Source organism: Erigeron canadensis, chromosome 7 (assembly GCF_010389155.1).
Source record: "Erigeron canadensis isolate Cc75 chromosome 7, C_canadensis_v1, whole genome shotgun sequence".
Lineage (NCBI taxonomy): Eukaryota > Viridiplantae > Streptophyta > Magnoliopsida > Asterales > Asteraceae > Erigeron > Erigeron canadensis.
Genome location: NC_057767.1, coordinates 24976731 through 25048819, shown reverse-complemented (window position 1 = coordinate 25048819; position 72089 = coordinate 24976731). Strand labels below are relative to the sequence as shown.

The following is a 72089-nucleotide window of genomic DNA, read 5'->3' as shown; positions in this document are numbered from 1 at the left end:
AATGATTGTACACCAAACCGAGATTAGGTTTTGAAGAGGGGACGGTGGGTGTTTTTGGTTGTTTGTTGGCGATTCCTCGAAGGTAGAGTGAATCTCTTTACGCCAATCGAATATGTTTGATATATGGCCAATTGAGATCGTGCCAATGATTATGGATCTGGTTGATTGTGTTTAGAATGCTCATGGAAGGATATTATCATATCCGATATCCAAGGATGCTTTTGCTTAATCATTGTAGGCTGTGGGAGGCTTCGGGACGGAGATTCATCGTCCCGCCGCATGCTGCTGATATGTGAGGTATTATTGTAGGTTGCTGGAGCATCTCTTATAGAAAGAAGAGGACGTCCAGATATGTGTGTATGTTTTCTGGAGAGGAAAAGAATGAGAATTTAGGTTTAGGTTCATCTATATATATAGGGATAGAAATCTTGGAGAATAAGTTTAGGGTTTTAGAGAATATTCTTAATAATATGCTAGATCTGGTATTTAGGACGAGATAAGAACAAATCTCTTTAATTTAGGAAGAAGAGATTGAGATATTCTCTTCCATATCTAGATAAGGCTTACAGCGGATACCTTCGTCACGCAGGGTCGGCTCTGTCACAAACGTCGTGTTCCGTCACGAAGGGTGACATACACCAACAATTACCACTGTCTTCTTTAAGCCTGCGTAATGAAAAATCTTATCAAGATTTCGTTACGTTATGTCGTTGTTGTATACCATGATAGTAATGACTTTTATTGCGTAAAGAATACAACATGTGTTTGCTTTTATGCAGCTTTCTCCTTTTGAAGATACCACTTGAAAAAAGTTAGTTAATCGTGATTAAAATAGGTGGTGACAAGAAATTATCATATTTTAGGTTGATGGTCACTTAATAATGACTATATACACAAGCTCACGCATCTATGCGTATATATGTGTAAAGTGATTAATTAGTTAAGAACATTTTTAAATTTAAACCTTTTTAATTATAGGTTTATCAATATCAAATTTTCAATTAGACATTTCATTAACTTATAAATCTATTGATTGTACAAATTTATATCTATATGTTGTGCATCAATCTTACAAAACTTTATAAATAAATTAGACCTAGACATATAATTAAGATTAACCGTTTCATACTTATCATGAATCTCATGGTCATTAGACTTGTACCGTCACGTATCTATGCTATATTATAAAAGAAATAACCCATTTTATTTATGAAAGTGTTGAAAATATGTAATATTTTCAGTTAGCACCCCTTAAAATATTTCAACATACGTTACCTCATAACATAAAATATTAATTTACACCACCAATCATTTATTCTTTAATATATTTTCATTAACGATTTACATCAATTATCCACACCACTCGACGCCGTCTCCACCACCAACACTCGGCCCCCCACTACAACGGCATTGTCACGACCACCGCCGCATTGCGCGGGTAACGTGCTAGTCAATCTTAAAAATTATCAAAACATGGTACCATTTTTGTGATTTAATACCACTTCTCGATACCAAAAATGAGACAATAGCAAGACAAGATCGAGACTTGCGAATTATGCTCATCTTTTATCATGTCACTTTGAATGTTCGGTTCATGAACCATTTTCAACTCTTTATGAACATTTTCATGAAGTAGAATCTATAAAAGTAAATTTTGATTTTCCAAGAAATCATCCGTTTAAGCTCAGCCAATCATCGTACAAATTGTAAATCAAGCTTACATTGTAGTCATTTTCGAATAATTTTTAATCAATTATGGTACATGTTGATTTGAAGAAACACATCCTAAGTTTGCTCTTCTGAGGTCATTTAAGTTTCAACGAACAACGGATAAACACCAAACGTTAAAGAACACACTTATTTGAAAAACCAATTTTAATCAACATCTAACAACAAACGAACATGGTTTACCAAAAATATTCCTAATAAAATAATTATAAAACTCATCTCTTCATTCTGAACATAATTACATCACACCTTTTTTACATCAATTATCTTTACATCAATATATAACCTACTCTATTCGCCACTACTATCATCACCATTTGTCACCACGACCATCCGTTAATGACATCATCACACTGCTGTTGTTACCACAATTTTTGTTGCATTGTATTGGCATTTATCTAGTTAAATATCATGTGGGGTTTATCAAAAATTATTTAAGACAAAGACGATAATTTTATTTTATAAACTTTTCACTTTAGAGAATTTTAAAAAAACTTATCACCGAACAATATCTATTCCAAAACTTATCTCAAAAAAAAAAAAACTATGATAAAATTTGGCTTTTAGAGAATTTAAATGAAATACTTTTACTTTAACAAATAAATATATTACCAAGCAGTTTTACAAACAAAAAATAACATTAATTAAAGTGTCATAGATATATTCAAACAAAGAAAGAAACTGGTTTACATGAAAAAACCGGAAAAAACTGCCGGTAAAGAATAGTGAAAATACGAAATCAGAAAATGGTTAGTTGTATCGGACGGCCTACCGGTCGGTATTACCGTGGAACCGGTCTATAAATACCGGTATTTAAAACGTTACAATACGAATGTAGTAGAGATTTTAAAATGAGCTGAATAACCTAATCCTGTGACTTACTAAACGTAATAATTAAAGATAAAATATATAAGTAAATAAACAACTTTAAGCTGTAACTTAGAAAACTGTATAACATTAATCAAGTAAATTCGCCCTCTTAAATTTGGATGATTATCCATAGGTATTAATCAATTTGTAAGTGTTCATTTCTTATTATGTTGCTCACTGGATTTGGAAATAGTAAAGTAACCGTTTTCTACGAAATCAGTTTCAATACTTCGATGGTATATGAGAAAGATTGGTATAGACATCTATCTTATCTCTACCTAGGTAGAGAGTCTGCTTTATGTAGGATTCTAATTATTTTCATCATCATGTGAATTGGAGGAGGCGGTCGAATGCGGTTAGAGGTGTGAAGCATGAAGGTCGTTGGGTGGAGGAGCCAAATGAAGTGAAATTGTTTTTTTAAAACTATTTTGAACAAAAGTTCAGCAATTTTGATACACCCAAATTTTCTATTGAAACTGATAATTTTAAGAAGTTGGCATTGTCGGAAGTGGAACTTCTAGACTCGATGGTAAATATAGAGGACGTAAAACATGCTGTATGGAGTTGTAGGAGCGATAAATCACCTGGACCGGATGGTTTTACATTCGGGTTTACAAAACGGTACTGGGACTTGCTTTAGAATGATATATTTGCTCCAGTGTCGGAATTCTTTACCACTTCTAAAATATCACCAGGTTGCAACTCGGCATTCATTACTTTGCTTCCTATACTAAGATTGACCACCCGATTATCGTTTCTGATTATAGACCGATTAGTCTCATTGGTATTCAATATAAGATTATTGCAAAGATTTTAACCACTCGTTTAGCCAAGGTGATCAGATCTATTGTTAGCTCAGAACAATCGGCTTTCACTAAAGGTCGCCAAATACTTGATGGTTCACTTGTTTTAAGCGAGGTGATTAATTGGTGTTCGCAGCACAAAAAGAAACTTCTTCTGTTTAAGATTGATTTTGAGAAAGCGTATGATTCTATCGCATGGGAATATCTTTTTACTATTATGAAAAATATGGGATTTAGCGACAAGTCGGCCAGGACCTCTGTCCATGTGAATGGCAAGGAATTTTCATTGAACAGGGGACTTCGTCAGGGTGATCCCATGGCCCCATTCTTGTTCATAATTGCAATGGAAGGTTTGCATGTGGCACTAGATAATCTGACGCGAATTGGTAGGTTTCGGGGTATGAAGATTAAACAACTTTGAGCCTCTCATTTACTTTATGCCGATGACTTGATTATTTTGGGCGAATGGTCTCCTGACAACTTCAAGACGATTAAATTAGCTTTCCAGTTCTTTTATATAATTTCAGGTTTGAAGATTAATTTTCACAAATCATCAATGTTTGGCATCGGCGTGCCTAAGACAGAGGTTGCTTCCGTTACTGAAAGGATGAGATGTAAACCAGAAACGCTTCCATTCTCTTATCTTGGAGTGCCAATCGGAGCTTCTATGTCAAGAATTAAAAATTGGTCTGTTATTGTACAAAAGTTTAAAAAGAGACTGTCGAGGTGGAATGCAAATCTAGCTTTTATCATTTGGTGGTAGGACAACTTTAATTTCCTCCGTTTTGGGATCACTTGGAGTTTACTATCTGTCGTTATTTAAAATGCCAAAAAAAAGTGAATGATATGCTAGAATCATTGAGGTCCAAGTTCTTTTGGGGGAGTACTGATGAGAATAAAAAATTGCATGGATTAATTGGAAGTTAGCATTGGCTTCCAAAGAGGTTGGAGGCTTGGGTATTGGAAGTTTGCATGCACTTAACTTAACTTGGCTTTGCTTTACAAATGGAGATGGAGAGCTTTCATCTAATGATGCTTTATGGGTTAAAGTAATTATTGCTATTCACGGCCATGAATGTCTTAACAGTTTCAGTCAAAAAGGTCGTGGTTTATGGGCATCAATTTGCTCAGATTTCATCGAGGTTCACGCGTTGCATTCTGTCCCTGCAAGTGTTATTATCAGGAGGTTAGGAAACGGAAATTCAGTGAGTTTTTGGCGGGACCTTTGGGTAGGAAATGAAGCTCTATCTGGCAAATTCCCACGTCTTTATGCATTGGAACTAAACAAACAAGCCCATGTTAGTGAGAGATGGGGAAACGGTTTATGGACGTGGTCTTGGCGTAGGGATATTCGAGATGGGACAGAAGCTTTGCAACTTATTGATTTGACAGCTCTACTTCAGAATGTGCAGTTGGTGGATCGTCAAGATTCTTGGGCATGGAACTTTCCAGGTGAGGTTACTTTTTCGGTTCGTCAATTCCGATTATTCTTGAGTGTGCTCTTCTCCCCTGTGAGCCATCTAAGATGTATTGGAATCATTTGCCCCCTAAAAAGGTGAACATTTTCATATGGAGGCTTCTCCGTGATCGTCTCCCGACTCGATTAAACCTTGGTCGTAGGGGAGTGGAGATTAATATCATTACTTGCCCTTTATGTGACTACCAGGTGGAATGTATTAAACATCTTCACTCCTCATGTCCATTCTATACTGAAATAGCACAACTTTTCATTGATTGGATTGGTATTGACATGCCTATTGCTAGACCCGACTTGATGATAGCTTGGATAAATGATTCGTTACTCCCGTCGAAGTTTAAACATTGGCTACTTGTTTTGTGTGGTGGTGGTCGATTTGGAAGCATTTAAATAATGTTCTTCATTGGGCGAGCGAGGAATCTTGTGGCAACGTCGTTCAAATTATCACATCTCTTTCTTACTTTTGGATTTCTAATCGTGATAGAAAAGCTAGTAATCCTTGGCATATATGGGCAACAAGTACATCACTTTTATTGTATTTGTAATGGTAATGTTTCTATTATTATAATATCAATAAAATCTTAGCTGTTCAAAAAAATAAAAAAACAAAAAAGGTAGAGAGTCTACTTCAGATTATTTGTAAATAATAATAAAGTACCTCTAGCCTTTACATGAGGTGAAGATCGAATCTTTGACCTCTGTCTTCAAAAGCAAAATATTAACCATTTGATCCAACCATACCACTTATTGGATCTAAAAATAGTATTTATCGAAAAACTTAAAATGAAACACGCAAAATGCACACTCATTTATACCTCATTTCCTCACAAATATCTTAATTTTCATTTATGATAAGCGTGAGTGGGTTTTTTTCTTCAAATCTCTGGACGTTAGAGGTTTCTCATCAATAGATTTAAAATATATCATGTGAAGAGACTTTGCAGCATGTACCAGATCAAAAAGCATATGATATACCTTTCAGAGAAAAATCTTAGAAGAGATGTAATTTTTTCTAAAGCAATCATAACTTTATAAAATTAAGAATTTATTACGGGATTCATCCATGTAGTTTGTTTCTTTTTGTGTTTACATCCCTTTCGGAGAATTTGTATCCAATAGGTCCAAACTATTTAGTTTTATTGCGAGTAACATCCATGATGTCGTTAATTTTGTTCCGAGTTACAACCTTGTTTTTCTTCATTTTCATTGTTTACAATTTATATCCGTCTTCAAGGATGTAACTTACAACAAACTAATTAGTTTGAGCCTATTCTATTAAAACTCTTAAAGAAAGATATAAACCATAAAAATAAACCAATAACATGCACAAATCCTGCGACTATAGGTAAAATTAAAGTAATTGCACGTTCATATTATGTACTAGACTTAAAGAGTCCAAAGCCCTACTAATAAGAATAAAAAAATATCATGTTGACAACCCAATGAAAGTCAACTAAAAATGTCAATACTGACCAATTAAACTTGATCAAGAAAATCAGCTTGAGATTAAAAGTGAGAAGAGTGCTAATGGGGAGAGTGGGGCGACTTCATACCATCACCCATTACCTTCTCAAAATTAAATTCTCTGCATTGATATCGTGCGTGCCAACCATCTTGATTTGGTAGCTGAGTTCACCCATTTCTACTCGCTTGTAATAATAAGATGAAATTTGTTTAGTGTATTATGAGATTGCATATAAACATCATTATTTTCTTTTTGCCATCTTGACAATAAATATATATAACTTCATTTTTAATGTTGGTCAAAGTCGATTACTTATTTTAAGAACAAGTTATCTTTATTAATCTATAAAATAAACTCTCTTTTTCATTTTTCTCAAATAGTAAATGAGATTACCCATAATACACCTATGAATATCCTTAATTAAATTGTTTACGACATACATCCAAACCCTTAAAATAACTACACTACTCCCTAATCCTTAATCCCTATTACATCATTTACTTTTATATTAATAACCACACTACTAACTCCTGAAGCACCCGTCGCCGTCACTATCGTCACATTACGTGATACCCTTCTAGTGATTTAAACGAAGCGATACATGTATAAACTTTTATAATTCTACATTTTATATAAAAGTTTAAAGTATAAAAAGTTGTACTCGTATAAATGAAACTAAAAGTTAAAGAGCTTTTTATCAGTAGTATTTTATTATAATGCGATCAATAATAAAAAAAATAAAGAACTTAGAAACAAAATTTACATACACAACATACATAGATGATTTACAAAATATTGTAATAATGTTACGCATTCAATTAAGTTTGATTTACAAAAAGTAAACAATTAACCAAAACTCATGTTTTGAAAAATTAGTCATATCTAGATGACGGGTGTAGAAGTAACAGTACCATAGTGTTGATGCAGATGAATTTTCTATAGTTGGTTAATTGACTTTCTAGAAATAATTGTAATTTTTGAAATGAAATTAAACGTGATAATTGCTTTAGATTATACCACCAACTCTCACATAAACAAAACATTTAAAAAGAAACAATATCTACTTTAATTGGAAAAAGAATATATTATTGATTGGTACATACTTCAATCACTATTTATAACCAATCCACTATGTAACGATTAATTTAATTACTTTAATAATAGAAACACCCATAAAGATTTGCACCACACCAATTAGCCAAACTTTCTATTCTTAAATCTTAATTAATAAATAAATTATTAACTCATTATTATTACAATCTAGAAGTACATACACCCTCTTGACTTTGACTAGTCAGACACACTTTTCTCCCCGGTCGGTCCTCCCAATACAACGGCCTTAATTTCTATTATATATAGAGATACATAGATATAATTATAAATAAATATATATTACATCTATATACATTTATGCACTAACTTTGCGTTGAAATAAATATATAATGGAACCATTAAAAACTGAGAAAAAAGTTGATGAAATCAAAAGATCATCAAAAGAAGCTGATCAAAAAAAGCTAAAGAAGAAAAAGATGATGAAGAAGAGATCAGTAGTGATAAGTTTGAGGAAAATGAGTTGTTTTCGGTCACCGGATTATGGGTTTCCGACCATAGATGAAGTTGACAAAAATGGCAACGTTGACATGACGTCATCAGCTTCTAATGTCAAGAAGACCCATCTTGTTGTTATGGTTAATGGACTGATCGGCAGTTTGTGTGTGTGTGTGTGTGTGTGTATATATATACTAGCTTTCTATTTTTGGATAGATATGTGTCATATATTATTAGTGTGTGTAAATCAATTAATTAATTTTGGAGATATTATAGGACAGATTAATCTAGGACTAAGGAGGATTCCGATTTATTTGGAAAAAAAGGTTATTGGTGTTGGTTGGTCGGTCTATCATTTAAGTGAGGTTGATTTACATTCGAATTAGGCGGTGTCAAGAAATAGAAATGTGATTTATAATAAATAAAGAAAAAATTAAAACTGTTTTGTGAAGTTTGACCAGTTGGTTGGGCGACTATTAGAATGTGGCCGGGTTGTGTTGTCTAGAGCATATTCAGTACTTTTTTGGGAGTTGATTCTGGAGATGGGTGCACTTGTAAAGTAAAAAAAACAGTAACCGTGAATTTAGATAAGTAGGTTGGTCCACCGTTTGAGCAGGGGCGCTAGATGAGCTTAATTTTGGCTCTCAAAGAGTGGGTTTCAGGTGATCTAGCGTGGGCTGGTTGGGATCGTCGAAAGATCAACTTTTTTGGGAGTTGGTTCTGGAGATGGGTGCGTCTGTAAAGTATCTCGAGTTCAACTTGATTTACAATAAAATTTATACAGGTGGATCTGGATCAGTTGGTTGGTCCACCATTTGAGTGGGTTTGCTAGATGAGATTGATTTACCTCTGACATGATGGGTGAAGGAACCGGCCTGACATGGGACGGTTGAATGATGGGATTACTATTTGAACGGGTTGCTGAATGAGCTTGATCTGGCTCTCGTTAGATAGGCTTGATCTGGCATGGCCAGTTGGGGTCGTCTAAAAATCAACTTTTGCGGATATTATAATATATGTGGCGTTTTAAGTGCCTATAGGTGCTGTAAAATGTAGATATATGTTGGAAATTTAAGCTATGATTATATTTACAGAAATGGATTTATGGTCTCAACTTTGTTTACTACCATGAATATGGTCTGAACTTTTTCATGATAACAATGTGCATACTATATGTATAATGATATGTTTACATTTTACTTTCTTACAGTGCTCATAATTGGAGATTTGCTGCAAAACAGTTCTTGAAGAATTACCCCGAGGATGTTATCGTTCACTGTAAGAATTTCCACTTGTACCCCTTATTTACAGTTTTACATAACCATATAATTGAAATCCTAAATTTGGGTATGAACATTTCACTATAAAATATTAGATGGGTAAGTTGTTCCTGATTTCTGCTGTTTATTTGAAGATTAGGTAATAAGCTGTTTTTGCTAATTTAGTTTGAAACATACATTGTTGTCAAAACAAAAAATTTGGACTCCTTTTCGTCACAAATGCTTTGTTGATGACCTGATGTATACCAGAATTTTTGGTTTTAATGTTTTAGTATTACTTGATTATGTTCTATATATGCTACATTGTAACACCATGTGGTTTGGATGATGTGATACATGCAGCCAGTGAACGCAACTCTTCGCTATTGACATTTAATGGTGTTGATGTGATGGGAAACAGACTAGCAAATGAGGTTGGTTATCATTGTTTTTCATTTCCGATCTAATAATATTTTAAACACATCAAAACCAAGCTACTGCTACAAACTTGTTTAAAATATCATAATTTGAGATTACTTGTTTCTTTGCAGGTGATGTCCGTTATAAAGCGCCATCCTGATCTTCAAAAGATTTCTTTTATAGGTCACTCACTTGGTGGCCTGATAGCAAGATATGCTATTGCTAAGCTGTACACACAAGATTCTACAACAAATAATCAATCGCCTGAACATGTCTCTAGTGAAATTAGAATCGGTGGATTAGTTCCTATAAACTTTATTACCATTGCCACTCCACATTTAGGTACAGGAGGACATCGACAAGTGAGTTGTAAATTTAACGATTCAAAAAACTGGTATTGGTCATTAATTTATAGTTAGTGTGACAAAGTGACAACTAAGTGTCTTTTCTATTTGGTTTCAGGTCCCAATGTTTGGCGGATCTAACACTGTTGAGAAAGTGGCTCACCATATATCATGGGTTCTTGGAAGAACAGGGAGACATTTATTTTTGGCTGATAATAAAGCTCATGGACAACCTCCTCTATTGCTTCAGATGGTTAATGATAGCGAGGACTTAAAGTTTTTGTAAGCCCAAGCATTATCGTTTATATGATTATTTGCTTTCGCTCCTTTGGTTACATCTAACCTTGCGTCTCTGCTATATGCAGGTCTGCATTACAGTCCTTCAAACGCCATGTTGTCTACGCAAATGCTCACTTTGACCGTATCCTATTTCTACAGAAATATGTCACAAAAAATCAGAGTTTTAATACTATGTGTGACTTTTTTGGGGGGTTTAGGATCGTATTCACTAGTAAAGCGTTTTTTTTTAACTCAAAACACTACAGATATTGTGGGATGGAGCACATCATCTATTAGACGCCGAAATGAGCTACCCCAGGTATTATTTTAGCGCATTTGATATTGAAAATCATGTATTATTTGTGCACCTTCTTACTATTTGTTTGGTTTCAGCGTAAACTTCTTGTAAGAAGTGATAAATACCCTCATATTATAAAGGGAGACCTGGATACAACAAGTAGCATTAAACAAGCAAGTTCGATAGAAGTTAAAGTAAATAGTTTCAAGACAGCCAGTGCATCCATGGAAGGTAGAGTTCGCATAGAATTTCTTCCTTCATTTCTTGTACCATTCAACATTCACGGTATTGTAATTAGTAAAGGTAGGAAATTTGATCCACTAACTTATGAATGGGTGGATACTGGTTATATAATATCTGCATTGGATCAAAAATGTATATGGAAAATAGCAAAAGTGGATTTGTTTCAAGCGGGTTGAAAGTTGCCCAAAGTTCATTATTAATGCTAGAGCCTCCTGAACTTATATTATGCAAAAAAGTTATATTGTTACCGAAACAATAGATTTTTGTAATTATACTAAACGTTTTACTTCAACAGAAATAGTTTGAAATATTGGGTATGAGTGGTTCGGGTCAACCATTAACACAACCTGACCTGCCTTTTCCAATGCATACCAAAAACTTACCTATATATACTAGTTTCCCAACCTGCCTGACCCAATCATATTGTCATCCCTAGTTATAATAGATGCCAATATTTCTACTAACATTCTATTGTTCCGACTTTCTCTACTTTTTAAAACTGCAGAAGAAATGATCAGAGGCTTAACTAAAATAAATTGGGAAAGAGTAGATGTTAGCTTCAAAGGAAGTAAACAAAGATACTTTGCCCACAACACAATCCAGGTAAGCACGACACCCATATTAAGTTAGCAATTAGTTGCACATGCTCAGTGTTCTTTATCCATTATTCAACTCAAGTTAGCCCAAAAGTGGGAAAATGTTAGATCCGGGGCAAGTTGGGTAATGGGTCATGGTAACGTATTACTTTGTGTGGGGTAACAACAGGAAACTACTTGCATTTTTTCATGACTAAATGATTTTTTTGATTAATATGGTTTTAGGTAAACACTCCCTGGCTGAATTCTGATGGTGCCGACATTATTCAACATATCGTTGACAACTTTCATATGTGAAATTGATGCATATGTAACTTTGAAGAGGTAACTCAAGGATCCGAGTTGCAAGAATAGAAGACCAAATTAGTTTATTAAGTTATTGGTCTCTTGTACATAATAGCCACTGCCAGTTTTGTAACCTATATATATATTTATATTGTTGTATCCATTGTTATGAACTCATGATAGTCAAAAATCGGCTGAAAATTGATATCCAAAGCTTATTTGGCCCATATATTGAGAATGTAACCTGTTTGTCACATTGTTACCTGGTTGGTCAACTAGCCATGGATTAAGTTACGCTTTTCAAATGTCAAATTGTGTAGAACTTGAGATTTTTCTGTCATTGAGTGTTTTCTTATTTAGTATATAGGGGATAAATTGTATTTATTTGTATTATATTATATTATAATTGAGGGTGGTTAACACAATAACACTTGAAAAGGCACAGAGAGAGATCAAATGTTTGATCACTAATCCTTATAAGTCGGAGGTCTAATTCTGAAAGTAGTTTTTTTTACTTTTGGTATTATATATATTTTACCTTCTTCATATATATCGAAGTCAATATTTGGGTGTTACGGTTTACTTACTCTAATAAAGCAATAGGTTGTGAATAGTGTTTTTTATCTTTTTGTGCCAACAAACATTGCATAGCTTATATATTTAATGGACAAACAAATAAACCAAAGTTGAAGATGGATGGAGTGGTAATTTTACTTTCTTGGATACAAAAGGTTGATGGTTTAAATCTTGGTAGCACCTTACACTCATTTTTCTTCTCCTTACTTTTTGAATTTACATAAAACCCCCTCATTTTTTGGGGAATGTTTACCAGCAATCACTTTTACTTTTTTCTTCCTTTTAGACCCTTAAAGTATATCTCATGGAATGACATGTATTTTGTAACTTTTTGTACTATTATAAATATAAGTACCAAACGTAGCTTCATCAACCAAAAGTACTAGCTAGCTTGTCTTTAATAAAGGAAGTTGATGTGAATAGTAAAAAGGTTACAAAATAACCCAGATTAAATAGTTAATAAAAGAAGAAGTAAACATGAAGTCATTTAGAAGAGATTGTGTTGATCGTATTCTTTGGTGGAAGAGGCACAAGTTCAACAAGCCCCATTTTAATTTTTTGGATTTTTAAAGTTACAGTATCATCCTTTTGAAATTTACATAAATAACCTCCAGCTTTTATATCTGTTTTTATTGATATATTAGTTTACTCTCAATTTTTTTTTTGTTATGTTTTCTTAATTTAATATAAGATGTTTTATGTTCTACATTTGGTTTTGTGTATAAAATTTTATTTATTACTTATACCTTTTTTTATAGTTGTTGGATTGCTTCTATATATAATTATGTATTTGGATGCTATGTTATTTGTGATTTTTGAAAATAAATGCATATAGTACTTTTTTCTTACTCACAACGATGACGTACGACCATGATATTTCTGGCCCTGTAACGCAGGGTTTTGAACCACCTAGTTTTATATATACAATGTTATGGTCCATTGGTCCCTGCCTTGTTGGAGGGTATGTCATTGAATCAGTTTCCTATAATAGGTTGGATGGACCTCTAAAAATTTATTGCTTTTTGGAATGGTGGGGGCTTTATTTGTATCTGGAGCAAACCCAGATTTTTTTAAAAAAGGATTAGTTATTTTCAATTTATGCATTTGAAATTAATTAATACAGTAACAAATACTACTATGTATATTGTTGTGATCCTTTTTCCTGTACTTTGGTTCTCAGGCAACTTGTTTGGGCGTTATGGTGATATATAAAAGTTGTGTTTTTACTGTTAAAAAAAAGACTATTACTTTAATTTATTAGTAATAAATAAATACTTCAAAGCGAATAGCGATATATGTTATTTTGTAAGCAGGTAAATATTTTCTAATAAGCAAGTTTTTAAAGTTAAAGCTATAAGCACCTACTCTATCTAAAGAATGAAATGCACCTCTTAATACCTTCGACATTTGTCTAAGATAACTTCTTTGGTGGATATTTAATCTGTTTAACACATACATGGATATCGACATGTCGTTAGGCTAAAAACACGTTAGATATATGAAATTTTTTTACTCATATCACTTTATTAAAATAGTTGATTGAAATGCTCTCATATATAGAGTTATAATAATAACTTTCATGCACGTTTAATTTAAAAATCACCAACGTGTGAGTCCAATTACCATTATAAAAAGAAAAAGATGTCAAAAGTAGATAAAGATGCTTTCATTAGATAATGATATCGTATTACTGATTTCACATGGTTTATTTTATTAGTTACTAATAAGGTACGCATCAACCGGCAAATGTTTGAAAACTATGTACATAGAGGCTTCATTGGTTCTTTTCATGGTTTTGGGTTTGATTTTTTGGGTTGACTTTTTGCAGTAACAAATCTATATATGGGGTGTTTTCCCTGAATTCTCTAGTTTGGTCCTTGCAAGTCCAAACCCAAACCAAACGTTCAAAATCTTTGTATACATTACTATTAATTTATAATTGAATCTATCCTAATTATACTCTTATATCATCCCAAATCGCTAAGATAAAAAGATTTCATGAAAATATTCAAAAATTCCTTCGCGAAACTTGAACCCTGGTAAAAAAAAAAAAAAAACTAAAATACATGTATTCTAAAGAAACATTAATACTTAAATAACTAATAACTAACATCTATTCTATTGACCTTAGGGAGTGTTTGGTACAATGGAATGGAAAGAGTGAAAATGGAATGAGAAACACTTTTCATGTCTGGTTGTAATGGAGAATGGGAAAGAGAATCGAAAATAGGGAATCGATTCCATTCCCTCAATTCTCTATGAAATGTAGAGAATTGATGGGAATGGAAATTTTAAATTTTTTTTTTTGTTTTAGTGATGTTATATGTATTAAATTTGATTATCATTTAAAATTTAGTATTTTTTATATATTCATTCTCTGCTTGTACCAAACGACAAGATCGATTCTCTTTCAAAATACTCATTCTCTTTCTCACTATATTCATTCTCTATTACATTTCCATTCTCTTTGATTCACTCGTACCAAACACCCCTTTACATAATGACTTAAGGGTGTTTGATTATGACGGAATGAAAATGGAAGAAAGAAAATGTAAAGACTTCCTTTGTTTGTTTGCAATGAAGAAAGAGAATTAGAATGGAAAAAGGAGAATTAATTTTATTTTCTCAATTCTCTACAAATTGTAAAGAATGAGTGAGAATGAAAAACTTTTTTTTTCAAGATGTTATACCTACTAAATTTATTATTGTTAAATTTATATATATATATATATATATATCAATTCTCTGTAGGTATCAAATAACGGAATTCATTTACTTTCTCACTATTTTCATTTTCTATTACATCTTCATTTTTTATGATTCCCGCCTACCAAACACCCCCAAAATTTTGATATATGAATGATTTGTTTCATGTTATGTTATTATTTTTTTAACATCAAATATACAATACTACTAATTATAAGAAATCAAAGTTTTAAACAGAATCCTAATTTTATGCATGTGTCTACTAGCTTTGGGGTTTCCTTTCCTTATTCCATGGAATGTTTAGAAAGCCACTAGGAATATAGAAAAAGATATAAAAATATATTCCCTATAGAATAACTGATAGTACAATGAAGAAAAATGGCTACGAATTTGCCCTTGACATGAGAAAATCATGCCAATCGCCCAATCTATTTATAAGTAAATGAACCAATATTTCCATACTAATTACAATACTGTACGTGAAGTAAAATGGAACAAGAAATTTTATGCAAACTGTTTTAAGCGGGTCAAAAGTTGCCCAAAGTTAGATATATGAATAAAACCTCCTAAATCATTTTATATATGAAGGGAAAAAAAAATAGGTTATGTGGTTATAATTGGAACAATAGATTTTTGTAATTATATTGAACAATCTACTTTTATCTAGAAAATTCAATTCAAAATATTGGGTATAAGGTAAGGTTCGGGTGGATAATTAGACATGAAATGAAATTTTGAAAATGCCATTATGGATCCACACTCGTAAGAGTGAACAAAACTTATGTGAGTGGCTTATGATGTACATATCATTGCGCGCATTCCTTTGTGGATAGAACGGAAATGCCATATATATCGGGTCTTATTTATTCGATGTAAAATGACGGGACTTACCTTATTTCAAGTTGTCATACAAACCCAAAAAAGTTACAAAAATGATCTAGGATGACATGTATTGTCAGTACTCAAGATGAAGTATTTTTACGAATTGGACTTGGGATTATGTGCAACAGAATGCCAACCACTCAAGATGAAAAATTTTAAAAAGTATATATAAAAACTGCGCGTGACACATAAACTTATGTTGTAAGGAGCAATTTTGTGAGGAGGCATCATAAGCATCTTTGAAAAACAATATTTTGGTCAAGCTTATTAAAGTATGCATCTTTGCACAATGGAATTTCTAAGAGGTTTGTTTTATATATATTTTTATGGAAATTTTTTTATATAAAGAAAAAAACAGTCACAAGCACATAGTCTCATACACCTAACGTTAGCATGCATCGGCTACTCTTGGCTGATTGGAGTCGCCGATAAAAGTTGCCGTTTTTTGCCGAAGGGAAAGGTGTAGGGAGCCGACTTGCCGATTCTTGCCGATGGAAATGGCCGACTGCACCCTTGACCCTTATGCGAAGATGACTAAACCTTACAATTTTTTCAACGGTTATGTTTTGGGTTTCATGGTCTCAACCTTTGAACACGGTGACCTCACCATGTTTATAATATCTGTCACCAGAGATAATTTCAATATTGCTTAAATACTGGTATTTAAAATATTGGGACTGATCTTTCATAGAAATTCTACGTTTTCCAAACGTCAACTGTTTTTTCTAATTTGAATGGCTCCAAACGTCAACTATTCTAAACACATATAGCGTGATGTTAGTTTATGATGGGGTCTTTTACCGGGGTTAAAAAATGATATTATGCAAAATAAAATGGAAAAAATCGCAAAACAATCTTGGTCGATGAATCGTCAGCCTATAAAAATAACATACCGGTATATTTTAACTACAATAATCCTAAAACTTCTTACCTATAAATACATTTCACAACTCCATTCAATAACAATGTTCGACTTCTCCGCCATGAACAACTCACCTGTCGTTCCATTTTGTTCATTTGATTCACTATCATAATATATATTTTATATATTTATATATGTGACCCTTATAATCATTTATCTAATTATAATGATCAATGACCTAATTATCCCTAAATAATTAATAGGTAATTATTTGATGGACGCAATTACCATGCATATTTATAAATTAGGGTTTCCCCTTGGATGTGTCTATATATAGAAATCAATAGAGAGACTTAATTCATTAGACAATAATATCAACATCTCCATCTCCCTCTCTACTCATATCCCATCCTTAGAGCACATCCTAAACGGGAACCCGTCCCTCAACTGAGTCATAATGTCTTCTTCCTTTGCGGTTATCGGATGATCATGTACACATCCCTAATCTATTATATGTTTAGTTTATATAATAATTGATCAACATGTGGCATCAGAGCGATGTTGTTAAATCAATTATTATCTATTTTGATCTCGATCGAATGTATGTAAATTTGTTCGATTCAAGTTTTGATCGCCGCCGCCATAAACAAATCTGATTGAGGATGAATTTTTATCAAATCTCATTCTTATTGACTTTAAGCATATGTTAAATGCCTTAAGTTGTAAATGGTTAAGGAAACTAGTGAGCTTCCATCATGAGTTCTATCTCATCAAACTTAATGGAGCTTATCCCAAATTGGAATATTCAGACATAATTTGTATCTAATGTATTTAGCTATCATTGATCAAATGTCTTATAGAAATCTATTCATATATATTTACTATGATTCCTTCTAAATTTGTCCTTTATAATTTCTTATAAAATAAGGACAACAAGGTAATGAAGTCTAACATATATGTATAGTTTCCCACATCACAAGATCATTTGAAACTTCTCATACTGAGTTCTTAGAGATCTTAGAGATTAGTGGGAGCATTATGTATCCTGATTATAACTTGCAAAAGTTTCAAGAGGTGAGGTAGTGACATTTTGTTCTTACCTTAAAATACACCTCTTGTGCATGATACTGCTCTATAACGACTTGTCTCCTTAGTATCCAATATTACTCCTAACAAAGTTTAACTGATACCTAATTGAATATGGATAAACTTAGATTTCTTACATAGAACCTCATGTAATCCTCAACAAGAGAAAATGATATAAAGTTATAAACATCATTAAGTTGTTTTCTCTATTATATTTGTTTTGGTCTTAATATAATGTTGACCCTAAGCATGCTGAATTTCTAAGGATTTCTAAGCTTAGTGGGAGTAGTAAAGCTATGATCTGGACTTTCCAGAAGTACAAGAGGCGGGGGGGGGGAGAGACTCATTAAATTTCACTCTAAATTTAACTCCGATTACACCTCTTGTCTACCAGACTTTACCAACTTTTACACACTTAGAAATTAATGTTGCTCCTAATATACCTGAATTAACCAAGAGCTAATCTATAAATTTGAAATTTTAATAAACCCAATAATCAACTCACGAGGTTCATCAATCTAGATCCAAAAGATCTACTAACGTTGATGATTATATACCTTACCTAATTAAAGTTGAAATGGATGTTGGAAAGTTTACTGATTCTATATCTCTTCTAATTATGCCGTTAGCAATAATCAATCTTCTACATGTGATAAAGCTATTATTGGCATCTTAACCTCATAAATTAGTATAACGTTTGGAATTTGGTTGAACTGCTTTAAAGGTGTTCATAACTTAAACTAAATTCGAATGAAAACGTTATTATTTTAAAAGAATGATTGATTGCATAATGACTTAACTTAAGAGAATATAAGTTATCAAAGAACCTACTTGCCTGTCTTACAAGGTTTTTTTGAGGATCAGTGTTGTTTCAGTAGCTTATTATGATTTAGAGCTACATTAGATGGATATTAAAACAACTTTCATAACTTACATGTTCATCAATGAACCTTATGATTCTTAGCTGAGATGAAGAACACTTAGTCTGTATGTCAATAAAATCCATATATGAGTTGATATAAGTGGATTTTGATGAAATTCTAGTGCAATTCTTTTCATGAGTATTCAAGTGGATTAATGTACCTACCTAAAGATGAGTGAGAGCAAATAATGTAAACTTGTCCTTATTTAGATGACATTCTTTTGACAAGTATATATTACATAATGTCAAAGTAATGGTAACTCATATTTGACATGATAGATCTGACGGGATATTATTTTCTTCCCATAAGCTTTTGTAATTAGCATATCCTTATAAGTGTAATATGCAATATTGCTCTCTTTAGATGCTAATAGGATAAATGAGATTATTTCCATATGCTTAGAAGCCTTATATATGCTTCATTAGTTTGAAGCTTTATGTATGTTCAAGTCTGAACTCGTTTAGATATTGATTACATTGCTGGATCACTAGACTAATATAAGTATAGTTTTGGTCTAGATTATGATAAAGCATCTTAGAAAGTATTTCAATATCTATAAGAAACGAAAAAGTATAATTTGAACTATAAAAGGAAATGAGAAGATTAAATCTGATTGACTACCTTGAACTCTTATTTTCGTCTTATTCAGAGGAAACATAATGTTAATTTCAGGGCACATCTTTATGTCAGCAGACATAATTATCTTATGGAATAGTCATAAGGAACTGTCATCAACCTAAGTTATTATGACATATGTTTGGCCATATAATGTTGTTGGAAATTTATCAGTTGACTCATGAGTAACTCCATATTAGTAACATATTGAAGACTTATTGTGATAAAAGTCAGTTACCCTAATTTCTTGAACAGTAACAGCTTGAGAGGAGCCGAATTAGATTCAATATGAGATTATTGTTTTCAAATAGTAACAATTTGAACAAGTAGAGGAAAATAAATACTCATATTGAATACATTCATGATATGCTTAAGGTACATGTAACTAAAGGTCTATCACCCATAAGTCTTTTCTAAGAGTTCAAAATAAAGACGGGTGTTACTGATGACCATGCGCAACTGCATATCGTACTATGAATGATTAGTTATGAATTTTTCCTCCCGTTTAGATTTGTTCGTCTCTAAATATGTTTTGCTAGCCTAATGACGTATAGACACTAATTATACAAATCAACATTAAGGTTTATTTGTCATTTGATCCTACTGTTTACTTAAGTTTTAAACTTGGGATTGTAGTATGATTAATGGGGGTCCTGAGTTGAATAACTGACTCAACGACTGTATTTGTTTGCTACAGTTCTGGTTTAAAACTAAAATGGGTATTAACTTCTGATCAGGCTAATCTAATACTCATAATAAATGATTACTCGGCTAAGTGGGAGAATGTAAGAACAAATATATTTTTTTATATACTTATATACGTGACCCTTATAATCATTTATCTAATTATAATGATCAATGACCTAATTACTCCTAAATAATTAATAGGTAATTATTTGATAGACGTAATTACCATATTTATTAATTAAGGTTTCTCCTTGGGTGTGTCTATACATAGAGATCAATAGGGAGACTTAATTCATTAGACAATAACACCAACACCTCTATCTCTCTCTCTACTCATGACCCATCCTTAAAGCACATCCTAAACGGGAACCCGTTCCTCAACTGAGTCATAATGTCTTCTTCCTTTGCGATTACCAAATGATCAGGTACACATCCCTAATCTATTATATGTTTAGTTTATATAATAATTGATCATAGTAAAATTGATGCACAAAGATTCACGAAACAATTCATGCACGATGATTTTCATGATGTACGGTGATTTTCAGAGAACAAAAACCTATGGTTTTATTTGTTTTACTTTAATACTTGTTTTATTTTACTTAAAACCATTATATCAAAACTTTTGAAAGCTAAAAAAACATACCCTCTCTAGTGTTTGAAATGCGGAAACAATCGTAGGGTAGTTGAAGCTTACTATATCTTTAGTATCTCCATAACAATAATTAGCCCTGACCCACCTTGAATCTCTGGAGGACAGATGCTTCGTTTTCTTCGCGAAGGAATAACATCTATGAGCTGAGCTCCTCATAAGTTAGATCATGGTGCCATCGACTAAACATTATTATTTTTTAAACATAGGAACTCTCGACTGGCCAGGATGCAGCTCGTGCCAGTCCACATGGCGGAGATGCCTAGCTAATCCCTATCATTTTCTGCTTGGCAACGCATTCGGGTTCAGCCTCTCTTAGCAGGCTTATGCCCCTTTTATTATTCCTTCGTTGTCTTTTAAACTCAACCGTCTTAAAGTTGAAATTTTCTAATACTTTGTGACTCCAGTTTGTGAAGTGTCTCTAGTTTGGAGTCACGAAAACACAGGTCTACGTGATTCAGATTGACATTTTGTTGTTTTGGATGAAATGATTGCAATCTCCCTCGTAAAAGATGACAATGAACTTCCTCTCGATCAAGTGCACTTGTTACAGAATCTGGATTACGTATTGGATCAACCTATTTGGAAAAAACGAAAAGGTTGCTATATCTTTTGTATATTAACGAAATCTATGGGGGTGATTGTCCTTTTGTATCATCCGGAGTTACGAGAAAAACGTAAACAAGGAGGCACATGAATTAAAACATTAAAGATAGATACATGCAAGAGTGTTAAGTTTGAGAAGATTTCAAAATTGAATCGTAGGTCATTCTAAAAAAAACATGTTTTACATCTCCATAAATATATCCTCATCCTCCCCTCAGGAATATCCTACATGATTAATTTTTCATTTTTCCCATTTAGTTGATGAACTTGACTTGAATACTGTTGTAGATCGAGTATGAAACTTGACTTGTTTAAGTTTTGTGTTGATCAAAATTTTCAAACAAGCAAGCTCCGCCCAAGTCAAGTTCATGAACTACTCGAGGATAATGAAAATTTCATCTTAGGAATTTCTTGATGGCCGGGTAGGACGGGGATATAGTTATAGAGACGTGACACATGTTTGTAGCGCGCATGACCTACGATTTGATTTTAAAAGCTTTACCAACACTAGTGTAAGTGTACTTTATAGTTTTTAATATATGTGCTTCCTTTTTTATGTTTTTCTCGTAACTCCATATGTTACAAAAGGGCAATAGCTACCATGTATTTTGTTAAATATTGAAAAGATATAACATTTTTTCAATATGTTGATTCAATACCAAATTTAGATTCGAGTACAAAAAGAACCTGAGAAATTCAGTGTCATCTTTTGCGAGGAAGCTAGGTCTCAATATAATATCCAAAACAACCAGCTTTTTAATATAAATTTTGTAGACTTGTTTAAACTGGGGATACTTTACCGTCATGAGTCAGAAAGCTTTATAAAATTCTGACTATTGTTGTGTTTGATGACGAAGGAATAATATAAGGGACATAAGAAAACTTTGAGAGGTTGGATCCCAATGCGTTGCGCCGCTGAGAAAATAATAGGGATCAGGCATCAAAGCCAAGGTGGACTTGCATGAGACATCGCCTGGCCAGCCGCGAATTGTTTTGTTTAATAGAATTAAACATTCGTCTTAAGGCAAGATGATCAAACTTAGATTGTTTTACGAAGACTAGCTCAACTCATAGATTGTTATCCCTTCACGAAGAAAATGAGGCATCCGTGCTCCAAAATTCATGATGGATCGGGGCAAGTAGTTATCGTTATGGAGATACTAAGCATATAGTAAGCTTGGACTACCTTGAGACATGTTCCACTTTTCAAACATTAGCGAGGGTATGTTTTTTGCTTTTGAAATATTAGATATGATATTGGTTAAATTAACAATATCATGTTCGAGTGGGTTTATATATATTATAGATGATGTTGTTGTTGAATAGTTTTTGGTCCATGTTTTGCTTTGATGGTCTTGTATTATCTTGGATGTTCTTGTACATTGTATCCCTAATATCATATCTTGCTAGGGAACTACAAAAATAACTTGTTAAAAAAATAGTAATATGTTCGATATTGTAAAAATAAACATTTTCTATTTGTTATGGTACCCCATTTGGATCCAGCGAAAATAAAAAAAGTCCATTAGGCATTCATGTTCATTTTATGTGAAAGATCTAGGAATAGGTGGCTTTCGTACGTTAGAGTTTCAAGCTATTTTAAAGAAACGATAGAAAATGGGTTATGAAGACATGAGCTGTATTTATTTAGACTGCCCACAACGGGGATATCCATGGAAAAACAAGCTTACTTGGAGGTTGTCCATGTGAGAGATACCATTATGAGTGATGATGTGGTGGATTTCTATTCGTGGAGAAGGATTTGAACGGATGGCTTCGTCTTGCTTGCTGGAAATAGATTAATAATAAATTTGTTTGTTTTAGTGTTACAAGTAAATATATTATATGTATATACATATATATTACTTTACTATAGATAAATATAAATGTAAAAAACAAATTTGAGTTGCACATTCTAGCTGAATAAGATGAAGATTTGTTGAAAAGTGAACCAAAGTCAAGATCTGGATTCTTATTTTATACCATTTAATATAAAATTATTTTTTAGCCCCTCAACTATTTTTTAGCCCCTCAACTAGTATAAATTGATAAAATAGTTTGTTTAGTTTTAAAAGTTCTTTTAAAAGACCTATTCCTTTTTAACAGTAAGATTTTGCATTGTATTTTCTATTTCGTTGAACATGGGCGACTAGCCAATACTTATACTTTTCTTCAATTTCATATTGTATTTTTTATTTTATTATATTTCTTTGTAGTTTAATTTAATGTAATGTGATCATAATTTTGTTTATTTATATAGTTTAATTTAAATTTAATATAATCGTATTTTTGTTTGTTTATATATTATTATAAACAATTTATCTAAAAAATTTCATATAATTAATAAAATTAGAAACATAAAGTTATTGATGATTTGGAAATTATTTAAATGTTTGTAGGAAGGATGAATGTATTATTGTTATGGGTAAAAAGTGTTTGTAGGAAGGATGGATGAAAAGCTGATGTGGCATGCTGATTAAGATGTTTGTTAAATGGACATCCTGAACTGATGCGGAGAGTCTTACATGCAAGAATACACGAACTTTACCGAGTGGGAAAAACACAAAAGCTATTAAAAAACGTAATAAAAAACATGCTCGAATGAGACAACCATACACGCAACGTAATGGCCCTGAAAGTAAGAAAGATTAAACATCTCTTGATCGAAAAGAGACCAAATAAAAATAATGGAATTGAAAGTTGGGCATATTCTAACCAGGGCCGGCCCAACAATATAGAGGGACTAAGCCATTGATTTGGGTCTCCAAAGTTATAAGGCCCCCATATTCTATACAATGGGCCCAAGTTTTAAAAATTTGGGCTAATTCTACTGCGTAATCTATACAAAGCAAAACAAAAGACGCGCCGCTCAAAAGAAATTAGGGGATGCCGCTCATAAAAAGAAATGGCTCGTAAAGAAACCATATTGAAAATTGAACCTTTCATTCTCTGTCAACATATGAAGGCAAAATTCAATATATACAAGTCAAATACTAATTTTTTCTTTTTTTTATTACTCACAAATTATAATAGCATTATAACACATAAATGGGAGCCTTGTGGTCCTTCTTAGTTAACAGTAGCAGGTATCTTCTCCTTTCTTTTTGGCTTTCATTGTTATATATTACGCCCCCAATTTTGATCCGGCTTAAAGCCACCAAAAAGCTTAAGCCAGCACTGATTCTAACTATCTTACCCTGAGCATTAGATTATTCAAGACAGGCTAGCTATGAATATAATGGAATTGAAAGTTGGGCATATTCTAACTATCTTGCCTTGGGCATTATATACTCATGACAGGCTCTGAATATAATGGAATTGAAAGTTGACTAAGAATTGAAGCTAGACTGTTCCCGGTGGTAAATTGGTAAACAAAATAGAGAAAATATCGTCAATGGAGTTGGTGGCCCATTGATAACTTCTTTAACATTGGGGGGATATGATCCACTTGGTTCGAATCCTACTTTACACATTTGTGGGGGGGATTAATAGAGAATTTTTTGGATTTTCATTGAGACACTACAACCAATATTGAATTTGTTCATACTTTTTAGAAATTAAAAATTTTGTCACGCTTTTTAGTGTGTAGAAATATATTGAATTAAAAGTGTATGGAAATTTCTTCACACTAAAAAGTGTGTATAAATAAAAGTTCACACTTTTTAGTGTGAACTTTCATAGTTATTTTGTCACACCTCATTTGTTCACGGTAACATTTTTATTTACCGTGAACAAATCGAGTGTGACAAAATAATTATGAAAGTTCACGCCAAATGTATTTTAATTTCCTACGGCTACCTTGTGACAGACTTCAATTTTAGATTTGCATAACAGAATATTCTGATTTCCTAAACCAAATGTATATTCGGGACTCTTATTTTGGGCCAATGCTACATTATACTATGTGCTGTTGGGGTGAGATGTTGGAAAATTATCAATTTGATAGGGTAGGGCTAAGAATTCAAGCCTGACCATGGTAAAACATTCAAGACAGCTTCAAGCCTTGAAATAGAGTTATCATATCAAATGCATTCACAGATAAAGGACCTGTGTCTTCATCTATCCTTTCTTCTTGAATGGCGCAACAAATAAGCAACAATTTATAAGAAAATGTAGGAACCTCAACTGGTAACATAGTAGTATGATTTAAGAAGTCGTCTGTCTAATTTACAGTAATATGAATATGACAGGAATATAGTAAAATATGGAGCATGTTTTGAGTGCTTTGTTAACCTCCGAGTCATCAAAAACAGCATTTACATCATCAAGATTAACGTCATCATACACACAAAATCTAGCAGGAACATAAATCATTTTGAGCCATTCATCATTCTTTATTTCTTCAATACTAATTCGGTGCACATTAAACAGTTATAGTAAGACACTGCAACATAATAAAAATTAAGATTGACATATCTTGTTTATGGCAGCCTTCACACACGATAAATTAAATGCGTTAGCAGTAAATTAAATTACAGTAAAGAACATCATGGATAACACTCACTGTATCGGGATTTGGATCTAATATTCGGTTAAATGATGATTTTGCTCCTACTGGAAACCATATTGGTGTTGGTCCCTCGTCCCTCTCACTCACGAACACAAAACAATACACGCACTAAACTTATCTTTTTATTATTTACAACGTCGGTTTACACATATATATAGTTTTCCAACAGACACAAACGAACCATCATGTCCGTTCACTAATAGGTATGACTTTCTAATAGACACAACTTTTCCTAAATGACACTTCCTTTCACTAACTAACCGTTTAACCGAAAATAACTTCCATTCGGTTGTAGACTTTATTCTTGACACTTTAGACCCCCTAACTTACATATAGACACTTCCATGGATTGATAAATTAGTATTCAACACTCCTCCCTAATTTATTAATCCATGCCTTTGATTTCTTTAAGCTTCATCATCTTTATCCTTGAACTTTGGCTTGTTTCCATTTCCTACTTGATCTTTAACACGAACTATGCCTTTAACTTCTTCATTGATTTCACTTCTTTCTTCCTTGTCTTGAATCTCATCTTCATCATCCTTGTTAACGTTGTCAGTATCTTCCTTCACTTGTATCATCTCATAGTCTTGAATCTCCAACAATGTGTTTCTTGTATTACGATCTTCGTATTCAACTTTCTTGTTTCTTGACTTGTTGTCTTTCTCAATTTTGCTTTCCTTTTGAAATTTTGATGGCGTCTCTCAATGTTTCTTGCATTCGCCGTTGTCAACTCTTGGTTCTTCTTCTAGTAGTTTCTTATTTGAAACAACTTCATAGTTTTCTTTCTCAAACTGGTTCTCTTTCTGACTTTAACTCTTTCATCTCTTTGCTTATGCAATCTCTCAACTTCTTCAGGTTTTCTAACTCCTTTTGCATTTGTTTCTCAAATGCTATCTCTTTATCTCTCATTTTCTTCTCAAACTCTTGTTTCTCCATCTCAAAGTCTTGGAGTAATTCAAACTTCCAAAACTCTAGTTTACTTCTTAAGTCACTTTCTATTTCTGATCTCATCTCTTCGAACTTTCCTTTTGGAATTTCATCTTCCTTAATGAGAATTTCATTTCTTCGCTTCTCTTGTTTTAAGGACGTTGTCTCTTTTTCATCCTTAGTAGTAACCATCAATAGCGCTGGTTCGTCATCTTCGAACACAAGGTTTGCTTTTTCTTCTCTATGGTTTGGTTTTGGACAATTTGCAGCAAAGTGTCCAAAATCTTGACAATTATAACATTGTATGTCCTTAAGTTGTCTTCTTGGATAGTTTTGATCTCCGGGGCTTTTCTTCCATCGATCGAAACTATCTTCATTTCTATTATCTCTCATGAATCTTCCTTGGCCTCTTCCTCTTATCTGATTACCACCCCTTCCTCTATTGTTCCCATAGTTGCGTTCATAATTTCTAGCATTCCCTTGACGTGTGAACAATAACTTCTCACTATTATCTTCGAGACTTTCTTTTCTAAACTTAAGCCTTTCTTCGTAAGTCTTATAATTCCCAATAACCTCCTCCAATTTCGCTTCCTTAAAATCAACAACCATTTCAATGGTTGCTACTATTGGTATAAACTTATCTGGCATTGCGTTGAGTATTTTTCGTACTTTCGTTTGTTCATCAAATGCCAATCCACATGTAGCAGCCTTTGTAGTAATACTCATCATCTTTCTGGCAAATGAATCTATTGATTCATCTTCTTTCATAACAAGTCTCTCAAATTCTGACTTCAATTGTTGCGAGTGCGCTTGTTGAACATCTTCTGTCCCAACAAATCTGGCCTTTAATGAGTCCCAAATTTGTTTTGCTGTTTCACATCCCACAACTTGCATTTGTAGATCTTCTGGCAATCCTTGAAATAGATACGCGGATGCAAAACTATCTTTCTTTCTATCAATCTCCTTTGATGTAGTCGCTTCTTCTAACAAATCCCATACTCTATTTGCCACTAATATCTTCTTCATTCTTATGGCTCATAACGTATTGTTCGTATTGTTTAGAATTGGACATTAATAGGATGATAACGGTATGTCAACAACATGATTGTTGTTTCCATTTTTTATCTCCCGCCATATCCTTTCGTTTTGATTTTCTTATAAAATCAATATAATTCTAACAATCGTCGAACTTATTTTTGTGTCTAACCACAATAATTCTCTAAATAATTTCTATTTTCCAACTTATATCTATTCTTCTAATAGATAAAAAAATAAAGCAATAAATATTTAGAGGATTAATAAAACCTGTTATTTGGGCTTCCTTTTAATTTTGTGGGCTCTTTTCTCCAACCCCTTAATAAAACTGATAGTTATTTTTACTTTTCCTAAATAAAATACTTCTGCTTCCTTCTTTCTTTCTTCTCTACACAAACAGCAAACTAGGGAAAATCCAATTCCTTTGCTCTTTTTCTGATTAACGATTACAATAGGTGGTGGTATGGATTTTGTTTCAATCACACAGCGGTGGTGGTTTCTTTTCCTTTATTCTCCGATGGTGGTGGTTAATCAATCTTTCCTTGGTAATGACGGTTACTCTTTCTTTTCCGGCAACACACGACGGCGGCGACTTCTTCTTTTAATAACTGGTACGTTTCTCTTTATCTTTTCTCTCTAATTTGATCTTTACTCAGTCAATTCTTTTCTTTCTCTATTTGCTTTTCTGAATCAATCTTCACTTGATTGGTTATTGATTCCCCTGAATCAATTTTTTCTTAGTCTCTTTCTTCTCTCCTAATCGGTCTACACTTGATCACTTTTCTCTCAATTGATTCCCTGAATCAAATCGGTTCTCTTTTCCGTTCCTATCTTTCTCTAGAACGATTCCCTGAATCGTTGGTCTTCTTCTCTGGTTCGGACAACCTTGGCTCTGATGCCACTGTTGGTCCCTCGTCCCTCTCACTCATGAACACAAAACAATACACACACTAAACTTATCTTCTTATTATTTACAACGTAGGTTTACACATATATATAGTTTTCCAACAGACACAAAGGAACCATCATGTCCGTTCACTAATAGGTATTACTTTCTAATAGACACAACTTTTCCTAAACGACACTTCCTTTCACTAACTAACTGTTTAACCGAAAATAACTTCCATTCGGTTGTAGACTTTATCCTTGACAATTTAGACCCCTGTTTAAACGTGTCTCGTCGTCTAATTACTAAAGGGTTGAACTTGCTAAAGGAGGGTCAGAAGAAGGTGCAGGTGTGTGAAAACATGATCCTCAAATGAGTGATTGAGAGGAGTATTTATAGAGGCTGAGGAGACAAGATCTGAGTACTTGTCTCCTATGACGTTTTAGTATGATTTGGAGCCTGTTGGGAGCGTACCTTTCTCAACGGTGATTAGCTTAGTTATTACATCATCCTGTCCTGTTGGTCGGCCACGTGCTATTCACATGACAATCTATTCGTTCTATCATGTTGGATCCGGAGCTTGGTCCGGATCATGCGATTACTTCTATTCGGGAGCTACGCTGCTCTATATGTATTCGGGAGCTACACTGCTCTATATGTATTCGGGAGCTACGCTGCTTTATGTTGCTTTAATCAAGTCATAGTGCTAACTAGGATGGTACACTATCAAGCCCCCAGCTTGGCATTGTAACGTTTAGAATGCTAAGATAAAAATAAAGAGAGTTACTAAGCAATGTATTTTTTGGGAGCGTGTTTTAGGGATCCTTCCTCTAGTTCGAATTCATGTTGATATCTGGATATCAATCCCAAATGTTCATTATATCTTACCCTTCCCCTTTTTGAAAAAATAACAAAAACGAAAGCTACTCCAAAGTATTCCGAATACCCCTTTTTTTTAGCTAATATAATAAATACAAATTCGTATTTATATATTATTTATTTGTTATTTTATTTTTATCTTTGGAAAGTACCGTGCTTCGATCCGTATTTTCTGAAAAATATCCTACTTAATTTGTGAAATGTTTTTATCAAAGAGACTATAAAAAGGAGGAGGGGTTCTCATTTACCTTTTTTTACTTTTTTTACTTTCACTTCTCTCTCAAAAAACCTTTTATTCCCTTCCTCCTTCCACCTACTGATCCGGAGCATCCTTGTGGCTCGCGGGTACCCGACCGGACCAAAGCCGGAGCCTACACCTGGACCGGAGTCAAAGCCTACATCAATGGAGCCTATTTCCGTAGCCTAAATCTCAATTGGAGCATCCGGAGCCTACACCTCGGCCGGAGCATACGCTCCCGATCCGAAGCATCTTCACCGATTTCGTATCCCGCAGCCGAACCGGAGCGTGTATGTAGCTCCCGGGTTTTGTGCCTACGATCCGTAGCCTCCTCAATTTCCGGAGCCTAATCATCTATTCTGGCCGTAGCCGGAGCCGACATTATCAAATCCGGAGTCTGTGATACCTACTTGACCAGGTCGAAGCCAGAGCTTCCTGTGGCCTTCGGTTTATCTGCCGATCCTGAGTCTCTTTGTGGCTCCCGTTTTCTTGCTGCCAATCCGGAGCTTCCCTTTGGCTCCTATTGTGTCAGTCCAAGTTTGGAGCATCTATTAGGTTTCTGGAGCATAGGCCACTTATATTGGAACCTGCTTTAATTCCGGAGCATACACCACCGATTCAGGAACATACATTATCGACACCAGAGCGTAATTCCCCGAACCGTTACATCTTTTTTCAGGTTTGTCTCACCGTTTCATCTTATCTTTATGGCAAAAAGTGACTTGAAAAAGCAAACTTGTAGCTTGAGCTTTGATGAGTTAGGATCCTTTCTATCGGCACATAGGTTTCCACCCGGGTTGGGATGTATGCTTCCGCAGCCATACCATATAGCTACTAGGGCTCCCCCAGGAAAAGTTACTCTTTATTGTACTCCTTTCGAGAAGGGTAACATGCGTCTTCCTTTCACTGACTTTTATTGTAGAGTGCTTAACCATTTCCGAGTCCATGTTTCTCAAGTGAATCCTTATGGTAACATTAGGGTGACTATGTTTGAGCTTTCTTGTCGGAGTCGTGGGAGGGAGCCTAGTCTTACTTTGTTTAGGAGGTTCTTTAGGTTAGCTAAAGCTGGGAGCTGGTACACTTTTGAGAAGCATCCTGAAGATGAGGTAGGTGAGTGTGTAACTGGGGTACCGTCTTCCATTAAAGGTTGGAAAACTTGGTTCTTTTATGTTGATGAGTCTGTGATACCTTCTAACTATCCTTTCGCTCGGACCAAACGAAAAAAGTCTAGAGGGAATATGTCTTTTGAGCTTCCGTCTAGCGGATTCGACATGTCTTTAGTTGTCGAGATGACTGAGTATCCATTGGAGTATCGTGTGCTTCCGGAGCCTATCCTTTATCTTACCGGCTTATCCAAGTTATGGTCCCATCATCCTGCTATTCCTAAGATAGCCGTTGGAGGGCGGGGTATGGTTCCGGACTACTTTTCATTAGATCTTTATTTATTTCAATATTGTTTTCGCTACCCTTCATTATTTTGTTCTTATTACTTATTCGCATATACATGCCTTTACTAACTTTAACTTTATTTTTGTAGCGATGGGGCTTAGAGGATATCTTAGAGATGGTCACAAGAATGGTTCCTTTACTCCTAATCCTCCCAATACCGCAGCTGTTCCTTTAAAAGATTTTACTAATGAGATAGCTATTGCCCCGGAGGGAGATGACTTTGTGGAAGGCGACTCGGATCCTCCTTCTGATAATGAAGTTGCAGCCTCTCATCCTGCTTCCGGTGTTGACAATTATGTCCCTTTTGGTACGACGGTCGCTCCACAGAAGAAAAGGAGGCTTACTTGTAATGCTCCCTCTGACTCACAAGTTCCATCGATCCATGTGGAGGGTACTAGCTCTGTTGCTCCCCATTGTACCCATTCTGATCCACCTAGACGCGACATAATACTTGTGAATGGTGGTAGGCCATTGCCTCCACTCGGGCCTGGTAAGGGTAAGGATCGTAAAACTTTAGAGGAATTTAGTGCGGGGGCAGGGGTAGGCGGTAGAGAAGAGGAAAATGAGGAAGGTGAGGACCCTCCTCTAGATGTTCCCCAGGGTACATTTGTTCCTCCATTCAGTAAGGTTACGCACATGAGTACCCTTGAGGACGGTGAGGAACGTCTTGATTTTGTCCGAAATATCATGGTGCCTCATCGAGTGCAGATGACTGAGAAGATGCGTAAGAATGAGTTCGTAGATTTTGCTAATGGAGCCGGGATTGATATCCTCAACACGCTGGTATGTTGCTCCCTTCTCTCTTTTTTCTTTTGTTAATTATATAGTCATGCTTGTGTTATGTATGCTCCCTTATTATTAACTTGTTATAATTTTGATATCTTGTAGTCAGGGTACATGACACACCTCTCTCTTTTCGAGGATGAACGACACAAGCTCAAGAAGCAGAATGGCAAATTAAAAGAAAAAGTGAAGTTGTTGGAAGATTCTGAAGGGCGTGCTTGTCAGCATACTGATCTTAAGGTTCTCACTGAGAAGCTTGATTTGAAGGATCGCGAGATAGAGAGTCTGCAGGAGCAGCTAGGAAAAGTCCGGAATGCGAAGAATGGATGGAAAGATAAATATAATGAAGCTAAACAGCAATCTGAAGGTTTTGCTGCAGATCTCGTGGATCTAGTGAATCAGATGATAAAGCTTCAAGATAGTAAGACTAGGCGTGTCAAAGAAGCTGAGGAGGCTGTTGCTGAAAAGAAGCTACTTGTGGAGAGGTTGCCTTTGTTGTTTAAAAAATTCTTGAAAAGTGATGAATTTAGTGAAGTGCTTACCAAACTACAACCTTCCTCGTAAGTATCTGAAGGTTGATCCTACTACACTGGATGGACATAAACCGACTGCTATGGATACTCTCTATGCTGTTGCCTCTCAGATGGAGAATATGGTCTTCCCCTACATTACTGCATTGGCTTCTAGCTTTGAGCTTACCACTGATGAGATCCTTGCCATTGATCTGGAGGTGATTCCGGAAGATGATTGATTGGTACCACTTATCTTTAGTGTTGATTGTCTCGGCCCTGCGTGGCTTTATTGATGCCTTTGTTGGCAATGTATGAACATTTTTATTTTCTCTTGTTCCGTATGTGTACTCGGAGTTATGGTTATGATGTATTGAGAACAATTACTTTACTTTCCTTTATCATTTATGCGTGTTACCTATTAATTACTTGCCATGCTTTCTTGTTATAAGGTACATCGATGCTCCCTTTTAATTTGATGGAGCGTGCTATTTGCTTTTGATAGACTTTTCATCGATATGTGATGGAACATGCTACTTAGTTTTTCTTTAAGTTGTTAAAATATGATGGAGCATGCTATTTAATTTAATATAGGAGCATGCTTGTGCAATATCGATGAAGGAGCATGCAATTTCTTGTCATGAAGTACATCGATGTTCTATTCTCATTTGATGGAGCATGTTATTTGGTTTTGATAGAATTTTCATCAACACATAATGGAGCATGCTACTTAGCTTAATAAAGGAGTATGCGATGGAACATGGTTATGTATTTTGATAAAGGAGAATGTAATGGAACATGCTTATATAATTTTGATGAAGGAGCATGTGATGGAACATGCTTTTATAATTTTGATGAAGGAGCATGTGATGGAACCTGCTTATATAATTTTGATGAAGGAGCATGTGATGGAACATGCTTATATAATTTTGATGAAGGAGCATGTGATGGAACATGCTTATATAATTTTGATGAAGGAGCATGTGAGGGAACATGCTTATATAATTTTGATGAAGGAGCATGTGAGGGAACATGCTTATATAATTTTGATGAAGGAGCATGTAAGGGAACATGCTTATATAATTTTGATGAAGGAGCATGTGATGGAACATGCTTATACAATTTTGATGAAGGAGCATGTGATGGAACATGCTTATACAATTTTGATGAAGGAGCATACTATTGTGCATCAATGAGCGTGATCATTGTGAACTTATCATTGTAAGTTGTTTTGCACTCATTGTTAACTTTTAAGACAAGTATATGAAAATTAGCTGTTTAGCTGCAGCTTTTCATTAAAAGGTTGTGGCCGCAGCCATGCTCCAACCCGCTACGATAGTCGGGTTTAATTACAAAAAACGTGGCCTGAGCCTACAAGGAGCGTTTAATTTGTTATATTTACACAAAATGGACAAAATAAGAGAACTTTTCTAAATGTGTGCTCTTCTTTCACTGCTTCGAAATAAAAGGATTTCTTTCACCTTTCACAAGTAACATTTTTTCAGTTGTGCTCCATTCCAAGTTCTGGGGAGGCCTTCTCCCTCCATAGTGGCTAACTTGTATGCACCATTTCCACATGCTTCAATCACAATGTAAGGACCTTCCCATTGGGGTCCCAATTTCCCAAGATTTTCTACCTTGCTCGCTTCATTGTTGCGAAAGACAAATTCTGGTGGGAACACTCACTTCTGGTGGGATCATTGCTTCAGTACAATACACCAAACTATATGGTGTGATTCCATTGCTTGTCTTTGGTGTAGTTCTGTGTGCCCATAACACTTGATGAAGCTCTTCCACCCATCCGGAATGGCTCCTTCCCAATCTTGCTTTTATTCCTTGTACAATTGCTTTGTTAGTTACTTCTACTTGACCGTTGGCTTGTGGATGTGCCACAGAAGTGAAAGATTGTTCGATTTCTAGGTTTTCACAAAACGTTCTGAAGACTCCTTCACAAAATTGCTTCCCATTGTCACTCACTATCATTTTCGGTATTCCAGATCTCGTGACAACATGCTCCCACACAAAATTTTCCATGTGCTTCCCTGAAATTACCGCCAGTGGTTTAGCTTCTACCCATTTAGTAAAGTAATCTATGGTTACCACTAGAAACTTCAATCTTCCTGGAGCTGGTGGAAAAGGACCCACTATATCAATACCCCACTTAGAGAATGGCCACGTTGAGGACACGGGTATCATACTGTTCTTGGGAGCCTTTGAAATAGATGAATGTATTTGACACGAATCACAGTTCCGAATATCTGCTTCCACATCTTGGTACATAGATGGCCAATAGTACCCCATTGTTCCTATTTTAGCTATCACCATTCTTGGTCCAGCATGTAGGCCACAAGATCCTCTATGCACTTCTTGTATTATTTCCTTAGCTTGGTTTGGACCTACGCACCTGAGTAGGGGTCCCATATATGACCTCTTGTATAGTCCTTCTTCTCGAAGTTCATATTGGGGTGCTTTTACTCTTATCTTTCGGGCTTGGTCTCTGTCTAATGGGAGCAAGCCGCTAGTAAGATACTCTATCATTGGCGTCATCCATGTTGGTCCTTCTTCTTCTATAACATTCACTTCTGGTTCTTCAATTGATCTTTTTTCCAATACTTCTACCAGGACTTCTTTTGTTAAGTGAGCAAAGGAGGTGGATGCTAGCTTACTTAAGGCATCCGCTATTTTGTTTTTGTTTCGGCTGATGTTCGATATTCTGAATGATCGAAACTTCTCTTTTATCTCCTTGACCTTTTCTAGATATTTTTTCATCATAGGCTCCTTTGCTTCATAGGTACCATTTACTTGGAAGGCTACAATTTGAGAGTCCACATGAACATGTACATGCTTCACGCCCATTGCTTTTGCTATTCGAAGACCTGTTAGTAATGCTTCGTATTCAGCCGCATTGTTTGAGGCTTTGAAATTGAATCTTAAAGAATAAGTAAATTCTTTTCCTTCTGGGCTTGTCAAGATAAGTCCGGATCCGGACCCGTCTGCACTTGAAGCTCCATCCGTGAAAAGCTTCCACACAGGGTCCTCGGAGCTTGATTCTGCATCCTCCGGGAGTGTTACTTCAGGTTCTTTTCGCTTCTTTTTAGCATCTTTGACTGGTGTCTCGGCTATGAAATCTGCTAATACTTGTCCTTTAATGGAACTTCTTGGCTGAAACTCAATTTCATGCTCCCCCAATTCTATTGCCCATTTTGCTAGCCTTCCCGAAGCTTCCGGCCTTGCTAACACTTGCTTGATGGGCTTATTTGTTAACACTTGGATGGTATGAGCTTGAAAATACCTTCTTAGCCTTCTTGCCGCATGTATGAGTGCTAATGTTAGTTTCTCTATTTCTGAGTATCTAGTTTCGGGCCCTTGGAGCACCCTACTTACATAATATACTGGCATCTGGTTGTCTCTCACATTTGCCAACAAAACTGCACTTACAGCTTCTTCCGATGTTGCCAGATACATCTGGAGCACTTCTCCCTTCCCCGGAGCCACCATGGTTGGGAGGTGGTCCAAATATTCTTTTAGCTCCCCAAAAGCCTTTTCTGCTTTGGGCGTCCAATGGAAACTTTGTTTGTCGGTGCATCCTTTTAGAGTTTTGAAGAAAGGAAGGGACCGATCTACTGATTTTGATAAGAAGCGGTGAAGTGATGCTAGCTTCCCGTTCAGACTTTGCACTTCCTTCAATGTTCTTGGGGATTTCATACTTTTAATTTTCTTCACCTTCTCCGGGTCTGGGCGTATACCCTGCTTTGTTATTATATGGCCCAAGAACTGCCCTTCTTCCATGCCGAAATGACACTTTTTCGGGTTGAGCTTCATCCTTATGGACCTTAACGTTTCAAAAGTCTCTTGAATGTCCCACAACATGTCTTCCTCCGTTCTACTTTTTATGACCATGTCATCCACATACGCTTCTAGGTTCCTCCCTATTTGGCCACTAAAAGCTTTGTCAATAAGTCTTTGATATGTTGCTCCAGCATTCTTGAGGCCAAATGACATCTTCTTAAAGCAGTATATTCCCTCTCCGGTGTAGAACGCTATTTTTTCCTCATCATCTTTATGCATCTGAATTTGGTGGTACCCTTTATACGCATCCAAAAAACACTTCAATTTGAAACCCATCAAAGACTCGACCTTCCAGTCTATTTCAGGTAGCGAGTAACAATCTTTCGGACAAGCTTTGTTTATATCTGTAAAGTCCATGCACATTCTCCAACCTCCATCAAGCTTCTTTACCATTACTGGGTTTGCTACCCAGCTTTGGTATTTAACCTCCCGAAGTATGCCTGCTTTAACTAGATCCGATACTTGTTCTTGTGCTGCTCGTGCCCGCTCCGGAGCTAGGCTCCTTCTTTTCTGTTTGATGCGTTCAACATGTGGACGAACATTTAACCTATGCTGCGTATCGAACACTTCATCTCCAAACTTGAGTTGCCTTGGTACCCCTGTCATGTCTGAAGGAGCCCATGCAAATACGTCTTTATTCAATCGGAGCATGTCTTTAAGCTGCTTCTTGACCTCTGTTGGCAACTGCTTCCCTATGGATATAGACTGATCTGGATATTCAGGATTAATAAATATTTTCTCTGCTTCGATATTTAGCTCCAGCTTCTTTGGTTCTGGTGCTTCACTTGTTGGAGCTTCTACTTGTGCACAATGGTGAGGCTTCCTATATTCAGAACGTACACTTCCAACTCCATTTCTTGTCAGGAACATGGCTAAACCGTGGAGTGGGGAAGGTATTATTCCCATTCGGCGCATGGCTGTTCGGCCCAATATCACATTGTAAGGCGACTCCGCCCTGATGATTATGAATGTTAGTTCCTCCATCCTTGTTCTTGGATGTTCCCCAATTCCACTTTAAGATTTATTTCTCCTAAATGCCAATACTTTTCTCCAGAGAATCCCACTAATGCATTTCCCGAATCTCTTCTCTTCATCCGCAGGGCAGCTTTTAGTTTTAAGAAACAGTGTTCATACATTATTTCACAACCGCTTCCAGTATCTAGATAGACTCTATTCACTGGATGGTTCCCTATAACTGCTTTTATCAGAATTGGCCCTTATGTTCCTTCATCTGGAGGTAACATCGGGAAGGTTATAGCTGTTTGTTCCCACCTTTGTCTTTCTCTTTCTGTAAAGTGTCTTTCTATTGCATATTCCACCATCATGATGGGTTCATCAAGGGGTTCCTGCTTTGGGTCCATAGGTTCGACCACATTCTGCCTTCTTTGATCATTCTTTGGATGCTGCTCCTTCAACCCCTTTATTAGGTTGCTCAATCTTCCTGTCTTCATGGCTTCTTCCATCTTGATTTTCAGTATGCGACAATCATTTGTATCGTGCCCATGGTCGTTGTGGAATTCACAAAATTTTGTGAGGTCCTTCGCCTTTCCTTACTACGATCCCTTGGTGGTAACCTCTCTGTTGCCAAAACATCTCTTTGGGGTCTCGGGGGAGTGAACAACGTTCCCCTATTTAATGGGGGTCCTCTAGGATGCGAGGGATATGGAGAGTGCTTATGCCTTTCTACCCTTTCATTTCTATATACCCTCCCCCTTTTACCACCGGACCCTGGACCTCCTCCCCACGGTGGCCTCCCATCCGGAGCATGCGCACCATGGACCTCTCCAGCTGTTTCTTTCGCTGTAAGGAACGTGTATGTTTTGTCCATGACACTTGTATACGTTGCCGGAAGATCCTGTGACAAAAATTCTACCAAGGGGCGATATTGGAGACCATGGACGAAACCGGAGATTTTTTGATCTTCATTCAATCCTTTGATAAGGGATGTTTCTTCCGTGTACCTTGTGATGAACTGACGTATGCTTTCATTATCTTTTCTCTTAATATTGTGTGCTTCCAAATGGATCTTCTTATACTTTCTTTGCTGGCTGAAAAAAGACCTGAACTTTGTCTTAAGATCTTCAAAGTTCATTATGCTTCCCATAGGCAAACCGTCTAACCATGCCCGAGCAGTATCTTTCAAGGTAAGTGCGAACATATGGCATGCCACTGGGACTGTCCACCTCTCCATCCGGATTATGGCATTAAAGTGCTTTAAATGATTATCTGGATCATCCTTTCCATCATACATTTCTGCTCCTTTTGGCAAGCGAGCTCCCTGAGGTAAAGGGTATTCTTCAATCCATTGAGTGAAAGGACCTGGTTCCATTTGCACCAACATATCCTTTTCATTTAGAGCCCACTGAGGATTCATGGTTGGCACCGCCATGCTATATTGGGGAACTACCTGCTCCTGCCTTACCCCTGGTGTTTGCTAGTAGGACAGGAGGGTGTTTTGAGTACTTAGCCTTGGTTGCGAAGGTGATACTTGTGTGAAATTCGGTGCCGGCGTGTTGTGTTGCTGGGTTGGAGTAACATACTGAGCGTTGCTTTGGGGTATTGGATTGATATATTGTGTGTTTGGTGTTGCCACGTAGGGTCCATATTGGTAGCCTTGCATCTGAGGTAGGGGAGCTTGCGCATATTGTGCTTGTGGCACACTAGTATACCCATGATAGGTTGGGTTATATGTTTGCCCTGTCTGTTGAACGTATGCTGCTGCAAGAGGAGGAAGTTGACTTGGTTGTTCCGGTACTGCTGTACTTGCTACATTCCCTGCTATATGCGGCATTGCTGCCGGGGCTGCATTAGTGGGTACGGACCTTTGCTGAATCCTTGGTTCAGATTGGCGTATTGGTGGAGCTTCAGCTTCTATCTCTTCGTCTACCTCTTCACTTTCACCATCGAAGTTCAATTGTGTTTGAACTTCCCCTAAAGTAGCTTTCTTAACACTTCTCTTAGTATTGGCTCAATAGCTTCCACCTGCCTTTGAGTTGGTCGGAGGGTGGTTCGGATTGATGATGGAGCTTCATTGTTTCCGGAACCACTTCCGGAAGGGTTGCCGAACCCGGGGGGTGGTCCCGGATTTTCTTCTGCTGACATTGTAGCCTCCGTCACAAGCTCTTCGGAGTAGAGTGCGGATGGCGCCACTTGTTTAAACGTGTTTCGTCGTCTAATTACTAAAGGGTTGAACTTGCTAATGGAGGGTCAGAAGAAGGTTGATTATGTTTATTGGCGGTTCCCTATTGGTGATGGAGGCTACTCCACGCCACTAAAATAATCAGAGCAAAATGTGTAGGTGTGAAAACATGATCCTCAAATGAGTGATTGAGAGGAGTATTTATAGAGGTTGAGGAGACAAGATCTGAGTACTTGTCTCCTATGACGTTTTAGTACGATTTGGAGCCCGTTGGGAGCGTACCTTTCTCAACGGTGATTAGCTTAGTTATTACATCATCTTGTCCTGTTGGTCGGCCACGTGCTATTCACATGACAATCTATTCGTTCTATCATGTTGGATCCGGAGCTTGGTCCGGATCATGCGATTACTTCTATTCGGGAGCTACGCTGCTCTATATGTATTCGGGAGCTACGCTGCTTTATGTTGCTTTGATCAAGTCATAGTGCTAACTAGGATGGTACACTATCAACCCCCTAACTTATACATCGACACTTCCATGGATTGATAAATTAGTATTCAACAGTTGGGCATGAAAAGTCAGCTTTATCAATCTGCATATTTCAATGTTGAGACAAGATGTCATAACTTTGTAACTATACAGTTTCTCATGAAGTGAATTTCACACAAAGTAAATTTGACATGCCTTGTACAATGTCGTTAGAGGTATCCAGCCATTAACACATAGATAGGATGATGCCATACGGCCATACATCAGCCAATGCACCCTTGTAACCTTTGTGATTGAGAACCTAAAGTATATAATATTATGCACGGCGTTCGCCGTATGCAATACTTAAGAAATGAAGAAGAGAGTACCCAATGTACAGCTTTAGAAGTATGATAATATTATGCACGGTGTTCGCCGTATGCAATACTTACCAGATAATCAGGCTCCTTGATATGCGGGAACAAATCTCCGCCTATGCGCAACAATCTATGTCATCTCCGGGGTATCCCCACAAGACCTGAAATATGTAGTTTCAAAATTCTAGTTTTTTTCCCCTCAGGATGTTTTATTTATTTTATAATGACCGAAAACACATCTCCAAACACGAAAAGAACGTATTTTGTATCCAACTTATTTCCCCTCAGGTAAATCATTAATTCATCATGTGCAAAGGGATCGAGGGAATGAGAAAAATCTGGCAATAGCTATACACAACCGTGAGAAATTAATATAGCATATGTTGTTTATATTTATATAATGTTACTTAACAGCAACAAGATTCCTGTGTGTGTGTACCAGTAACTCTACTAAAATCGGCACAATACTGACATAAAGACACCTTTTACATTCCAGGGGGCTACAATTGGAGATACCATCGTTTCTGGTACTGAAGTTCCTTCCTACAAAAATGGTAAATGTCCTACCTTTGAGGACGGTTTGAAAACCAATTATCTTTACAGTATTATAGTATCATTTTTACATTTATATCTTATTTATTGATAGTCATATTGTTTTGGTAGTAAGTAGTAACTAGATTATGAAAAATTCAATTTTGTCATCAATTTTGTTAGTACTATTTTAGTATATATCATCTTATTATAGTTTGTTGTCTTATGAACCTATGATTTTAACACTTAAACGTGAATATATAAACATGTGGAAAATGACTAAAGATCGAACAACTAGTAACATTATTTGAAAACTTCATCAAATACTAGTGTAAGTTTAACAACGGATGTTTGGTCGACTCTTCATGGTTTGCATACTTCATACCTTTGCATTACAGCGCATTGGATTGATCCTAGTAGTTGGCAAATGATAAAGCGTACCATTGCTTTTAAACATTTTGAATCTCTATACACAGGTGATAATCTATTTTTTTTGTTAAAACGTGTTATGGCTTATTATAAAATTAAACAAATGATTTTTTACAATCTCATTTCATAAAGCAAGTAATAATAGCAGTGTACTAGTGCTATGGCTTATTATAAAATTAAACAAATGGTTTAAATTTGTATACTAGTAGTAGTGTACTAGTGTGAGTGAGGTGCTGCTGCTTGTTTGCCTTTTCCTTTGGGCCAATTCAAATAAAAAGTGAGGATGATTGGGCTTGCGTGTATATCTGTTAGAAGCCCAGAACCAAAAATAATTTTAAGGAAGCAAATGGTGATTGGAGTGTAAATCGTTTCCAGGAACAAAATAATAGCAGCCTGCTTAGTTATAGATAATCAATTTGAATTGCTACTTTGCCTTGAATATGTTTGAATTTAGACCCTTCACTTCATCATTACTTTATGTAATTCTTTGTCGTACTCTAGTTCCATTTAAGCTCCATAATCAACCCAAGTTATATTATAAACATACAAAATACTTGCACAATAATAAGTGACTAAATTTACAAGAAATGGACACAAAATCCATAAGAGTAACGGATATTAACTAGCAAATAATGATGCAAAATACTTAGATAACATCATCCCTTTGGGGCTTCTTTTTTTAAAAATAAAATCTCAAGCCCTTCTCTGTCAAACAAGGTTTTTATATTTAAAATGACCTTTTTTTAAAAAACCTTAAGCCCCATCCCCAAAAGCCCTTCAAAAGCCTTTTATCAAACAGTCACTTGGCTTTCATTAAGTTAGGGATAGTCTTGATGGATCAATGTTGAGATACTTCTATGTACAAGTGGTAAACTTGTAAAATATAATTAAAAGTATCTCTATTCGCTCTAATCTCTAACCTCCCAAACATACAATTTCACCGCAACACACAATAAACCCATAATCCACCATTAAAACACCTTCAAAGCTTAATTTATGCTTTACATTTGGTAGAGCAAAATCATCATTGTCGAACAATCTACCAGCTTAATTGTAGTAATTGTAGTGATTTAATCTGAGTTTTAGACAGAAGGAATACAACTTAAGTTGTGTTACCAGGTTAAAGAATGTTACATAAAGTATTTAAGAGGGAACAAAGTAAAACATGTAATGCGGAATTGAAAAAAGAATAACATAATCAAAACAAAAACAATTGGCGAAATCTGGAAATCTCGAATTAAGCTGTAATTCATGTCTAAAAGATTCGAATTAAATCCACTGTAATCATTACAAATCAAGCACGTGGATCGTTCAACGCGTTCATTTTGTATTTCCAAATGTAAAGATGAAATCTAAGTTTTGAAGGTGGGTTGATGCTGGATTAGGACTTATTATGCTTTAAGGTAAAAGTAAGCGTTTGGGAGGTTAAGAATATGAGAGAATAAATATTTTGATATATTCAAATGGAATTATGAAAAGCCTTATATACATAGTAAGGAAATAAGGGTATATATACTCTAGTTTTATTATACAAATTTATACGTAATACATACAATCTAACTATAAATTTAGTTCAAATAAAATACTAAAAATAAAGAGAATTAGGGTTGTTTTTATTAATATCATGGAAAAGGATATATAGTTACATGTTGGAATATTATCTTTCAAAAGAAACTAATCTTCTAATTTATTCTACAATCTCTAAAGATATGCACATTTATTCCATAGTTATCCATCATAGATTCTATATTTTGGTTTAAATTGGTTTTATTGAATATAAACTGATTTATCAACCTAAATAAAAAATCACTAAGGGTAATATAATCATTCAAAGTTAGTTACGCATACAATAGAATGAAATCGAAAGATGAATGTGTTACAATAAAGATTTGAAAGATGGATGAGTACAATAAGATATTCATTGCAATCTCAATCAATTAGCCTTATAAATAATGAAAATAAAAGTAGAGATTTGAACCCACAAGTAAAAAACAATTGATAAGGTGGATGTCTTTTTAAAGTTTCAACTTCTTCAATAACTTAACTTCAAGTTACGTTAATCCTCTTTGATTATTGGGTAAAAGCAACGAACGGGTTGTGTGGATGATGGTGAGTTTGATATGGGACAATGGAAGTGATAGAATGATAGTGGAATAAGACGGATTTGGTGGTGGTTTATTATGGTAGAGTATCTTTAAAAATAATTGTTTGACAAGAATAATACGAGTATAAAATTACATGGAGGTTGTGTCTATAAAAAGAGTGTGAGATGGTCTTCTGTTGCTGTTCGTTTTCCGCTCAACGATCAAAACACGGAAAATAAATGAAAGTTAAGTTTGAGTGGCTAGGATGTATGTTTGTGATTGGTTAATAAGAATAATATAAAATGAAATGTGAATGTTGTGTGTAGACGTGTACTAATATACCTGCCGTCTAGTGTGTATTTGTTCAGCAAGAGAAAAAGAAGCCCAAGGATGGCTTGTGAAAATTCAGCCCAGAAGGCTGGGTACTCTGAGCCCACTAATTGAGTAGCTAGTCAAGCAACTAGGCCATGTGAGTTGTGACATATACAAAATGCTCAAACAAATCGACCACCTTGAACTCATACATTAAACTCATACTGCCTAATGCCTATAACTTATAGTTAGTTTGCTCAAGTCACATCATGATTCATATAATTTAAGAAGATTATATCAACTTAACATATAAACACATACTTAAGGTAAGAAATTATGAAGTTGGCCCTATAAAACTCAATTTAACTTCAGTTTGTTTGAAAGGAAATAGATATGATAAGCCATCAAGCAAACTAAGAGTTTAATAAAAGCAAACTAATGTTCAGTTTTCCTAATCAAGCAAATCAATGGACAAACCATTCATTGGATATTTAGACATGGCCTTAGACTTTTAGATCTTATAGAAACATCTCTTGTTTTACAATAAAACTTTTCAATAAAAACATAAAAAAAAAAAAAACAAGCAAGACATATATTAGAGTTTTTTAAAAGAAAAAAATGAAAAATATCATTTTTCATTTTATAACATAAATTTGAGAAATAAAATTTAAGGACATGTTTGGTTGTTGAAATGTTTTGAAGTGTTTCATTTCTAATCTTTTAGAAAATGAAATGGGCTTTTTGTTTTAACAAATAAAAATTTTGAATATACGTTCTAATTAGAAAATTAAAAAATATGTTAGAGTTGTGAGGGGAAGGGGAAGAATGAAATTGAAAATGGAAACAGAATACAAGAAAAAATTGTTTTCAAGTTTCTATGAAAAAGTGAAAAACATTGTTTTTTGTTTTTTTAGAAAACTATGACGAATTAAAACGGGTTTCTGTTTTTCATGTTTTTTTAAAAAACAATGATTATTTTTTTGTAACCAAACGCCCCGAATGCTTTCCATTTTCAATTTCTCATCCCACTCAAGATGTATTCTAGTTTTATTGTACGAAAATGTTCCAATTTGGTCATTTGGTTATAATTTTGACACCGACAGTTTGTTGTCCCATATAAAGAGAAAACTGCATTTTACGTCTTGCCAATTTATATAGAATTAATTATATATAATTTTGGTTAATTCGGCCAGTCTTTAATTTGTTATTATCTTATCAGCTGATAATAACTGCAAATCGATTTCGTGTTTGTGATGATTGATTCCAATAAACACAAAAATTGTTCATAGCATAACTCCATTATAATTAAAAATATGCATGGCCTTCTTTTTTATAATTTTCTTAAGTTTGTTCCCATTGTACGCATACATGCCTATTATTCCATGATCACGTTTGTTTCTTTCCGTTTTATTTTGATTCTTAGGAAAGCTGATATATTTTTCCAATTATGTAAAATAAAAGAGATAATATATATTTTGGAAAATGTTAAAAAGGAAGGCGTTGGTGTATAAAACAAATAGCTGACACAGATCTTTAATATTCTTGATATTTCACTTTCTCAAGAATGTGAATGGTACAATACCATGGCCATGGCCTTCATAAACTTGGCCACCATCATAATTGATAATCCTTCAAGTTTCTATCTAGTACTAATATGGGGTGCACTCAAACTTCATCTTTTTGGCCACAATATCAAATTACAAGTGCTTTCCTTATCATTTTATTGGTTTTAAGCTCCACCTATGCAAGATTTATGCCTCAAGGTTTGTTACTATGCTTCATTTCTTCACTTCAAATTCTTCAATATTCACTCTAAATATATGTACATACACGCGCGCACACAAGTGTACATGAACACATCATATAAATTTCCATATAGACGTGTATGTGTAGGTGCGCGAGTGTGCTGTGTATGTTCAATACATATGTGTATATGGTTAAACGTTATTCTTGCTAAAATTCAAACAATGAGTAATGTACTTGTTAGCAATTTTTCTATTAGGACATTGATATTCGTATCATTTGTTTTGATTAATTTACCATACCTACAAGTAAAACAAGTGGATGATGTTATGAAATGATAGTTACTTTCCTTGTAAGCAAGGAAGTGTTTGAGTAAGCTTATGTAACAAGCTTACTAGCCTAGCTTTATATGCCTTATTGACCAATAGATTGTTGGTTGTAGTCTCAATTATTAGGACATTTGTGTAGTAATAAGGTGCTATATTTGTCTTGTCAAATAAAAAAGAAAGCTTATTGGCTTATTTGAGCCAGGACTTGTATACTTGAAAGGCTTACCAATCAGTTAAAGGGGTGCAAGGAGTTGAAATTTTCGAAAAAACGAACTTGTAATGCGCAAGCAACGAAAAAAAACTCAAGAATGAATTTTGCATTTGGGTGTAATTTCTGTTCCAAAAGGTTTATTTGGTAACATTCTTTCGGTAGTTCATTTGCAAACAAATTTAAAAATATTAATTATCTTTAAAGTCAATCAATAAGATTGTAATGAAGTTAATTTCATATGTAATAATGGTTGCAGGCAGACTGAATTGGAAGCTACTTGACAATGATACTCAGGTGCTCTAAACATTGCCTCTCTTTTTAAAGCCATACTTCTTAACCTTTTTTACCCATTTTCAATAGCTAGATTCATTGATTCTATAGAGGAGTTGATCCGGTGTTACAGTTTTACCACTCCAGGTTACAAATTCTTTGAAGTTTATTAGCGTTTGCGGAAATTTTTTCACTTGAATAGTCCTAGAACTGATGTGAATCATGACATAAAAGCCGCACTGTAACTGCAAAACAGACTACAGTTTTTATAAGTTTCACAAGTGACATGTTAAAATGGAAAAACTCCGTTATATATGTTTGTCAAAATAGTTAGAGTTGACTTGACAGGTAGATTTATAAGTTGAAGTTTTCATTCAAACAATACTTTCAATAATCTTTATTTTGTAAGCATTTACATTCTGGCATAAAGGCTACATCAAAACATAGTGCTTCTTTTTATATTTTCAAACTCATAAAAAGCTCGGAAAAGCTCCTAGAAAGCCTTCCAGAAACACGCTTAGATTTTTTCTTGAATATATATGTTTGATTCTAAGGTAATAAATAAGTACTTGCATATGAATATTATGGATGATTGGATGTAGGTAGCTAAATATGGAGATGAGTATAATGGCAACTTGAAAATGAAAAATGAAATGATTGGATCAAGACCACCAAGATGTGAGTGGAAGAAGTACTGTGGATGGTGTGGTAAATGTGAAGCAATTCAAGTCCCAATAATTGGCCCAAGACCAAGGAAGACCACAAGAAGAGATGACATCTCTAATTACAAGCCAATGGGTTGGAAATGTAAATGTGGTGACTTCACATTCAACCCTTGACTTTATTTGTTCTACCCATCATGTCTACAAATATTTTGGTTTATTAGTTCTAATAAATATAAAAAATTCCATTGGAACCTTTTTCATAATCGTAATATAGACTAGAATAAGAGTCTCCCAAATTACCTAATTTGACTAGATTTGACTAGTCAAGTCAAAGAGATCTTCTTGATTTTAAATCAAAGGGTTAAGATTTCTCGTAACCCAAACCGGTTTGTTTTTGTTGTTTTTCATAAATCCTATTAATATAGTACTATAGAAGCCAACTAATATGATTTTTTTTTTGTACCTAACTCACCTATTTATTAGAGGTGATAAAGCAGATAATAGTACTATTTATTCTAGTCTTGATCTAAAAACATAGCTACCGAACTCAGAAAGCCACAAATATAACACTCTATGCATCAACTCGGAAAGCCACAAATGTATCGCTCTATGCTTCAACTCGCCGATGGTAAAATAGTGTTTTTTGTTCATTCAGCTAATAAAACAAAAAACATTGCTATTTATTCTTCATATTTATATTTACTTAAGCACAAAGAAATACCATGATCCGGAAATAATATAAAAACAAACTTATTTACATAACTATAGTACCAAAAAGAGCAAACAAGTCCCTGATGCAAAGATATGAAAAAGAGAATGCTACAAGTCAAAAGGATTCTGCAGTTAGGATGTATATATGGTGTCAAGGTACACACCTAGCATGGCCTATTTGAAATCAAATATATACAACACATGCAAACTGCTTTAACATTGACCACATTTTAAAGAAACCGTGGATTGTGGAGTCATGAATCTCTCAACCTTCTGTACATGATCGGCTATCACGGGCAACTGTGTGATTAAGTTCCTTCAGGTGCTATCCTTTTTCAGCATCTTGTTGGTGACCGGGTGCTTTTATTAAAGTTCTGAAGGTAGGTTTTCTAAGGAAAGCTTGCAGAGCGTTTCTTGTATTTATTGTTAGCCAAGTTTAATAGAAAGTCTGTAAATATATGCTCGTATTCTGGCATTTTACCATACCCTGCAAGATTCGGATATATCACAAAACATATTCCAAGATTCAAGATATACCATAAAACATATGAAGTGTAAGACCCGAATACTTGTCATTAACCCATATTCCAAGATTCGAGATATATCATAAAATATATGAAATATCAATTTACCTGGAAAATAATTTATGTCAATGACATAAAAGCGATCTCTTGTTCCATGCTCACGAATCATGTCCAAGTTGAACAGATGGAGCCCCTACACCAAACATCATGCACAATGTATAAATGGCCAAGCTGGGAGAAGTAAGCTTATTTATTTTATTCATTTTGAAAACAGGGTAAATTTGGAATACCAGTCGTCGACGAAGTTCTCTAGAAAGGCGTTCAAGCAATGCTCTTGGAGGAAGCTCTGAACACAACATACAAACGTAATCAATTTTCATAAGTCATGACTTCAGTTCAGGTCATTAGTTCTTTTGAAGAATTTCCAAAAGTAGGCAAAGATTAACTTACCAGCAATACGTGGGTCTAAATCTGCGTCATCCGCTGACTGGGCAGCACATGAAACCCTTGGAAAGCGGAACACACCGGCACTTCTTGACAGCTCACGCTTGCTAACATCGGGCAAGGAGAAACGCCTCACAACCTTAATTGCATCCCCAACAATGTACACTTTGAACAGAACACCTCCTACGAACCGATATCACCAATAATAAGCATTTCAACATATATAAGCATAATTCCCCCAAAAAAGAACATCCATATTGATTTAAATAACATACCATGGTTAACGAATTCTTGAAGAACAAGTGGTGGCTCCAGCTTCTGAAGGGAATACTCATCATACGCCAGTGATAGCTCATGTGACTTAGCAACCAAAGGCTTTGCAACTAAATAAGATGTACATATTAGATAAAACTACAATCAAATGAAAACGAAAAACAAAAAATATAACCTACAACATAAAATTTCCCCAAATCTATCAATTGGCATTTCCATATGAGAAGCGTTTTGTTAACATACCAAGAGGAAGGGATAATCCTGCAACCTTTACAGCATCAGAGATCGATGATGGATCTTTTTCTATGACCAATTGTTTAGGGACACCTACTGTACCTGCAACGTGTACTAACATGTGAGAACACACTTCTCTATGAATTAATTCCGACAGCCACCTTATATAACCTAGTAAAAGCTTTACCATATGAATCAGAAAAGTCCAGGTCAGCGACATCCTGGAGCATGGATTGTCTGTTGTAAACATGTTGTATAGCATCCGGAGGATCAAGTACTGTAACTTCTGGATGCGTCAACCGATAATCCTTCATAAGCAGAGACAACAGTTTAGCTCATCTTGTATACATCATAGATATTCAACTCATGATATGTATATATATAGTTATATACTATAATGTTAACAACTAGTTTTCTACTCCGGGAGTTGCCCCGGAGAAAATAACGATACGTAAAACTGAAACATATATAAGGTCGGTGATAGATACATAACGGTAAATATACTTATAAAAACGTATCATTAACATAATAAAAAGTATAGCATGAAGATTAAAACGTGATGCAAAAGACTATTAAAAAAACAACTTTTTAGTACTGTACCTGTCCGTTGGGTTGTGAATAACCACTTGTTTTCTAATTTAAAATCAGTCCTAAAGACACCTTAAAAATTAATATACTAATAAACGAATAAAAAAGAAAAATTAACATTGGGTATAAGTATGACTAAAATGAAGAAAAAAAAGTAAAAATAATGTAGGTAGCTATGACCACCGTTGGCTAGAGGTATAAAAATTAACCTTTTTATTATCTAATTAAAGAAGTTTAGAAAAATCTTTGCAAAGTAAATACATTAATAAATGAATGAGAAAAACTAACATATGAACGTGAGACAAAAACATACAAAAAAAGTAAAAAAATAAAATAAAATGCAAACTTAGATGCATGTATGCGGTAACCTGTAAGCTTATAATGATTAAAAAACGAAATTTAATACACTAATAAATTAATGAAAAAAACAAACGCAATGTCAACGCAAGGTAAAATCACGAGATAAAAAGCTTTAATGAAAAAAACAAACGCAATATGAATGCAAGGTAAAATCACGACATAAAAAGCTAAAAAGAATAAACATAAAAAAGTGCTTAAATGTATGCAGTAACCTAGAAGACGAAATTAAAAAAAAAAAAAAAAACAAGCATGCATGCAGGCTGCTGAGTCAGCAGCCTGCTAGGCTGCTTCTACTGTAGCTAACGCTACCTTAATTGTTATATATAATAATGCTGTATAAGTACAAGAACATTGTTACAAGAACCAACCTCGAGAATTTTCTGCCACTCCTTCCCAGTCAACTGATTAATAACAAGTAAAATCGAATATATCATTATTACTGGATATGAAAAAGCTCTGGTATTTACATGCCAGATATGAAAAAAGAGAGTTAAAAGTAGCATGAAAAGTTCACCATGGTGGTTGACATATGTATTCAGACCAATATGGAAGAACACGCCGCACTGACCTTATGCAGCACAATGTCAAAAGGACCTTGATCGGAAAGTGGTCTGGTTTGATCAATTGCAACAAAACATATCCCCTTGTTCCTGAATCAATTACAACCAAAGTTGTAGTCAAAACCCTAATCACAGCACTAACTTCATCTGTAATAAGATTTAAACAATTTGCAACATGTACTCAATTTGTAATCAAGTTCAGAACCACTAAGTCTAATATTACGAATCATTAACCAATTCAAACTATAAATTTATTTGCCATTACTTATTAAAATTTAATGTATAGATGTATAACCAACGCGTTATCAACCTCCCATAACCGGTTCCACAGCCAACATGAGAGAAGGTAAATCACGTAACATTATGATTAAAGGGACACATATCAATGTAACAAACATAGCATAGAAAATCTAACAGTGTATCAACAAAAGGATACTTGTTCTAATAACGTCTCATTTGATATTTTTTTAATACAAAGATTAAAAACACATCACTAATATAATTAAGACATTTGTCTCTTATAAACTTGAACCAACAACCTCGTGGTTGGTGGGCAAACTCAAATTCTGCGGGAATAGAAGCCCTTTCGTGGCTCGTTTGTTATTTGTTACATTTTCATAAATGCTATAAAAAAAAAAAAGTTTAATTCCCAAAGACTACCAATATGCTATAAATCATCAAAAGTTTACACAAGAATTCACATAACAAAGATAAATCTATAGAAACATACTATACGTCTATACAATTTGTTAGACATGGCAAGAATCCAGTTTACGAGTATTAAGTAGATATCATGGATATAACCAAATCGCACAACACAGAGACCTTATAACCATTAAAGTCCTGTTTTTCATTTCGTACAAAACTAATAATCTTGCTAACTCAAAACCTACTTTTCATAGTATTACAAACGATAAATCTCAATGCAAAGGCAGTCATTTGAAAAAATAAAATTCATAATAAGTTAAACAAAACCAACATGGAATGTAACTCACCTTTGGCAAAACAGATCAAATGAAAGCAAGATCATGTTTTCATATCACTAAACAAGCAACATTTTAAATACTTCAATTTCTTGATATTCAATTTATCATTTTCAGAAGCAACCTTCAATCAAAAAGCAACAATATTTACAACAAGAATGTTTGTATCCAAGTAACTACTTAAAGTTATACATCCCCAAAATTTACACAGGTATGATATAGCCTTAAAAAATCATGAAAGCTAAACATCTTGACCCATGCATCTAAGCAAATCACAACACATTTAGACCTTATAACTATTCACTAGAAAACCTCATAGCTTCTTTATTATGAGATGCAAAAAGTAAGTAATGTCAAATCAATACTTCAATCATTCATATTTCATAACACCTAAAACCAAAACCAATCATCTGTGAACAAAATGGGTCAAATATATGATAACATACTCAAGTAGTTATTTTCAAAAGGTCAAACATACAATAATACAAAGATTCACAATCAAGAATCTTCCTACAAGAAAATAATCTCAATCCTAGTGCATAACATGTAGATACATCCCATCTTTCAAAAAAACATATCAAATCAAATCAAAATGATATATTCATAACTTCATACATATCAATATTGGCCCATTTGGTAAGTTCATTGACCTTTGAAAATTCACAAGGGTTCAAGTCCCATTTCCTACATTTGTAGAGGTGGATTATTAGGGGTTTCTTGAGAGTCTTGGGTTCCGTCTAGACATGCTTGTAATTTCGGATTAGAAGTAGATTAGCTTGCCGTTCCGAAGAAAATATTCACAAACCACTTAATTAATTATTAATTAATTAATTGAATTCCTTGATCAATCCCCATTACTAATACAAACCCACCATCAAAAAGTAACAATCTTTACAAACACCCACATATAATACATTAAATTGAATTGAATACATAAAATAAGAACCAATGATCAAACATCCTGATTTCCTCACAAAAGGTAACTATGTGACCAAAATAGGGACAAAACTATAACTTTTTTATTAAAAAGGAAACAAGAAAAAGTTACCTAGCCAAACCTTCAAGTTTAGGTTGCAAAAAGCTTTTGATCTTTTTAGAGGTAAGTGCATAACCAACAACAACAACTTTCATTGATTTCTCATTACTATTTGATTCCATTTCTTCCTCTTGCATCAACCTCATTCTTATTCCCTTCAATCCTTTTCTTCAAATTCTTTTTTTTTTTTGACACCAAAAGGCCAAAGTTTCAATCTTTTTCCTCAAATTGATTCTTTTCAACACATAAAAGTCCAAAGTTTCAATCTTTTTTATTCAAACTGATTTTTCTCAACAAAAAAAGGGAAAAGTTTCAATCTTTTTCTTCAAATTGATTGTTTGGAAAATGGGCAAAGTTTTGTTTCAAAAAAAAAATCAAAATCTTGAAAAGTGGGGATGTTTCTATAAAGGGTATATGATTAAAGAAAAATGTAGGAACAAAAATCGGTTTGTTTCAGGTTATTTTGATGAATAAAGCGATAAAATTTGCGGAAGGAATGGGTGAGGAGATTAAAACTGAAATATATAGATATAGATATAGATAGATATGAAATGTGTGTATATGTGGGGGTGTATATATAGAAAAAAAAACCCAACACCTTGGAGAAGGTTCTGTTTGCCACTTGCTGCCTTGTGCTTGTGTTTGGGATTTGGATTTTGAGAGGCTATAGACTATAGTTTCGAAAAATACATTTATACCCTTCAACATTTTATAATTATTATTCTGTTTTTGGTTTTTGGAATTGTTTTTGTATGTTTAGAAAGAGTGACTATGACACCATTTTGGCATTTCTTTGTGTCACCAAATAAAAAATTATCAACACATTTTTGGGATTTATACACTTTATCAAAACAAACTAGCCCTTCATTTTAAAATTAAACATTTATTAGAATATTCTCAATTTATTCTTTATCAAAGTATTCTTTAAGATATCAAACACACAATCGGGTCTTTTTTTCACATATACACGCACATCAACACCACCACCATCCATCATCATCGTCGGCCGGCAACACCACCACCATTCATCACGATTGCCTCCATCATTCCCGAAAATCATCACCATCCCCGTCATCAACACCACCATCAATCACTTCCCCTAATCCGATTACTCTATTCGTTTCCCTTTTTTGTTGCCGGTGAAACACCACCAACATCAACACCGCCATCACCAACATCATTATCGGCGTCATTACCACGACATAATTTTAGAGGTTTTTGCCGCCACCATTCCTTTTCTTTCTTTCTTTCCGGCCAACTACCACTTACTTCAACGCCACCATCACCAACATCATTAACTCTGCAATCACCACGATCTCCTACGCCTCCCTGCATGTCTACTTATGTCCGTCTTATTGTTTTTTATATATAAAATATTATTGTAATATGGTTCGTCAAAATATATATCTAAAAATATGATATTATATCTTTTGTAATGAATTTATGTTATAAAGCTTATTATCCAATTGCTGCTAAAAGAGTCCATGTGTGGCCAGATTCTGCACTTGAGTTTAGAAGTATAAAGACGAGAACGATGAAGCTAATTGTGGATGTGTTGCCACACTTAGTGTAGATAGCAATCAGTTTGAATTTTATTTGCCATTTTTGTTGACATGAAACTAAATTCAAAGGAAAGATTCAAAATGAGTTTTAAATTTTGACTTTTGATTTTAATCCAATGATCATAATATATGTAACTTTAATACGTACTGAAGTCATTTCTAACTTTAAAGGATCTTTCATTATTTTGTGTCATTTTAATTGACCGGATATAGTATAGTATTGGTAGAGTGTAAAGATGAAAGGTTAAGAAGAAAAAAAATAATAAAATGAGTGAAAAAGTAAAACTGACATGATAAGAAAAAATATTTGTGAAAAGAGTTATTGGTTACGGAGTGAATGAACTCACAATCTAAATGAAATTTCTCTTAAAATGAATGAATATTTTATATTTGACACCCGTGACTAAATGTATTTTCATTTAAAACAGATGAATTAAAGTACGGTTTTTTAAACTAGTGAAAAGGACATGTAGAGTTGTAAATATCTGAAAACAATATCTATGGTCAAATTTTATATCAATTACACAATTTATTAATTGTTATCGATTTAGACAGATTCTGATATATTCAAATGAAGTGTTACATCCGATAATAAATCTCCTCATTCTTGATGTTCCTATGTTGAGTCTTCACCTATTTTTATTCCATTTAATCATTTGAAGATATAGTCACCACAACCGTATAAATTTTGATCGTCCATAGATTCCATAATTCTCAACAATTGTGTTGCTACTTATTACAATCTCTTCGCTTTTCATGTTCTATGTATAGTATTCATAATTCATAAGTGGTTTGTATAAAGAGAAATTAAAAGCACATAATCTTAATCTTAATCTTAATATATACTATAAGACACTTGAACTAATGACTTATTAACTAATCACATCACTCAATTTCATCAAATTGACTTTTGATGATGTCATCATTTAGATAAACTACAAATTAAAAATCCCGATAATCATTATCCAAATATATTATTATATTGATATTTATATTATTTTGTAAAAAGAAATCTCATTAATTTACACTTTTTTGTTTTCCATCAATAATTTACACTTTAATCTATATATATTTTTAACCATCAACTTGAGAGGATTCTTTAAAATTTGCAATCATTTAATTAATTAAAAAAAAGTTCAAATATGAAATATTGTCTACAAAAATTTATTTCAAAACCTAATGGCTAATTAACAAATATTAGATTAGATTTTTATAAATTATAAATATTAATATTTAGTTTAATATTTAATATAAACATAAATTGAACTCTAGATACATATCCCAAACATAATAACAGATGACGATATATAACATCATCACTTTAAACACAATAGAAATTACAAAACATTTGACGATCACAGAACGAAACACGATTTAGAACAGAGCGTTACTTGAATACTAAATCCAAATCAATATGAACTCCATTCAAAATTTATTTTATCTCTCAATCAAGAAGGTACATAATTTTCTCCTTTTTTATATAATAGTTTTGCGTATTAAGGTTTAAAGTTACAATTGTCACTCAAATCAAGAGTCCTAATTGTTATCAAAAAATATAAAAACAATTCTAATTGTTATCAAATTATTATAGGACATGTGATTGAAAATAAACCTATGCGTGTTATGGGTCTGCATCATGATCAAATACATATACTTGAATGTTAAGTAGTATGTTTATATTTTAATTCCTAAATATTTTTCATAATAATATCACATTATGAGTACACATGGTTTCAAAATATTCTATAATATGTCTAGGATAATAATGACAGTGACGAACATATGATTATTGTACTCCAACTTGCAAAATATAACACTTAAAACCGTATTTTTACAAAATTATAATTTGTAACTTAAATATATGAAGATTTAATATTGATAATATCGTAAATTCCGTATCCAGTGTTGGACACGGGTCTAAAATCTAGTATGTAAAACTACACTCAATAACACTACTGTAAATTACATTTTTTGTAAAGTAAGATCGACTTACCTAGCTAAAGGTATTAATATAATATACTTATAATTTTTGAAGGTGGCTTAAACCACACACGTTCGAAAAACGACATACTGTATTTTCAATGCATACGCAATTTGTAATTCGGCAAGGTCCACATCATTTAGTTTATAACTAAGAAATTATATATTAACAATTTACAAAGTTAATGTCGTCTATCCAAAATTTAGTTTGTACCTATTGTTTAAGGGCAATATAATGGATTAGAATTTAGGCTAGCTAGGTGACTAGCAACGGTCTGCTGACCTATTAGAGAATAAGAAAAATAATATTCTACGAAAAATATATATTTTGTAACAGACTAATTTACGTCGCAATTTTCACCAATTGCGACGAATTTGTTACATATTTTGGGATGCCGATTGATCATAAATTGATCTATAGCAAATGATCTCTTTTGAATATTGTACACAACTTTTAACTTTAATTATCTAATGCAACTAGCTAGTAGCTACTATGGTACGTTATTTTCAGAATATACAGTAATTATGTGGAAAGCAAGGATCTGATCACGATATCATGTCGAGGTGTTAATCACTACATATATATGACGTTTTGTAGTTATATAAACAGGAACTACAACGAAGTTTATTTATGTGAAATGGATGGAGTACACGTATCATGAAGAAGACATGCAACATGTGCCCAAAATTATTTATTATTAGTCTTTTTGTCCGAATTATGTCTACTACTACATTTATATCATTTCCTATAGATGTATGTGGATATTATCCTTGGATATTTTGTTATTCATTTTATCATCTTTAAAATTTGGTTAATTCGATAGCTAGAATGAGACTATAATCAATGAATGTGGAATTAGCTTTTGTTAATTCGATACAAAGCGCCCTACCACACTATATATCACATATAAGATCGAAAGAGATGTATTTAAGATTATCTCACATACCAAATTCTCTGTAATTAAGATTATCCATATCAATAAACCTAAGCTTTCTTCATTTGATTCAAACAAGTTCTATAATGTTGTTATTTTTTTAGCTAAGATAAGTGGTAAAAAGAAAAAAAAAGACAACAAAAGTAATTAGGATCAAATTAGAGACAAAGTTGTTAAAATAGTAATGAGTGTAAAATGTAAACGAAATATAAAAAAATGTAAAGAAAAGGAATAAAAACATAAGGAGGGGCTAAAGGGGACTTTACAAAACCTGGTGATGAAAAAATAAAGAGAAATGAGTGGTAGCTTTGCTTCAATAGTTGAAGTATTCGATAATGATAATGTATTTGTATTTTGTAGGGATCAGGTATGGTTTATATAGTTTTCATATATTACAAAACAGGATGCAAATAAACATATATAACTTGATGGAGAGACGGTATTAAGAAAATTTAAAAAGATGACAGAATTAATAAATTCTACGGAAAAAGATCGAACAAGTAGGGTTCATATAATCATAGTTATAAACCCATATGAATTTTTAAAAAATACAAGTCAAAATTTAAAATTTTGCCTTGATGTTTGAACCATGAGGCATGTATTACTGTATTAGCTATGTAATTATGGTTGTTATTCATGATTTTGTTGAGCCGTATATAAGAGATTAATAGATAAATGTAGTGTGCTATTCTAGCATAAGCAGTTTAACAACATGATGGTTGAAAGTTATTTTTAAGCAAGTATTATGTTTATGTCCAACATTTGTTGCATGTTTGTATAGTTCTAAAAACCATGAATACAAAAATCTTTCCGATATAAAATTCAAAACTGTTGTTGTTGTGGTCAAAACATTCTACTTAAGCTAAATTGCAATCCAACTGGTGGCTCAAAATGATGGAATTAATCGTGTTGGTGTGGTCCTCACTTAATAGTACTAATTTCATGTTTTGCATAGGTCAGATAATTGTATTTTGTGGAAGAGAAATTAAAAGGTATCATTGGGGAATCTCAATATATCTTTGTGTCAACTTCTTGTTTTCTACTACAATTTGGGAGATAGTTTTAAACCACTCAATAATTTCCTTGATAATGGTCTCTATTGTGTATTCCTTTTGAATTTACATGTTTAATTGTTTATTAACTTCAAAAGAGGACAGCCAACTCACTAGGTTCGATTACATTGAAAATAAGATGTTTGCGGTTAAGGCTTTGAGTTGATTTGTTTTCTATTGTCGTTGGTATTACTTGTCATTCTTTGTATTTTTTATTTATTTAATATTTAACTTCTATCCGTGATAAATAGTAACTTGCTAGTCGGTCACTCCTATTAATACGAGTAATATTTATGTTGTTCCAAAAAAAAAAAAAAGGTTAAAAATAAAATATTCTTTCATTTGCATTTGTTTTATGGTCAAGATGTTTAGAACTATAGTATATCGCAGTATTTTTGGTTTAACAATATACTAGATTTTAGACCCGTGTCCAATACTGGACACGGGATTACGATATTATCAATATTAAATCTTCATACATTTAATTAATAAAAGTTTATAATTTTGAAGATATACGGTTCTAGGTGTTATACTTTGAAAGTTGTAATACAATAATAACAGGTTCATCACTGTCATTATTAGCTGAGATATATTGATGAAATTGTTTGTCGTAGTCATTTCACAAGACTTATGCTACAATAATTTCCCTATTATAGAACTATTTGAAACCAGTTTTACTCATAAGGTGATATTATTATGAAAGATAATTAAGAATTAAAGTATAAATATGTTTGTGATCTTGTACTTGACATTCAAGTATATGTATTTCATCATGATGCAAGTCGTAACACGAATAGGTTTATTTTCAATAACATGTCTTATGATAATTAGATATGATAATTAGATGTCAATTAAGATTGTTTTCATATTCTTTGATAACAATTAGGATTTTGAATTTAAGATACAAATTAAGATTTTTATAATGTCTATCATTATGATACGTTCGTTTTGTTGTTCGTAAATAAGTGACTTCAATGTATTATAGTTATTAGTTGGAGTCCATCTCTAGCTATATTAGTTTTAGTACGTTTATTATTATTTTGTTAGATTTTTAATAAAGATTTTTAACTAATATTATTATAAAAAGGTTTAAATTGTAAATATGAAGATGACATCATCAAATCTTAATTTTTTCAAATTATATTCGAGCTAGGTATGATAATTTGTCGTGTTGGTGTATATATGGATTGTTTCATGAATTAAGTTGATACAAAATGTCTTTAAGACATCGACTTGGATTCCAATTCAGATGAGTCTCACCAACACGACTCGAGGGTGTTGTCAGCATAGTTGTCGACTCGTAAATCTCGACTTGATTCGAAATCTGATTTTTCGACTCGTGACTCGAATTGTAAGAGTCAGATATTTGAAAATACAGTATTTTTTATAATATGTGCAAGTATATATGCTAAAAATAAAAGATACTATTATAATCAAATCAAATTTAAAAGCATATAATAGAGTTATGTTTAAAAAAAAATTTAAAAATAAAAAAAAATTTAAAAATTATCTTGTGACTCGTGACTCGGAACATGACTCGGACCGATTCACACCATAAAACACGAGTCATGTTACGAGTCTAGAGTAAAACGAGTTATCCCATCGAGTCGCCTTTGTTTACCTTTTGTTTTGACTTGACTCGTCGCGACTCGTGACTCGTACGAGTTTGAAAACTACCAGTATTTCAGTCGTCTTTGAATAATAAAAAAATATAAATTGAATTAGCTCAAATAAATATCTGGTTATAAAAAGTGGTTGAACATAAAAGGATAAGGCAGTGGACTTGCCAGTCCATTGTAAAAGTTGCTTTTAGAGTTTTAGCCTTTTAGGTACTTCAATTATAAAAAGTTCAGAAGTAGAGGACACCCAACTCACTAGGTTCGATTATATTGAATACAGTCAAGTACTCAAGTAGCTATCAGATATCCTTAATTCATTTAAATTTGTTCTATGCTCAAAGTATTTAAGAATATGTTATCTCGAAGCGTTTTGGGTCTAAATTCGAGGTTTTCATTCGTAACGTGTTAGTGTATGTGTAAATTAATGCGCGCGTTTCATGAATTAAATTGTACAATACATACCATCAAAAAGTACGTTCTATTGGTAAAACAAAAGCAACTAAGTTTGAGTTTCTTTTGCAGTTAGCAGAGATTGATAAAGAGAAATTAAAAATGTTAATTAGCTTGTTTAATTTATCTATATTTATTTATTGTGCTTGTATTCTAAAACAGTTTTGCCATCTATTTATTCACATTAAAACTTCTAAAGTATGAAATATGATGAATCCAAAAAAGGAAAGCGGGTGCAAAGTTTGAAAATTTGAAAGTCGGATGAAGTCATCTATAATATAACTAAAAGAGGGGGTTGGGGTACACTTGACACTCCTAATCCACTTCCTTGAGTCTAATCCCCCCTCCTTATTAATCCTCTAATTTTTTTTTAATATTAAGCTAAATTAATTTACACTTTTTGGTTTTCCATCACCAATTTACACTTTAAGCCCAATCTAAAACAATTAATTTACACTTTTTAGTTTCTCATCACCAATTTACACTTTAACCCAATTTAAAATAATTAACTTACACTTTTTGATTTTTCCATTACCAATTTACACTTTAACCTAATTTATATTTAATTATACTTTTATATATATAGTTTACACTTTTAAAATATAAGAAACTGTAAATTTTTTATTTAACTAAAGTTGAAAAAAAGGGGTAAACTGAAATCAATATTTATATGGAGTTAATTTTCGTATGTTTCTTCGTTGGGCGGATAATTTTTGGAGTATTTTGACCGATGGAATATATATTCAGCTAGCAAATTTTCAAGTTGATTTCGGTATATCTATTTAATATATTTGAAATCCAATTGTTTAACTTTGATTAATATATTTTGAGATTACCCGTCTATTGAACGGGCCTGACCACTAGTTATATACATATCTAATGATGATAATGTAGTGTTGATCAATAAGAAATTAAGGATTATTGTACCGGTTGAATGATAATCATTAAGATGATTATATTCATATCTATATTTATATTACTCTATAAAGCAAACTACTCTTTTTTTATATAATTAAAATTTTGAAATTACCATATTACCTTTTTTTTTTATTTATTAATTTAAACATATTCACTTATTTACCTATAATAGTCTTAGTAAATTAAATTACAACAAAGATCCTCTAACCCTTAGGGAACCATATTAGCCCCTTTTACATTATATAATTTACATTTACCACCACGCCACCACCGTCACTGACACACATCGCCGTTGTCGGACAGCTTCGTCGCTACCACCGTCACCGCCACATCGCGTAGACATCCGTCTAGTTATTATATAAATGATGGAGTGTATTGTTTTTATGTTTAGTACGTTGATCGTAGTTTATCTTATGATATGTGTTTTATGCTATTTCGTTTTTTACAAATTTGTTCTTATTTCACTTTTTATTTTTATTTCTTGTATAAACCCTAAACCTTAAACCAAAATTACCTCAGCTAATAAATCCAAAAATTTAAAGATTTTATAGTTACAACACCTTCTTATTGTTTTTTTTTTTCCCGAACGGCGGATTTAATATTAAAAAAACAAGACCAACTAACAAGGTACTAGTGGTCAAGATAGAAAGATACAGAACTAGAATATAGAAAAATACATCTAGACTCATCCCAAAACTTAAGCTCCTAGGGAAACACGGGATCAATTACAAGCAACTTAATATACAAGCAAAACAACTCAAAGAAATAGACCTAGTATCACTATAAGACTAGCGCTGGGTTTTTAAGCCACTCATCCCAACCAATGATGATCTTCGATTGTTTATTTCGAAACCAAAGATAAGACAAGTTAATAATGGAGTCAACCAAAATGTTTACCCTTTTCTTAGAAGGGTAGAAAATAACGTGATTGTGAAACTTCCATAGCTACCATCAACTTGTAAAAATGATTGTTAGTACCATGTCCTTAATCACCTTTTTTCTAGTCATGTTATCCATATTTATGAGGAGGTCGACAGGTTCAAGGTGAGTAGGGAAGTCCATTTCCAGCCACTTACAAATGGATTTCTAAACCTGTTTAGCAATGTAACAATCCGACATGACATGAAATGAAAGGTAGTTTCGATGCCATTGCCACAGCTAGCTTGGACAAACCAGTGAATTATGAGAAACTCCCCTAAACCAAAGATTGAATCGTGTAAGAATACGATCCTTAATCACTCTCCACACATGAATATTAACTTTTTTTTTGGACAACTTTATTCCAACTAGTGGCTAGATAGTGTGAAGGTAAAGATATATTATCAATGTGAGACTGTAGCCCTTTGACATCAAAATCAGACATGCCCTCAAGATACCATAGCTATTAATCCAAAGCAGTTGTTATAGTCACATGCTTAATGTTTTCATCATCAAGTTGGGACAACTGCACTTCTTCAGTTCACTTCTAATGTTTCGACGCCAACTCCATTGAGTATTTAGCCCATTCCATCGATCACCGACTTTTTGACTTTTTGATGTGTCTCTAAAGCATAGAGTCGCGGATATTGAGACGCAAGGGGGGAATCATTAAACCAGATATCATGCCAAAACAACATGTCCTTGCCATTGTCAATTTTTCTTTTTATTGTAGTCATTGGAATTATACCTGCGATATGTAACTCATGAACAAGTTTCAATATCAAATGCCACGTGCCTATAACTCCACTCGTGACATATCCATTCCAGACTTGCAAATATCAGATGTTTTGGATATAAGTTTGTAAGAACTTTCCCCCAAATGCATGTGGGCAATTTAGAAATCTCCATTTCCATTTATACATAAGAGCCAAGCTGAATGCTTTTAATGCTCCCAAAAACAAGGCCACCATTCTTTTTGCTAGCAAGAACCAAGTCCCATTTAACCCAATGCATCTTTGACTCCTCGGCATCTTCTCCCCAAAAAAATTTAGCACGCATTCCTTCCAAGATATTACATACTACAATTGGCATACGAGACAGGGACATATAATGAGTAGGAAGTGACCCAAGAACATAAGTGATTAACACGGAACAGAAGATATTACATTTTTAGACTAAGAGGAGTGGTGTCGGGGGAAGGAGGGGGCGACTTGTGCCATGTGGCATGGGGGATAAAAAGAGTTGCCCCTCAAAAAAGGTGGAAATGGCATGTGGCATGTGGTAATGATTGATTTAATTTTATTTTTGATTTTTTTGTAAACTTTGTTATAATAAAAAGGAAATACATATATATTTTAAACACAAACAAATTTATTAAACATAATTAAAATTACTACTAGTTAATCATAAAAATAACAAAATTCTTAAAATAACAAAGTTCGAAAAATAAAAAAGTTCATAAAAATAACAAAGTTATTAAATATAAAAACTAATCAAGACAAATATTTTTCACGAAGCGCTTGTTTTTTGCGTTCCATAATTAAGCATAATAAAATGAACATATATAGATTAGACATAATTAAACATAATAAAATGAAATGTACATATATATATTAGACATAATAAAACATAATAAAATGAAATGTACATATATATATATACATATATATACTAGACATAATAAAACATAATAAAATGAAATGTACATATATATATTAGACATAATAAAACATAATAAAATGAAATCTACATATATATATATACATATATATACTAGACATAATAAAACATAATAAAATGAAATGTACATATATATATACATATATATATTAGACATAATAAAACATAATAAAATGAAATGTACATACATATATATATATATATATTAAACATAATTAGACTTAATAAAAAGTAAAATATATACCGAATTTTGCCCCAAATTGATGAATACGAAAATGGCTTGCGATAAGTTCCTTCATACTCTTCGTTGGCCTTTCTAACACGATCTAAATCGTTTTCCCCACTTGCATGACCGATTCGAGTATAGATTTGGTTGAAGTTTTAAATAATTGGTCGTATCTTCCTCCATTTTGCACTCACAACTTTGGGGTCACGGTAATCTATTGGCTTTTCTTCTAATGTCGCCAAAGCCTCGGTTATTCGTGACCAATATACCCCTTTTTTTTGATAATTTGCTACAACAAAAAACAAAACACAAATAATATTTCAAATAAAAAAAACTATTTTTTTAATTAAAATACTCGGCTGTTTTTTTTTAAAATAAAAAACTGTTTTATATAATAAAAAAACTCGGCTTTTTTTTATAAAAAAAACTGTTTTTTTTAATATAAAAATCTGTTTTTTTTATAAAAAAAAGTCGCCTGTTTTTTAAAAAATAAAAATAAAAACTGTTTCTCTTTTTAAAAAAATCCGAAATATATTTAAAAAAATAAAACTAAAACATTTTTTTATTTTATAAAAAAAAAACGAAATAGATTAAAAAAAAAACGGAACAAATTTAAAAAAAAAAAAGAAAAAACCGAAACAGTTTTTTTTTTATTTTTAAAATGGGCATATTTATATATAAAAAAAATAGTATGCGTAAAAAGAAAAATACCACATTCCGGGTCTTCGGTCACCGATAGCCAAGCCGTAGCTAAATTGATTTCTTTCGACGGTAACCACGTTTGTATGACATTTCTTGGTCGTGGTTCGTCTTCGCCGGCCACTTTTTTCCTATGCCGCCTTGGTTTTGATGGTTGAGGGGGTGGTTGTGTCTCTTGAACAACATCATCATCTTGAAAATCTAGGGGTGGAGTCTCAACTAGCTTTTGACGATCAAAAAATGAACCGGGAGTGTTTTGTTGGCTAGACGACCCACCAAAAGTTTCATGTTGGCTCGAACCACCCATACCCATACCCGGACCCATACCCATACCCATACCCGGACCCATACCCATAAGCAGTGCCGGCTCAAGCATTTTGGTGGCCTTAAACGAGGTCAATTTTGGGGGCCTAGTTTCTTAGCATACAAAGTAAACGGAAAAAAAAAACCGTACCTGCAGACTGCTGGGCTGCTGGTTGCTGGGTTGGGCTACTGGTCTGTTGAGCTGATGGGTTACTGTTTGCTGGGCTGCAGAGTTACTTGCTGGGCTGCAAAAGCTACTGGGCTGGGCTGCTGTTTTGTTGATGTTGCTGTCCTAGAGGCTGCAATCTTCCTGTTTTGTTGATGATGCTGTTTTGTTAAGGCTGCTGTCATTTTACAAAAATCACAGATTCACAAAATAAAAAGCTGGAATTAAATAGGAATAAATCAGAAAATCCGGATTCACGCATTCATTAACTGATTAACATGAAAAATAAAAAAAGCACAAAAGGTTAAAGAGGAACCTGGTGGTGCCGTTGTGCTACACTGCTGCTGCGTTGGTGGACTAGTGCCGTGGTGGCGCCGAGCCGCCGCTGGTTCACCGTGAAGTCAAGAACAGAATAATTTAATGACAAATTTTGGTGAATATTAAAGTCTCTCCTTTTAATCACTTGTTCATGCTTATAATCTACACTAAAACAGAATTTTATAGCATAATTAGTAAGAATATCAGTGAATAATTTTTGAAGAACTAGAAAATTAGTAAGCTTACCCATATTTATAGTCAAATTGGGAGGCCCTTCGATTTCTCCATAATCATACGAAAGGAACGGTAACATCATAAATTTGAGAGAGAAAATCTATTCAATTTTCAAGAATTTAGGGTTTGAGGGAATGGGGGGCGTGACTACTCGTGACTGATGTCTGATGTTATGTTTCTTTTTTTTTTTTAATTAGCCGATAGAAATATAATTAGTATATATGGAAATGGATAAATTTGGGGGCCTATGGAAAATGGAGGCCTCAAGCACTTGCTTGACCCAACAATATGTTTAGGTCGGCCCTGCCCATAAGAGAACCCATACCCATACCCATACCCATTTGTTGATTAGTAGATATATGTTGAATCAATTGGAAAATTTGTGGGTTATTGAGTAAATTAGGGTCGTTTAACATATCGGGTTTTGTTGATTTGAGTTATTTGGACGTTGACTACGATTACCCGGGGTAAAAGGGCTGTTGTTGATGTTGTTGTTTGGAAACATTTTTGGTTAAAGATGAAGAAGATGAAAGTAAAAAAGGAAGAAGAAAGAGATATGTGTGTGTGAATTGTAAAAGGGAAATGGAATGGAAAGGATTTGTTTTAAAAAAAAGGGGAAATTTTTTTTTTTTTTTTTTTATCTTGGTCAAACTAGCCGGTAGGCATTTACTCCACCTCGGTCAACGTGATGGTCAAAGGAAGAAAGGGCGAGAGGGAGAAGTCGGGCGAATGGGTGGTCGGTTGACGGGGGTGGTGTGGGGGGCGACGGTCGGCGAGGGAGGGCGAGGGTCGGGGGTTTCAAGGTCCACTCCGCTCAGTCTTATTGTTTTGCTTCCAAATTTAAAGTAAAGACTCATTTTACATATGAGATTTCTGACCCATTAGTCTCATTGGGTGTCGATACAAAATCATTCCCAAAGTTCTTGTCGTAGACTTGCAAAAGTCATTGGTTCGGTATAGTAACTGAAATCCAAATGAAAGAGATCGACAAATTATTGATGACCCTCTCATTGTAGATGAACTAATAACGTGGAGAAAGAAGAAAAAGAAAGAACAAAACACATGTTCTTTTAGGTGGAATTTTGAAAAAGCTTTTGATTATTCGATTCATTTAATTGGGACTTTCAATATATGGGTACTAGGTCAGTTGCTAATGCTCGTATTTTACTAATTTATCGAGGATGCTTAATTGCTTTCATTTGGTAATTTCTGATTTGTGTTTGATGTTTTTATTGCAGAACTTTTATAAGTTAATACTTGATAAATTAATAACTCGATAAAATTAATAATTTGTCAAGTCTCAACAGAAGAAAAATGTTGTAAATTTACACTCGATAAATTAATAACTCGATCATGGTTTAACATAATATCTTGGTCCTAACACTATTAATTCATAAAGGTTTTAAAACAAAACAACACTTCGTGACGACATTAAGCTTCTCCCCGATCCATTACAATTTCGAGTAACAAGTGTAAATATTCTCCAATATTTCCCCTGACACCTTGCTAGATATTTAATTGATAGAGTAAATTTCATGTTATTACCAAAAAATAAAATAAAAAATCTATATCATGTGTCACATAGCGTCGTCTATACAAGTTGTCATGTGTATAGACTAAAAATGTATACAAAGTTAATATACAGTTAAAAATTTGAATAAACAATATAAAAATCATTTAGTATTGTTATTTTAGGTCAATATATACGAACAATAATTATGTACTCTCGTAAAGTCATAATTGTTGTTGGTACTATATATACGTATGTAGCTAGGGAAATACACGTATGTAGCGTAGTATTCCATCGATCTGTATGTATTTAAAATACATATATACTTACGTATTAAAATACATATATGTATATAAAATACGTGTATGTATTTAAAATACACATATTGTTGGTCTAAAAAATATATATACTTACGTATTAGATTTAGATTTATATGAATGTTATATATGCCCTACCAAATATATATAAGTATAATATCCAAATTAATTATATGCATAGAATAAATAAATTGTTAACTTATATAGATGACATGTATACTCCTTATATAGATGACATGTATACTCCTTTCAATCTTATCCATTGCATGTTCATAGATATCTTAAAGCTTCTCTACTTTGTATGCCACCATGCAAATCTTATCGATGTACTATATTTTACAAAAATGGTGTGTAGAGACTAGCATACAAGTATTCCAGGAAATATAAAGATATAAAGAAGGGTTTTAGGTATAATAAAACAACTATTAAAGTAAAACAAATAAAACAATAGGTTTTTCTTCAGTGATAATCACCGTGCATCATGAAAATCATCATACATCAATTGCTTCGTGAATCTTCGTGCATCAATTTAACCATGATCTAAAGGTCAAGATCTTGTCTTATTTGTTTTACCATAATACTTGTTTTACAATATCTAACCCCTATAAAGAAGTATGAAAAATTAAAATATCATCAATTCAATTCAAACGTTATTTAACTGTTGCTAGAAGTCTGGAATAGTATAATTTGAGCATAAACACTGTCACAAAAATATCCAAGCGGTTTTGAGAAAATGATCCGTACTGCATTATTTTACTTATTATAAGTATTGACATATTAAATAAAAATTTATAAATTAAACTTCTAAATTTGATAAAAATACATAATCCCCTTAAATTTTACATAATTCACCCTTAAAATACACATGCTTTACCTAAGATACATACTACATATTTTACTGAAGCTTTCCTCATAGTTTTAATCTCTAAGGGAGAAAATCCGATCACACTCGCAAAACGTGAATAATTTGTCAACTTTTTATAGGGGGTTGGCATTGTATGGATGGTGGGCGAGTGGTGAGTGATGACCACTTGTAGAACACCGCCACCATCACTCTTTCACGCATTGAGTGGTGAGTTTGAGTTGTTCTACTGGTCACTCCAACCACTCGTGGTTTCTTCTTCTTCTCTTTCTTTACTTTTGTCTTTTAATTTGTGTCTTTTCTTGTAAGGAATAGTGTGGTGTGAGTGATGAGTAAGTGGTGGGTTGCTAACAAAATTTGGGTGAGTGATAAAGTTTTGGTGATATAAAAAGATTGGTTGGAGATGAATGTTGAATAAAGGGTTGAGAGGTGGTCAATACCCTTATAACACTTATAATGGTTTTGGTCGATTAACTTAAATATAGATTAGAATTTTGGTGGATGATCAAATGAATATTTTTCTTTTAAAAGAAAAATAATTTTAATGTTTTCCTCTTTGTTTTCACATTTATAAGGCTTATTAGTTATTATCTCATTTGAAATATTTTCCACGAACAAGACGATGGGATAAATTTTTTTTTTTTTACAACGAATTAGTAGTTAACATGCGAACCGTAGTGACATATATTGTGCATTATGCAAAACCCGAACCACAAATGTCTAAGATGAAACTCGGGACTATCAAAAAAAGCAAGTCCAAAGTCTTAATGGGAAGTTGGCTGACTCAGCAAGATTTTTGTCCAAGTCTGCTGAAAGATCTTTACCTTTCTTTAGAACACTAAAGGGATGCTTAAGAAAGCAAGACTTCTCTTGGTCAGCAGAAGCAGAAGAAACATTGAAAGACATGAAGAAATTCCTTGTTCATCTCCCGACTCTCACGGCTCCGATCGCAGGTGAAACACTTACTCTATATCGTGCCGGTTCTAAAGAATGTGTTAGTGCAGTATTACTTGCAGAGAGAAGCATTGACCAAATACCAATATACTTTGTAAGCAAAGCCTTAAAAGACCCCGAAATAAATTATCCATATTTGGAAAAGTTGGCTCTTGCCTTAGTCGTGGCCAGACGCCTAAGGCAATACTTTCAAGGTGACCTGATTTGGGTTCCGACCGACAAACCAATAAGGCAAGTGCTGGCCAAACCTGAGTATCTGGTCGATTAGCTAAGTGGGCTATCGAGCTGGGTGAACATGAAATAAGCTTTCACCGAAGAACATCTATAAAAGGTCAAATCTTCGCCGACTTCTTGGCTGACTTCTTGGCAAAAATTGACTCCTTAGATGTTTTAGGAAAGGAAATCCAAGAACCACACCAAGAAGAAAGCCCAAAGTGAACACTCTTCACAGATGGAGCATCTAATCAAGAAGGATTAGATGCAGGTCTCATTTTAATTGATCCCCAAAAAAGAGAATATACTTATGCCTTGAGATTCAACTTCCTAGCACCTCCAACAATGAGGCAGAGTATGAAGCTCTCCTCGCTGTTCTGAGAATGGCAAAACAGATGGGAGTAAAGAAGATACAAGTATTTGTAGACTCTCAGTTAGTGGCAAACCAGATCAATGGGACATTTGAAGCTAACCAAGCGTAAATGCAACTCTACCTAGAAGAAACAAAGAAGCTTATAAGAGAGTTTGAGTCCTTTGACATAGAGCAAGTTCGAAGAAACCAAAGCAGATGCTTTAAGTAAGTTAGCTTCCTTACTGGGAAGGACCATACATGGTTAGCCAAGCAAATGGAAATGGTTCATACATACTTACTGAGCTTGATGGGTACTCAGTGCCTAGAACATGGAATGGGACGAAGTTGAAAAAATGTTATGTTTAAACAAAGTGATTTAATGGCAATTTAATTTTATGGTCTGATCTATGGATCCCATTTGTTTGTACTTTGATCAATGAATCATATCTCTTTATATTTCAATCAAAAGAATCCTTCTATATTATATGCATTTGGTTTATCAATGAAAATGATTCTCATTTATGGTCTGATCTAAGTATCCCATATATTATTATAACTTTTATGTTACTTACATTGCTTGAAACAAGTTACCTTCTTTTAAAAAAAATTATAAAGTTTTATATAAACCTTTGCAAATTACACTCACAAGTTGAGAACAAAGTCTCGAACATGGAGTCGAGCATGGGAAATGAAAAATGCTAACTAAATAATTCCCAAAGTCCCAAGGTATACCCTTAGATGTAATTATCTTGTAAGATGTAAAAAGCCCAAGAACAACATAATTTTTTAAGGCTGAACACTTACATAATTTTTCGTCTTTTTATCTATAGGATAAAAGGCAAACACTTCCTATTGGGAAGCGATACTCGCGAGTAACAAATATACAATAAAGGTTAAAACAACCAAACGACATACATAGTTTTTCCAACACACATCTTTAAATAAGAAACGATACGAGACAAGGCAAACATGCCAATACAAATGAAAAATCTATACCATATTATAAAACAGATTCCCTATCTAACATTTTAAGTTTCAACATTTACTTCCGCAAAATGCTCATTCTATCAATTCTATATATACCAAACACCTTTTCACTCTCCTCAAATCTCAACTAATCTTTTTTCTCTCTCCCCCATAAATCATTTATTCCTCCAATTCATTCAAAATCTTTTATCTCACAAACCGTACATCGATAAATTATAAAAATTATATGGGTGTTCTTAAAATTTCATGCTCTTTCATTAGAGATGTCATTCGATATATTTTCGACGAATTTTTAAATTCGAGGGCGAAACCCTTACCGTTAAGGCATTTGGCTATCACACTTTATGACCTATCACCCCTACCATCTCACCGCCGCAACGCGCAGGTACTTACTCTCGTAAGTACAAATACATAGTCTCTAAACGAAAATACCAACTAGTCTTACAAAATATAAAGTCTAAAAAAATACATGACAAATATGATTGAGTGGGCTAACCTAAGTCAGCGAAAGCATCCTCAATAACTGCTGAAGTATCTGGGACATCGTGAGCTGCCGAGGTCGAGGCAAAAGTAGCTGAGACAACAGAAGCTCGAGAAGTAGATGCGAGAAGAGAACCTGGAGGAGGAACTGGATGAGGAACATCTGACTTAAATGCAGCACGATAAGCTTCTGGGGTCTCGGAAACACGAATGAGCTTAGATAGGTCTGCAACAGAAACCTTAGGCGTGCTAAGTAGAGACGCAACCTCGTCCAATACAGGAAACTTATGCTCAATCTAGAATTTACCAATGTTGTCCATCACCGTGCGAGCCTCAGATGCACTGCCTTTATAAAAAACCAACTTCTTGTAAGCACCATCCCAATGGCCAAAATTAATGGCAGCACGCAGGAAGGGGGCAAAAGTCTCCCTCACGTTTGGATGACCAAGTAGATCCTTAAAAAACTGAGGAAAGGAAGTCAATAAAGATCTCATGCGCTCAATGTCACTAGCCTGGACCTCCAACTTAGAGTGGGAAGCAACACTCCTAGCACTCCCCGATGAATCCATGGTCGGCTCGGATTCCTCTTCTTGTTATGGGGGCTGTTGAGAGGCCATTGTAGGCTCCGATTCTTCATCCTCTTGTCGCCTCCTTTCATTTTCCACTACTCAGTCCACAAATCCGTACAAGTTCTTTGATCGAGGGGCTGATCCGGATGCTCCACCAGCATGTGACATGATGTTGCTACATAAGTTACATAAAGTGTGAGATGACGACTCGATCCGATACTTAGACGACCATTCA

General features: G+C 33.9%; 6 protein-coding genes across 7 annotated transcripts; 3 read left to right on the top strand and 3 right to left on the bottom strand.

The window, feature by feature from the left end:
• Nucleotides 1–3124: 3124 nt before the first annotated feature.
• On the top strand, nt 3125–4960 carry LOC122609157. Its single transcript, XM_043782214.1, has 4 exons — nt 3125–3219; nt 3294–3751; nt 3929–4098; nt 4325–4960. The coding sequence occupies exons 1-4, from the start codon at nt 3125–3127 to the stop codon at nt 4958–4960; spliced, it is 1359 nt and encodes a 452-aa protein (XP_043638149.1).
• A 2784-nt stretch (nt 4961–7744) lies between these two features.
• Nucleotides 7745–11920, top strand: LOC122607624. Its single transcript, XM_043780638.1, has 10 exons — nt 7745–8051; nt 9102–9169; nt 9514–9584; nt 9702–9932; nt 10033–10196; nt 10280–10335; nt 10460–10512; nt 10587–10722; nt 11240–11337; nt 11556–11920. Exons 1-10 carry the CDS (start codon nt 7786–7788, stop codon nt 11625–11627), a joined length of 1215 nt encoding a protein of 404 aa, XP_043636573.1. The 5' UTR covers nt 7745–7785; the 3' UTR covers nt 11628–11920.
• A 14207-nt stretch (nt 11921–26127) lies between these two features.
• Nucleotides 26128–27676, bottom strand: LOC122609155. The gene is made up of 2 exons (XM_043782213.1): nt 26516–27676; nt 26128–26400 (listed from the first exon to the last, which is right to left on the bottom strand). The coding sequence occupies exons 1-2, from the start codon at nt 27674–27676 to the stop codon at nt 26128–26130; spliced, it is 1434 nt and encodes a 477-aa protein (XP_043638148.1).
• A 10073-nt stretch (nt 27677–37749) lies between these two features.
• LOC122609154 lies at nt 37750–38667 on the bottom strand. The gene has a single exon (XM_043782212.1). It carries the CDS (start codon nt 38665–38667, stop codon nt 37750–37752), a length of 918 nt encoding a protein of 305 aa, XP_043638147.1.
• Nucleotides 38668–45182: 6515 nt separating this feature from the next.
• Nucleotides 45183–47100, top strand: LOC122608143 (EPIDERMAL PATTERNING FACTOR-like protein 2). Its single transcript, XM_043781235.1, has 3 exons — nt 45183–45382; nt 46159–46196; nt 46775–47100. The coding sequence occupies exons 1-3, from the start codon at nt 45274–45276 to the stop codon at nt 47009–47011; spliced, it is 384 nt and encodes a 127-aa protein (XP_043637170.1). The 5' UTR covers nt 45183–45273; the 3' UTR covers nt 47012–47100.
• A 455-nt stretch (nt 47101–47555) lies between these two features.
• LOC122607473 (inositol-tetrakisphosphate 1-kinase 3) lies at nt 47556–53063 on the bottom strand. Of its 2 annotated transcripts, XM_043780449.1 has the most exons (10): nt 52563–53063; nt 50540–50621; nt 50340–50372; nt 49211–49331; nt 49033–49125; nt 48792–48899; nt 48523–48699; nt 48363–48418; nt 48181–48265; nt 47556–48035 (listed from the first exon to the last, which is right to left on the bottom strand). In XM_043780449.1, the coding sequence occupies exons 1-10, from the start codon at nt 52694–52696 to the stop codon at nt 47938–47940; spliced, it is 987 nt and encodes a 328-aa protein (XP_043636384.1). In that variant the 5' UTR covers nt 52697–53063; the 3' UTR covers nt 47556–47937. The 2 variants fall into 2 exon arrangements, with proteins under 2 accessions (XP_043636384.1, XP_043636385.1); XM_043780450.1 differs by lacking the exon at nt 52563–53063 and having other exon boundaries at nt 50486–50618.
• Between the last annotated feature and the right edge of the window lie 19026 nt (nt 53064–72089).

Coding starts and splice junctions, on each gene's coding strand:
- LOC122609157 (XM_043782214.1), top strand. CDS start 3,125: ATGGTAAATATAGAGGACGTAAAACATGCTGTATGGAGTTGTAGGAGC. Junction 3,220..3,293: donor ACATTCGGGTTTACAAAACG/GTACTGGGACTT, acceptor AAATATCACCAG/GTTGCAACTCGGCATTCATT. Junction 4,099..4,324: donor TTAAAAATTGGTCTGTTATT/GTACAAAAGTTT, acceptor ATTAATTGGAAG/TTAGCATTGGCTTCCAAAGA.
- LOC122607624 (XM_043780638.1), top strand. CDS start 7,786: ATGGAACCATTAAAAACTGAGAAAAAAGTTGATGAAATCAAAAGATCA. Junction 10,197..10,279: donor AGCGAGGACTTAAAGTTTTT/GTAAGCCCAAGC, acceptor TGCTATATGCAG/GTCTGCATTACAGTCCTTCA. Junction 10,723..11,239: donor AGCCAGTGCATCCATGGAAG/GTAGAGTTCGCA, acceptor TTAAAACTGCAG/AAGAAATGATCAGAGGCTTA.
- LOC122609155 (XM_043782213.1), bottom strand. CDS start 27,676: ATGAAGAAGATATTAGTGGCAAATAGAGTATGGGATTTGTTAGAAGAA. Junction 26,401..26,515: donor TAAAGTCAGAAAGAGAACCA/GTTTGAGAAAGA, acceptor AAATTTCAAAAG/GAAAGCAAAATTGAGAAAGA.
- LOC122609154 (XM_043782212.1), bottom strand. CDS start 38,667: ATGGCGGTGCCAACCATGAATCCTCAGTGGGCTCTAAATGAAAAGGAT.
- LOC122608143 (XM_043781235.1), top strand. CDS start 45,274: ATGGGGTGCACTCAAACTTCATCTTTTTGGCCACAATATCAAATTACA. Junction 45,383..46,158: donor TGCAAGATTTATGCCTCAAG/GTTTGTTACTAT, acceptor TAATGGTTGCAG/GCAGACTGAATTGGAAGCTA. Junction 46,197..46,774: donor TACTTGACAATGATACTCAG/GTGCTCTAAACA, acceptor GATTGGATGTAG/GTAGCTAAATATGGAGATGA.
- LOC122607473 (XM_043780449.1), bottom strand. CDS start 52,696: ATGAGGTTGATGCAAGAGGAAGAAATGGAATCAAATAGTAATGAGAAA. Junction 50,373..50,539: donor TTGACATTGTGCTGCATAAG/GTCAGTGCGGCG, acceptor GTTATTAATCAG/TTGACTGGGAAGGAGTGGCA. Junction 48,419..48,522: donor TTTAGACCCACGTATTGCTG/GTAAGTTAATCT, acceptor TGTTGTGTTCAG/AGCTTCCTCCAAGAGCATTG.